Raw genomic sequence first — 72,089 nt, 5'->3', positions numbered from 1 at the left:
CCGGATTGCAGGGGGCCATAAAAGTCCATGGCAACTTCTTGCCATACCCCATCAGGCAATCGGGTCATCTGTAGAGGTGCAGGTGGATTACTGCGGCTGGTCAGTTGACATGGGTGGCAGTCTTTCAACGTGTCTTCAACCATCTGGTCGAGGGCTGGGAACCAGACACGTTCTCTCAGTGCTCTTTTGGTGGACACGACCCCTCGATGGCCTTCGTGGGCCAAGTCGATTACTCCTTGCCTCAGTGCCGCTGGTATAACTAGTCTGTGATCTCTGAGGAGGAGGTCGTCACCGGTTACAGAGAGTTCGTCGGAGACATGTCGGAAGGCTTGGAGTTCTTTCTTGACAGCAGGGTTTTCCTCTTCCTCCTGCGGGTGGTATCTCCATCTGTTGGTTCGGGTACGCTTTATTACTGCTTGTAGGATGTTGTCTTGATTGGTCGCTTCCCGAATGGCGTGCATGGGGATGGCTGGTGGATGAGCATGACTAGCCACAAAGTGAATGTATTCTTCCGCGATGGAGGGCGCAGTCTCTGAGGAGTCTCGGGGGTGGCGGGACATATAGTCAGCTGGATTCTCATCCTTCCCCGGTTTGTGAATGATTGAGAACGTGTACTCTTGCAGACGCAAGCCCCATCTTTCGATCCTGGGGGCATCTTGCACTTGGGATTCCCATAGATTGTGACAAGTGCCTGATGGTCGGTTATGAGTGTGAAGTGTTTCCCGTATATGAAGATGTGGAAGTGTTCACACGCCCACACGACGGCCAGGCTCTCCTTTCTCCGGTTGGGAGTACCGTTTCTCAGGGTCTGTTAGGCTCCGACTGGCATAGGCGATGATCCTCCTCTGATCCAACTCATGGTCGTACTGTGCCAGGATGGCCCCTAAGCCCACGGGGCTTGCGTCCACAGTGATTTCCGTTTTCCTCTTGGGATTGAAATAGGAGAGGCACTTAGCTGATTCCACAGCGCGTTTGATGTCCTTGAAAGCACGCTCACACTCCGGGGTCCACACAAATTGCGCGCCAGCTTTCGTGAGGAGCCTCAGTGGGTGACTTACAGTGGCGTAATCACGAATGTAGTGGGCGCAGTAGCTTGCCATCCCAAGAAAGGAACGCAGGTCGTTGACGTCCGCCGGACTCTTGGTGTTGTTGAGCGTGGCGATCTTGTCCGGGTCTGGTTTCATGCCACTCGCTGAGAAGATGTGTCCGAAGAATTTCAGGGTCGACTGGTGGAATTCACATTTTTCCTTGTTGAGGGTCAACCCAGCTTCCATCAGAGCGAGGCAGACACGATCGAGGGCGGTGTCATGCTCTTGCGTGTCCGATCCGTAGACCAGGATATCATCACTGTAATTAAGGGCGTTAGGTATGTGGTGGATGACGAGACGTATGGCCTCCTGGAAGATTTCGGCGGCTGATGAAACGCCAAAACTGAGCCGTTTGTAACGGAATAGACCAAGATGGGTGGCAAACGTCGTGATGGAGCGAGAACTGTCGTCCAGCTCGAGCTGATGGTAGCCCTTGTTCAGGTCCAGTTTAGAGAACACGGTTGCCCCGTTGAGCGCGGTGATCATGTCGCTCAGGAGTGGGCCTGGGTGTCTCTCCCTCTCGATGGCCGTTTTCGGCAGACGCATGTCCACACAGAGACGGACTTTGTTTTGGGTCCCTTTCTTGGGGACGATAACCACCGGGGACACCCAGGGAGTGGGGCCCGCAGTGCGCTCAATGATGTTGGCGTCCAAAAGTTCCTGCAGTTCACATTCAACCGCGGATTGCAAGTGAAATGGCACTCTTCGCGGGTGTTGAGCCACCGGTTTGATTTGCTTGTTGATATGTAGATGGATTTGACGGCCTTTCAGTTTTCCCAAACCTCGGAAGAGGGAAGGGAATTTCCCAGCGCAGTCCGAAATGTCATGGACGTTGAAGAGGATGTGCACCAACTGAAGACGTTCAGCTGTGGGGAGACTCAGCAGACAGTCGGCCTCAGGACCTTTAATGACGTGGATAACCGCTGGGATGGAGAGCTTGCCATGTGTGAGGGTGGTGTCAAACTTGCCCAAACATTGGAGAGGTTTCTTCGCCATCCAGGTGTAGACGCGGACGGGCGCGAAATGCAAACGTGGTTTGGGGTCCATGCGGTCATGTTCGGTAACTGATATGTAGTTGAGCGATGCTCCGCTGTCCATCATGAACTTGGCGGCGTGGTTGCCCACTTTGATGTTGAGACGTGGATAGCGTTTGAACTGATCATGGTCAGCAAAGTTGGCGTATTCAGTGGTGTATGACGACTGCCTGGATGAGGACGATCTTGAGTCTCTTGACGGAGAACGACGGTCCCACCTGGAGCGTCGAGAGTCGTGGCTGGAGTGTGAGGACGTGGGAGAACTAGGAGGCTCTTCTTGAACCGCTCTGATGTGATGACGCTTGGCCTCCGATCGTGAGGGTCGCTGCGACCCATCGTGTCTGTCACTGTCGTTGCGTTTTTCTTTGTGGTAATCCCCACACATGGCCTCAAAGTGGTTGGACCGTCCACATTTTCTGCATCGTTGGCCCATGGCAGGGCAGGAGTCGATGTGAGGGTAGTCGTATCCACACCTGAAACATCGCCTCGTGCGTTCAGGTCGGCGATCTCTCCTTTCGGATACTTTCCTCCTGTAGTCCGGGCGTCGCCTGGGCGAGAACTTGGAGCGCCGTGATCTGTCTCGCGGGTGACGTCTTCCACTGTCGCGCCGATCCTGTCGCCCCTGCCGTCGTTCAGTGACACGGTTGGCGTGTTCACGGCTGGTACTGGGTCCGGTTTCAATTTCCGCCGCGTTTTCTTCAGCCTGGTCGTATAGTCGGGAGTTCTCTTCGATCTCTGCTAGTTCCTGTGGTTTTCTTAGTAACCGCCGTCTCAGCGATTCCGAGTGACACCCAGTGATTATTTGAGATTTGATGGCGGCATCCGGCGAGAAGTTTGTAAAGTCACAATGTTGGGACTGTCGTCGCAGTCGATGTATGAAGGAGCTCAGTGGTTCTTCCTTTCCCTGGCGCTGCTGGTGGAATTTGTGTCTCTCATAGTCGACGTTTCTCTTATGCAGAAAGCGGTTATTTAGAACGTCTCTTACTTTGGCATAGGTGTCGCCATCTGTGGCTGGGATCTCTTGTACGATCTTGCTTATCTCGCGCCCTCCTAGATTGCGAAGGGCTATTATCTTGTCTTTGTCTGGTTCTATTTTGGACCCTTCAATGTAGTCCTCAAAGTCCTCTAGCCATTCTTGCCATTTCAGGCCCATGCTGCTACCTGTTGTGACTGACAGTGGCTCCGGGGCTCGCAGGTGTGTGCCTCCCTTGACTTCTGTTTGCGCGGGAGGGTTAGACATCCTGGCGGTGAGTCTTGGGGCCGGTGTCTGCTTCTGGCTTCAGTGACTGGCGCGCGTTCTCCAGAGGGTCGTCCCCTCGTAGCTATCAATGCTTGTTTGTTTCTTGCTAATACTTGTCCTTGCCGGCACCAATGCTTATTGCTTTCCTGTTATCAATGTTTGTTTATTTTGTTCTTGCCAAGGCTTGTTCACTTTCTGGCTGTTGCCTGACTCCAAAATGGCCGCCTATGAATCACATAGGGTACGTCCTTGAAATTCGCCTGACTCAAAGATGGCCGCCGTCACTGCAGTCATACACGAGGCTTTCTCCTGATTCATGCACTGCTATCTCACTCTGGACTCACCGGCCGGCGTCCTCGGGGGCAGCGCACATCAGGGCTCACTTTCCTTCGACCACCACGGCTACCAGGTGAGGTTGGGGTGGGCTCCCGCCGTACTTTCCACGTTCCCGCTCTTCTTCTCCGCTGGCATGCCAAACGTCACGCATCGGGCGTGAGGTTTACCGACCTCTGGGGCTCCGTTTTCAGCGCCTTCAGCAGCGCTCGTCACCGGGCTCCTGGGGACAGCGTCCACGACGTCGGGGGTTCCTGGGCTCACTCCGAGGTGCTAGACAGGGTCGGAGTGGGCTCCCGACTCCTGTATGTTTGGGGTGCCAAGTTGTACGCATCCAGCGTGACGCGCGTTTCCAGCGCGAAACAGTTTTCTCTTCCTGAGCGTTTCAGCGCTCGATCTAGTGGCTCCCTCTGAGCTCCCACAGACACTGGGGGAAGCAGGGTCACCTGCTGCTGACCTTTTTTCTCCAGCGGCAGCACCACCAGGCAGCAGATTCTTTGCTCGATGCTGCAGGGGACAGGGCACTCCGATTGGGTTCTGCAGGCTAGGATTATGCCTATCCCGTCCTCGTCGCCAGTTGTAGCGTCCAGCTACAATAATTACAGACACTTGTAGTTACCTTAATTGGAGCTTTATTACACACCTCTTGCTCCTACCCTGTCCCTACTCTAACTGCCCCTTCCTGTCCTGTCCCCACCTCTTCCCCTCTGCCCACCTAGCTCCGCCCACCCCAGCTACTAGACTGCTAACTTCTTTACACTTGCCACTCCCTTCCTTCCTGTAAACCTCCAGCCCTTGCAAGCAGTAGGGAGCTTAGTCGACAAGGCTGGCTGTTCAGCAAAGTTGCAGTGTGAGCATCGGGTGCTGTGGGGAGGTTTGGGGGTTCGGGGGTTCGGGGATGGAGGAAGCCGCTGACTCACTGGTGCCGCTGAGTCCTGGTGAGGCACTTCCTAGACCATCATCTTCGACCGCGCTCAGTCTGGGACTGACATGTTCCAGTCAGTATTGTCATATGCCTTACCATCTCAGCCTCTCTAGGTCGCTCACCTCCACCAGCTCTGCTTTCCCATCGCGCCTCCAGTCACCATCTGCCGCAGACTGTTTCACAGCACACCAATGTCGGCACACATCACTGCTATCTGTAGAAGCCAATAAGTAAATTTGGTTGATGATTTTGTTGAATTGTGGCTCAGACCTTGGGAGATCGTAATTTAGGTGGCCATATTGTTGTGCTCCCTCTAGCACCCCCTGTACGTAGCAGATTTAGGTGTAACTTCAATGAATAGCAATTACGTTACTGTTTTTTGAGTCTGCATTAGTATTTGCATGTCTCAGCTAAATCACTTCTTAACATGTCTTTAACCCTACATATTGAGTAGTAAATATTTCCAATTTTCTAAGCATCCACCCTTGTTTCTCCCACATTTGCTACAAAAACATATATAGCTGTCTGCGGTGATCTCTGCTCATAAGATTCAGAAATAGCTTTCTTTAGAATGGGAAGTATTACTACTAGAGTACTACTGGCGCGCAAACATTATTTTTTGGACAGGTGCCTTCGAATTTGATTATTTTTGTGTGCAGTGTACAGCAAGACTTAAAACAATGTGCCTGAGGTATTTATGTCCGGCTCAAAAAAGTTAATTATGTATTTGGGATCCTAGGAAGATACAAACTAGTTGTCTATTAAGTCGCTGTGGTACAAACATCACATTTTCAGACGTGCACTTGCCAGTAAATTATATCAATCACTTTGAAATATCACAGAAACATATTTGTTTTAATCCCTTATAGTATTCTAAATACCATCAAGAAAAATTGGTATCATGGGTAACATAATGCACAGTATTGTATAATGTATGCTGTAAAGTTCATTCTGATGAAGTGCCAATTAGTGCCAGCAACCTGCACAATTCCTTTCGAGATTTCAGATGAGGAATGTTCATTTTGGCGCATTTGAGACCCTGCTATTGAAATTTCTGCTCTAGGAGCCGCTTAAAACTGCACTGCTTTGCGATAAAATAATGTAAATAAATATTTTTACATAGCATATTATACCATATTGTTGTCATTTTCAAGCAAGTAATGGCACTCGATTTACCAGCCCTAGAAGACTGAAGGACTGAATTTACCATTCTAGATTCAAAATTGTAACTTAGAAGGTGCATAATAGGTCAGAGGTGAAAGTTTAGATTAATGAGAAAACTCGAAATTAATGTGTGCTGCTCTGCTGGGTTACCTCAGTTGGACCACATTTTATATCGACCATCAGAACCATCTTGAAATATCACTCTTCTGGATTCAGATTAAGTTGAGGGCAGTGTACACAAAAGAAAGAGTGTTTTAAGTCAGATTTTGACACAGTAAGCAGTTGCCCTTTACTAGGCAAACCAGTGTACATACGAGCAGCTTGGTCAGTATTGTCCGATTTATCATGGAGAAACCTGCAGAATACATGTGCACTCCTAAGACAAAGAGAAAAGCTGTCATACATCAGATAGTGGCCTCAGTGCCCCTTTGCCTTAAAGTGTTAGACTACTCTCCTTCACGCTTTGAATACCAATATGAGAGCGCGTTGTGTCCAGTGTCCAGTAAAATAGAAAACTTCTCTATTTAAAACTAAATCAACTTGTTAGCCTCTGTTCGGAAACCATATACACCAGAAATTTCACCTGGAAATCCTATCAGAAATACCCAAAGAGTTGCAAAATGCTCGAAAAGATATACCACAAAGAGACGAGAAGGGAGGAATACTAGGACCGAGAAACTTAAAACCGGAATTTACTGGATTGAGATTTGATGTCCTAAGATTATGGGGAGTTTTAAACGAAAGCATTGGCAATTTTACTTGAATCATACATTGCTTGTGACCATTGTAAGAGCACCACCAGGAAACCATAAAATCAATGGACACAAAAGACCAAGGGCCTATTTTAGGGTTTTTCGGAGAGGGAGGGGGCCGTAAACAGGCTATCTGTAGTGTCCACATAATACAAACTGGACAAACGTAGTTTATCTAAAATACATCTTTACAAGAAAGCATCAGCCAGCGCCAAGGAAAACATCTCCTTGCATACTGTCTGTGAGGCTCCATTACCTCATACATATATATATCTGGAACCTCACTAGTTCTAGACTCTTTAGTCGAACATTACGTTCTGCCTTAACCGCATACGCGCTAGCGGTTTTCCCGCTGCGCGCTACGATTTAAAAAAACCCGCGTTACGTGACGAGCTCAGCTCGTCATCCGCGTAGCGCAGGCTACGCCCATGACGAGCTGAGCTCGTCATCCGCCCCGAAGGGGTTAAAGTAAACTTACCATCACTAAAACAACCCCTTACCTTGAAACACAATTATTATCTTTTTAAACACAAAACGTAACATATAAGATGTATAAGACTACCCCATAAACATACAAAACCTTCCAATTTCTTTGGTTTCCTTATAACTCTATCACACCTACTAGTCATGTTACCATGACATGTGGTACCATTAGGTTGAGTCATCTCAGCATCTCCATCCATTCCTTGCCTGCTTCCACCACAGGAATCCCTTCTCAAACCAATCCTTCCATTTGCTACATAACTGTCAACCCTCGGCTCATCATCTGGTGCTATTTCCAACCAACAATACTTCCATACACTCTGTCAGGGACTGCTCCTCCATTAGGGTGGAGGAGCGTCGCCCCACTGCTTTCTCGCAGTGCGAGAAGCAGAAACATAAAATAGTATTTAAAATACCATTTTATGTTTCTGCTTCTCGCGCCCGAAGAAAGCAGAAATGCCAGCTTGGGGGGGGAGCGGGTGGGCGGGTTGGGAGGAGTGTCTTGCCCAATGCTGTGGGCCCTGGCTGTTTGGTCAGCCCTCTTGGGTCGACCAAACCAGTCATTCACACACTATATTTTGTCTATGTAGGCTGCATGCAGCCTACATAGAGAAAATGGCCTCCCTACAGGTGCCCGGCTGGGTGCTGTCCGCATTAATTGTGATTGGTTTAGGGAAGGCGAGGGAGGATGCCTGCTTCATGATGCGGGACCCGGCCAGGAGTGGGGGCAGCGTGGGACCCAGTAAGTTAAATTTTTTTAAATGTATCTTTAAATTCCCTCCCGAGTGAACACTTGTGTGACCCCCCCACCCGTGAGTTATGCAAACCGTGACTGCACCCTGTTCAACCTCTCCTTCACTCTCACGACAACTTCCCACCACATTAGGCATGAAAATAGCCAAATGACTCATATGACAAATACTCCTTTCCTCAAGCTTTACAGTATTCTTCAAAACCTTGAGTATGTTTTTTGGATCACTATAGCTGCATTCCCCCTTGACCACCTTCCAACCCGATTTAACTCTTTCCCATTGTCCTTCCTCCAAAAATACCTCCTTAACTTTATTTTTTAACTCAAAATACGTTGTATTATTTTCCTGAGATGTCACAATACACAGTCCAAGTTACCATTGCTGGCTCTTGTGCCTGGTAAGTAACACAAATAGCTGCCAAACATGCAGTACCCCTCCCTTTTAGAGGACGTAGAAATGCTGGGTTACCAACAGAAGAGCCTCCACTGGCTTTGCTGACAGTAAGTCCTGACACAGTTATCCGTCAGCCAAAGGACCACTAGGTTATAGTGGCTGTCCCCTCATCCTGTTGAGGGCGCGCTGTCCATTACAAACGTTCCCTGCCTGTTTTTGCTTTGAATGCATTGAAAACATGACCATGGAAATGCCCCATTCCCAGTACAGGGACCACCCCCATGCTGATGTGCATCTCTAAATAGGTTTGGGAGGTCTTCTGCCAGTGTGAGAAAGCCCATGCCCCCGCCCCCTCCAGTTCAATAGTGGAGTGTCATCCAGGGTCGGAATAAGTTCAAACTGTGTAAAGTCAATATTTTGAGATTAATATTCTACAAACTGAAAGGAGGATAACATACAAAACAGGTAACAAAGCACAGATGTGTCACCGAGCCACATTCACAAGTAGAGAAACACCAGGGTATTGATTCCGATCCGGTAAAATAATCCGCCGTACGAATCGTATTTGTAGCCGATTCCGTACGAATGGGAAACTACCGTCCGACCTGCGAATTCCGATCCGTTTCCGTTGATTTCCGTACGATTTTCTACGACCCGTACGAATGACATTCGTTTACCCGTACGAATAAGCCTCGTGCAGACCACCGTACGATTCGTAATCAGGCCGTACAAACTCACTATTCCGATTCGGAACGAAAGGCCTGAGCGAGATACGTACGGGCCAAAGTATTCACGCTTCAACATTGATTCGTACGGAACATTCGCCTCACTGCAAGCTCCACCAATACATACTACACGCACACCCCTCGGCCAAGCCTACGCGAACCCCCCCACCCGCCAACGGCCCGTACCACTCACTCGCACGCACAAGTACGACACGCACCCCCCCCAACAAGCCTACGCGAACCCCCCCACCCGCCAATGGCCCGTACTACTCACTCGCATGCACAAGTACGACACGCACACCCCCCAACAAGCCTACGCGAACACCCCCACCCGCCAACGGCCCGTACCACTCACTCGCATGCACAAGTACGACACGCACCCCCCCAACAAGCCTACGCGAACCCCCCCACCCGCCAACGGCCCGTACTACTCACTCGCACGCACAAGTACGACACGCACACCCCCCAACAAGCCTACGCCAACACCCCCACCCGCCAACGGCCCGTACCACTCACTCGCACGCACAAGTACGACACGCACCCCCCCCAACAAGCCTACGCGAACCCCCCCACCCGCCAACGGCCCGTACTACTCACTCGCACGCACAAGTACGACACGCACACCCCCCAACAAGCCTATGCGAACACCCACACCCGCCAACGGCCCGTACCACTCACTCGCACGCACAAGTACGACACGCACCCCCCCCAACAAGCCTACACGAACCCCCCCACCCGCCAACGGCCCGTACTATTCACTCGCACGCACAAGTACGACACCCACACCCCCCAACAAGCCTACGCGAACACCCCCATCCGCCAACGGCCCGTACCACTCACTCGCACGCACAAGTACGACACGCACCCCCCCAACAAGCCTACGCGAACCCCCCCACCCGCCAACGGCCCGTACTACTCACTCGCACGCACAAGTACGACACGCACACCCCCCAACAAGCCTACGCGAACACCCCCACCTGCCAACGGCCCGTACCACTCACTCGCACGCACAAGTACGACACGCACCCCCCCAACAAGCCTACGCGAACCCCCCCACCCGCCAACGGCCCGTACTACTCACTCGCACGCACAAGTACGACACGCATACCCCCCAACAAGCCTACGCGAACACCCCCACCCGCCAACGGCTCGTACCACTCACTCGCACGCACAAGTACGGCACGCAGCCCCCCCAACAAGCCTACGCGAACACCCCCACCCGCCAACGGCCCGTACTACTCACTCGCACGCACAAGTACGACACGCACACCCCCCAACAAGCCTACGCGAACACCCCCACCCGCCAACGGCCCGTACCACTCACTCGCACGCACAAGTACGACACGCACCCCCCCAACAAGCCTACGCGAACCCCCCCACCCGCCAACGGCCCGTACTACTCACTCGCACGCACAAGTACGACACGCACACCCCCCAACAAGCCTACGCGAACACCCCCACCCGCCAACGGCCCGTACCACTCACTCGCACGCACAAGTATGACACGCACCCCCCCCAACAAGCCTACGCGAACCCCCCACCCGCCAACGGCCCATACTACTCAAACGCACGCACAAGTACCACACGCACACATCACGCCAACACAAAAACTACCACAAGGACCTTTCTAACGAGTCGCACTACCACACTGAACATGTCTCCTGTGTACACACCTTTGACAATCAATGTCCTGGTCACAGCCAAACAGCCAAACAGAGGACAACACCAACACCCACCCCATATAACACCCACCCCAACAATTCAAATTAAGCCACACCCATCATTTGACCAATAAAAGGGACCACACATACAACCCATCATCCTTTGCAACATACCCATTTTTGCGAGGAAACTGAGAGCACACAAACTATTGCAGACACATACCTTCACACATACACCCTATCTCATCTACACCCACACCACCCCCTTCACATTCTGACCCAAACACCCTCATTCATACACACCATCAACCCCTCAATCACATACACTACACACCATGACCACACACAAGAATCCAAAATTCACTAACCCGGAGATGGAGATACTTACAGATGAAGTCATCAGAGTCGAGCCGCAGCTGTTTGGCGCATTGGTCAGACAGACCAGCCTGGCAGAAAGAACACGCCTGTGGGAGAGGATCGTAGACCGGGTCAATGCTGTTGCACCCATCAGGTGCACCAGGGATGAATGCCAGACCAGGTGGTACGATCTGCGGAGGATGGTGAAGAAGAAGATGGCACAGGATTATGCGAATGCACACCACACTGGAGGCGGTGGTCCCCGCAGACCTCCTGTATACCAGCCCTGGGAGGACAAGGCCATGGTCCTACTGCCAGCGGTGGGAGTACATGGAATAGAAGGAGCCATTGAGTCTGGTGAGTGTACAAAAAACACAAGTTACATGGGTAGACTAACAACAGTGCCCAGCAGCATGGGGTGGGTGGCCATGAGTCCAAGCAGTACACTACCAAATGGTGGTAGTTGCAAGGGGGAAGCACATAGGGTGCAATGTGTAGGGTAAGAGGCTGCTCTCTTGCCATATGTCCCAGGGACACACACAAGCATAATGACCAATGCACAGGGATAGGTAAAGATCACACAAGATACTAGACCACAGCTTCTAAATATTTACTATTTGCTGACACACCTTACAGAGATGCATCATTTTGTGACAAAGTAAGGCAGTGTAGCAAGAGAGCAAGCACAATCTACCTGTCCCCATCCCTGTCTCGCCCTCTCCCTCTGTCTCCCTCTCCCTCTGTCTCCCTCTCCCTCTGTCTCCCTCGGTTGCCCTCTCCCTCTGTCTCCCTCTGTCTCCCTCTCCCTCTGTCTCCCTCTGTCTCCCTCTCCCTCGGTTGCCCTCTCCCTCTGTCTCCCTCTGTCTCTGTCTCCCTCTCCCTCGGTCGCCCTCTCCCTCTGTCGGCCTCTGTCTCTGTCTCCCTCTCCCTCAGTCGCCCTCTCCCTCTGTCACCCTCTGTCTCTGTCTCCCTCTGTCTCCCTCTCCCTCTCCCTCTGTCTCCATCAGTCAGTGTTCGTCCCTCCGTCACCTCAACGCACCTCCCTGGGGCACACACACAGTTGCACACAAGCACTGCACAGGCCTCACAAACTCCATAGAGCAGAATGTTAAGGGATGTCTCACAAGTACCAGCAAACATCTGCTATGTGCCTGTAAGACACCCACCATTTGCTGTCAACACTGTACTGTGTCAGGACACACATCTCAGAAAGCTCTGTAGTACACAATGGGCACAGGTGTAGGCAGCACAAGTCCCTCCTGTGCTCATTGCAAACACAAACACCAGGACAAGGTCACACATCCTGTGCACCAACACAAATCCACGATTATGGCAGCATGCCACATGAGGGGACAGCCAAATCATGAACAATGGACGCTTGCAATTCACAAACAAAGTAATAGCATGGCCTGTTGTACACACCCCTTACAGAAACTCATCCCCGGGGGACAGGCGTTGGATTGCAACACTGTCCCAATTGCCATGTACCACAACAAAACACGTACTCATATGAATATGCATACAACTCATACATGCACATAACAGAAGCTCCAGTCCATTGTGCCTCTCTAAAAAAGCACGTGCCCCATCTCATTACCTTTGTGGATGCACATAAGTACCAACATGGACATGGGTATTGACAAGGTGATGCGTCTTAGAGAAGTGCCAAGTTCTAAAGCCATGATCTAGAAGTGGGTGTACAGGTCCAGGGGTGTTGGCATTGTTTGGCCAGCATGGAACAGCAAAAGACATCCAAAGTAGTTGCTGACATGCTAAATAATGATGCTCTGTCTCTTACATCAACATGCTGCATCTAAACTCTGTGCATGCTTGACGCACACATAAGAATTTTCACCGTTTCCAGGATGTTGCGTGAAACTTACCAATGCTTTACACGTGTGGTGCCGGCAACACAAGACACAGCAATGGCTGTGTCAGTCATTGTCAAGAGATTGGAAGAATGTAAATACCCCATCGTACAATTGTTTTTTCTACCACTAAATACACAACTGTACAATCTCAACAATGTATAGCTTGTGGAACAGTGATGCTGATAATGGATAACCAAACCACATGTCACTTGATATTGCCTTAACAGTGTCTGTCTCTCCCACACACAGGGCAACGTGCGGATCTCCCCCCCAGCCAGGGGGGCCAAGGATCCCAGTCCCAGGCTCAGCAGGACCCAGACCCTACCGGCAGCGCCGTCCCTCAACGCACTGTGGATGACCCCAACCAACCTGGCTCCTCTGGATCCCAAACCCCTGCAGCAACTGTACTAGCTACATCTCTGCCAACCACCGGACCTATTCCCACCACATCCCAGCAGACAGGTCAGAGCCCTGCCCATGATTCACAAGAGAGCCAGTCTGAAAATGAGGGACACCCTTTGTCGGGCGCCCCTGAGGTTGGTGACAACCTCCACCCTCCCAGCACTCGGGGGGCCCGTCGATCGGATGTGCCCACAAGCGCAGGCCGTGCTCATGTGGGTCAGGGTGGTGGGAGTGGCGCAAGGCGGAGGCGAGAATCTGGCCAGTCAGCTGCAGGGCCCGGTATGCCTGAACTCACTAACATCCTTGAGGCATACCGGCGGGACACCAGGGAGGTAAGCCAGCTTGCGGAGACCCTCAACCAGGTCAGAGAACAGCAGGCAGAGCAAATAGCCAGGCAAGACCTGCATTATGGACGGGTGGAGGCACACCAGGCTCAGCTCTTGATGGTGCATAGGGACATTTTCCATGTGCTACGTCAGATGGCTGCCAACATGCAGCCCCCTCCCTGTGTCACAAGGCCAGCAACATCACGGCAAAGTGCAACACCAGCCACAGGGAGGGAGGAGAGGGAGGAGGAGGAGGAACCCTCTGACGTAGCGTCCCATGCACCGTCCATGCCTGCACATGAGGGTCCCCCAAGGAAGGTGGGTCGTCCACGGCGAAGACGTTGAGGGCCTGTGGCCCATGGACTTCTCCCAGGACACTGGACCTGGCATATTGCCCCTGGGTGCAACAGCATCCCCTATGAGACTCTCCCACATGGACTTGCTGGTCACAGTCTGCCCAATGATGTCAGGCACTGTGGGCTGGACTCTGTTGACTGAAACTGTAAGGCATCTCATCTCCAGCTGTGAATTTTGGATTCCACCCCTTTCTGTACAGCACCTATTCACGTTTCATGCACAAGATCACCCAATAAATAATCTAAACATCATACGCATTTGGTGAGTAATCTTTGAAACAGCATACATGTATATGTGTCTGCAAATGTCAAAAATGCAAGGTATACAACAAACAGCAGTCATCCACACACTTGGATCAGAATCTGAGTGAGGACACACATTGGTCAGAAATTTCCACAAACTACATACATGAATGGTAAGACACACCTGTGTGGGACAGTCAATGCTGGAGGGGGGATTGAATCCCAATACTGCTAGCACAGGCAGGCCCAGGAGAGTCACTTTGAGGAGTACATGTCAGTGTCACAAAAGTAGTAGTCCATGTAGGGAGTACCTACAACTGTGTCCTCAGGTATGTGAGCTACCATCAGCATGATGCATTACTGTGTATGTGATTAATGCCGCACAGGATAACGGTGGCAGGACAGACTGTGGGCAATGGGCTGGAGCACTCTAGACAAGCACACCTGATTAGGTGACCTACCCCTATGGAGCTACAAGTACTATACTACTGTAATGGGAGCAACGCATACAGAACAACGACACACATCAGACAAATACCTACCCCAGAACGGCCAAATCACACCACACCCAAGAGACAGGGTCATGATGTGTGTCCCATGTGCCAACTTGACTGACTGTGACAGCAATGTTGAAGTGGTGTGAGCATGTTGTGTTCTGGCACGTGACTGTAAGCTAACAGTTTTCTGATCTAGTGGTGTTGACAAGCTAACACTGTACAATATTGTGCCTATGTAAGGTGTGTGTGTGTGTTGGACACGGCACATGACCTGGTGGTACGTAGACCCAATGTCATGTGAATCTGCATAGTCGTGCCAGTATGTGTTGCACACACACGCATAGCAGCAGCTATGGCTGAGTACAAAGCATTTTTATAGCACAAGGGTGAATGTCTGTGTTGTCTGTGTGTAGGATGGCAGGAGCATGCTCTATTAATGGATGGAAGGAGGGTCATCCTGTAGGTGTCTGTGTTCCTGGATAGTGTGCGCTGCATGGTGGCTGTGTATGCAGCTGCAGCAATGAGTGAAGACATAACGGCAGGAGGGGTGTGACTAATTGCTAAACAAACACATAACACAAGGGCACCCGCAATGCACAAAGTGACATGTGGATGTGAAGGCAGGAGTGTCTGCCTCACTCAGGATCACTGACAACAAAATGGCACAGTAATCACCACAGATCACAGTCACTGGATCAGGGCCCTTACGGTCAAGTGGGGCACAAGACACACAGCGTCAGCAGGTGTATACAAGAGCTAGTGTGTTCAAATCCAAACTGCACCAACAAAGACATCTACCTCACACACAACATAATATTCTAGCCTTCACCCACCCCATGCGTGTGGTCAATATACAGTTACCCACATAACAAGCATGAGGTAACTACGTTCAAAATAGTATATGTGCACATTAGAAGGACATGTGTGTTGAGCCCCAAGCAGGCACAATATTCTGTAGGAGTCAGACGTCATGCACAACATGATAATTTACATTGTGAGCCCATGGAACTTTCACAAACATACATGTGCATTGTCAATAAGTCCAATTTACACTAATCATGATGTCACCTGTAATGCCGCATTACGAATACCTACAAGGCTGTCAACGACTGGCCGTACCTTTCTTCATCAGAGTGGTGTGATGCTCTAAGGGTTCCACCTCCAAATAGCCCATTGGTCTGAGTACAAACTACAGACACAAAAGGGTGATCAGGCGAGGGAAGGAGAGGATGGGAACTGCTGGGAGGGAGACCTGAAACAGAGGCAAATAAGCATTAGGACAACATTCTCATGTCACAGACACTTCAAAAACCTCATTAGCTACACTGTACCAGTCACACCTGTGAAGTGTACTGACTGGTGAAAAATAATGATGATTAATCATGCCATCACATGAGATACGATGCTGTGACACAGACACATAAAAACTGGAACAGTCTGTCATCCATTAGAGTCATGTGTAACGCTCACAAGTGAGCACCCATGCAAAGAGATCTATGTAGTATAAACACATTCCCAGGCACAGATGAGGTGGACCTCAGTAACAAATGGAAACATATGGAAATCCAACTACCGCTAACTCTAAAGTCTGTATCTGATATTGGTTAGCCATAAGGGCCATGTAGGCTAACTTGAGCAAATCCACAACAGCTGTTAGTATCACATATGATGAGGAAGCCAATGATCGACATGCAATGAAGGCACTCTGTAGCCAGTCTTTTGGTGTGTCAAGTATGCATCACAATGCTAAACATGATATGCAGGTACAATAAATATTAAGTGCAAGTGATGTCCATCCAAGCTACATAATCAGACCCTACCATAGCACAGTAATGGTGCCGGCGACCAGAGATTCATGTGAATGACCGCACTCCACTGGTGCAACACAAAAATTCACATATGCATCTTTCACACTTTTTACTTAGTCATGCTAAACATACATGGCATCATATGCATCAAAACATCACTGCTACTCACTGTGAAGGCTGGCGTAGCAGTATTCTCAACCTGCACTGAGGTAACGACATGACAGTGACATGATATACTGCTGCAAGGGGCAATGCATCCATGTTAACTGATTCACAGGACAGTTGTCTTAAGATGTGGAACATACACTGGGCAACACCGACACCACATGGTTTCATGGTAATCACACTGGACTGGCCCACAAGCTGGAGGTGAGGATCCAGTCACATTCTAATGCACACAGTGAGGCTGCAATCCCCCACAGAGTCCGTGGTTGTGACCTCTGACACAATGTCATGCCATGGTATGTGCAATGTTGCTGTGGCAATGTCTACACACATTGATGCATTCACCAGAGTATCAAAGTACAACAGATGACAGAAGGGGTGACTATCCTGTCATGGGAGTGGCCATACATGTCATAAGGTACATAATGGAGTAGCATGTATGCAAGGTGACACTACATGCACATGAACATGTACCACACATTTCTACACATACCAACGCTAAACAGCCTCATATGAGTCCTTACCCAAATTGACTTCTCCACATGTCCAAGCATGCTCCGTTGATGTGGCTGACGTTGCAATCATAATGAGCAGTAGCAGGATGACCACGATGTACCCCAACGGACAACAGGCAGGGCGAGCTGTGGATGAGAGTGGCACACAAGGGGTCAAGTTCTGTATAATGTCATTTTGTCAATGTCTGTTGAATAGCCAGATGTAGTATGACACCTGTACATTCCAAGTGCACACATAGCACGTATCTGTGTAGCATTACAACTGAACGTGTGATACAGCACAACACACATCCAAGTGATCTTGCTTACAGTCTGTTGCATACACAGCATGCTACCCATGCAACTCTATAGTCCATCTTTTACATAAAAGATGAAATGACTCACCATCATGAAAAGAAGTTGCGGATGAGGTGACCGCGCATATCATCTTCCCCCTCCTCGTCACTGGCATCCTGGCCAAGGCCTTCATCCTCAACGGGCGGATGTTCCAGCTCATCAGGATCCAGGTAGAGTGGCACAGCCTTCTCCACTGCCATGTTGTGTAGCATGCAGCACACGGTGAAGATGTCACACACCTTGCGTGGGCTGTATTGGAGGGCTCCGCCTGTCTTGTCCTGGCACCTGAACCGGCTCTTCAGGAGTCCAAAGGTCCGTTCGATCACCTGCCTGGTCTTCACATGAGCATTATTGTAACGCTGGTCTGCAGCTGTCCTGGGGTTGCGTAGCGGAGTCATTAGCCACGGCATGTTTGGATATCCAGCGTCTCCTGCAAATTGACATCATGTACAAGAGTGAATCATATGATGCAGATCATGAAGTTGTGACATACTGACATACAGAGCTCACAGTGTATACTCACCAACTAGACATACCCGGTGGTTGTGCAGCTGCAGCATCATCTGTGGTACCCTGCTACGCCTCATGATGAAAGCATCGTGGCACGATCCTGGATAACGTGCACAAACATGTGAGATAATCATGTTGGCAAGACACACCACCAGGGCATTTATCGAGTGGTAGTGTTTCCTGTTGCGATACGCTTGTTCCTGAGCCTGTGGTGGGACAAGAGTAACATGTGTACCATCAATTGCACCAATTACATGTGGCATGCGGCCCAGGGCATAGAATTCCCCCTTGACATCTGTCAACTCTTCTGGAGTAGGGAATGTAATGAATTCATCAAGGTGGAGCAACATTGCTCCCAAAACATCACCCAATACCCGGCTAAACATGGTCTGAGACATCCCTCCCATATCAGCTATGGTAAATTGGAATGTACCTGTGGCAAAGAAATGGAGGGCTGCCATCACCTTTACCTTGGGTGTCAGTGCAGTTGGATACCTGTGGCGTGGTTGTAGGTGAGCCTCAAGCTTGTCCGTCAGGTCCTTGATCAACTGTCTGCCGAACCGATATCGACGGATGCAATTGCGCTCCCTCATGGCTTCCAAGTCAGGCAACGGCCTTTCCAGAGGGGGTGCCCTGCAAGACACAATTGTAAGGAAATGTCTTCGACTGTCTGACTAAGACTATAACAATGTACATGGCACAAGCAACACTGCTTCAAATAATGTAGACAATTTGGAGTGTGGCGTGGTATACACACTGATGCCAGCTCCCACACACTCCTCCGTGGAGAAGGAAAATACCTGTAGTGTGTGGAATGGATGTGACATGCATACAAACAATCAGATGGAAAGGTCTTAGTGAGCATGACAATGTATCATGTCAGTGAGACACGTCATGTCAATGTCAGTAGGAGGTTGTCTGCACATCCAGACGGCTGACTGCAATACACACACACACCACATGTGCCATCATTTGCACTGTTCAGCCTTAGTCATGTTGCGGTGTGTACTTTCAGTTACAATTACATGACCATCATCATACAGCATGATAATTACATTTGTCACTGATGGTCTGTGATGCCATCACACATGTGAACGGGTCATTAACACACGTGGCATGGTGTCTGTACATTAGTCACCCTGCCATCACAGCAAGGACACAACATAGATGCTCCTACAGCAGATGCACAGAACTTTCAAGGACTAGTTACTTACCTTTTGTAAACCAATATCTGTAAGGAACAGTAGGCAGTAGCAAAGTGTCACATTTCAATACATACATAGCTTAGGACTAATTAGCCTCCCTGGGTGCCATCGATCTGACCAGTGAGTGGTGGCTATCCAGGCCACACCGGAACAAAACCAGTGTTGTAGATTGGCATCCGATAAGGGCGTGGCCACGTTTTGCCCGTACCTACAACGCATACACTGGCAGCTGTTACACAAACATATCCCACAGAGAGTGTGGGTAGCAGGCAAAGATGGATGTCAAGTAGCTAAACATCACTCCCAGAGTCAGGGAGGATGATGACATCTTTGCGTAGTGCCTGTACCTCTTGGATACCCTCTACAGCGTAGCTAACGGGAATGTGTTCTGTGGTTTTGAGGCCTGGATGCAGATGCTTCCTGGGATGGGGTGGTAGGACAGGGAACATGGTCAGTCCGGGTAGGGCAGTGGGGGTCTGACAACGTGCCTATCTACAGACAAACATGCTGCGTGGCTGTACATGCTTGCCAATATACATACAGTACTTTCATCAAGATAGGCCTGCAGAGGCTCAGCGTAGCCTTAGTGTAGTTGAAGGACCTCAGTGACAAGTTGGTCCTCACCGCAGCAACAGGGAGATGAAGGGCCATGGTTCCAACCGCCCACATAAACACAACACTGTACGTTGCCCAATCATCCAAATACATCTTTTGAGTTGATACATCACCAGTGTCTGGCTAGGTGTCCACAACACTCGCATTCCCCAGTCCACCTGTCCTGTGGTCTTGGGACTGACACTCACGTGCCAGTGGGTCTTCATGACCCTCCCAATACTCATTAGCGCCAATTGTAATGAGGTGTGGCCAGCTCATTGATGTTTACATTCCCATGCAGCATTAAGAGCGGTGTTCTGCCACACAGTTACCACAGCGGAGCCGTACAGTGTGTGGTATCGGGCCAGCACCACCCCAGAATGGCGCCACGGCTGACACCTGGGGGAGATCTGGCAGTCTGTCACAGCGGTTCTGGGACGTATGCACCGCCTGCGTCCGTCACTCAGCGAGTGATGGCGTCAGGGGCATATCAACAGAGGCGCTACTGCCCCCAGACGGGTACGGTGGGCCAGAAGCTGACGCTGAGTCAGTGGGCGGGGTGAGGGACATCATGGACATGAGGAAGTGCACTTACTCCTCCTGTGTCACATGCAGGGCTGGGACCGTAGGTCGTGGTGCTGGCTACGATGGCTGCAATTCTGATGGAGCCGTGTGGTCGCTGTCACCCTAATCCCATGCAGCATTGCACTTGCATCGTGGTTATTTGTTAATGCAATTACACATCTCTGACTTCTTTTGTTTACCTGACGAGTTTGGCCTGGGGAATGATGTACTAATAAGGGGCTCCCATGTCTCCACACCCACACACATGCACTCGTCCTACATCCCAACCATGAGCTATTGTGGTGCTGTGCCAACTGCTGGAGTCTGAGTGGCTTGTGGGACAAATCACACCTGGATTCATGTGTCTGGTCCCCGCAATTGGAGCAGCTCTTGTTGTTGTGCCTGACGTGAAAACCGTGGAGACACAGACGGTGAGGGTCACTCACCAACATGAGGCGTTTTCATTCCTCACAGGCTTTGTAAGTGACATCCCTATTGGCACGGTCTTGAGTATGACAATAAAAGGTAAATGCTCAGAAGTGTTTGTACAATGATTTAGGGTACAAAATGTGTAAGCTTTAACTTAGACCGGACCTGCGCTGGTGTTGAGAAACAAACAGAGGTCCTGACGTGTGCACGCAGAGGTGACATATGACTACTCAGATAACGTCATCAGGGCACACACAACGCCAAGGACACTTGCAGAGCCAGAGGATTTACACACCAACACACAAGTGTACGGTATTACGGAAATTGCCATGTCCAGGATGACATGTGGGGATATTCTGAGGTGAGTAATACGTTACTGACCTGTTCATCGCATATGCTAACAGCATGCACAATGTCGCACATGGGACACACATGACGTGGTCACACAGGGTCATGCTGTGCGGCTATGACACCTCTGTGACAGTGGGCATGTTCCTGTCATCATGTGCCAGTTCCCTGTACTGAATTGTGGGCCATTTGAGTGTTCATGTGCCTCGCAACATGTTGCTGACGTTAATCGGGTGGAAATTGTTGAATGCATGTGATGCACATGTGCATCATGATTGATGACATGTTGTGCAAGCTATTCACACATCAACTGAGGCACAGGGTCACAATCCCTGTGCTTCTTCAATGTCTGCCACACCTGGCACATCCTGATGTATGTGTGCCATGCTGATGTATGCATCCACATCGTTGAAATGAGTGTAGACTACATCCCTGCTGTGTGATTTCCTGGTGTAACTCTCCCAATGGTGACATGAAGGTGGACAGGGACGCAGCCTACACAATCGTTCACTTGACCATGTCTGACGCAATGTACCCCAATGGTACGTGCGTGTGTACGCATCGTTTCCCTATCGCATTTCGGCTCTACGCGACCTAAGCGTACCCCAATGGTACGTGCATGTGTACGCATCGTTTCCCTATCGCATTTCGGCTCTACGCGACCTAAGCGTACCCCAATGGTACGTGCGTGTATACGCATCGTTTCCCTATCGCATTTCGGCTCTACGCAAGCTAAGCGTACCCCAATGGTACGTGCATGTGTACGCATCGTTTCCCTATCGCATTTCGGCTCTACGCGACCTAAGCGTACCCCAATGGTACGTGTGTGTATACGCATCGTTTCCCTATCGCATTTCGGCTCTACGCGTGCTAAGCGTACCCCAATGGTACGTGCATGTGTCGGCCTTGTTTCCCTATCGCATTTCGGCTCTACGCGACCTAAGCGTACCCCAATGGTACGTGCATGTGTCGGCCTCGTTTCCCTATCGCATTTCGGCTCTACGCAACCTAAGCGTACCCCAATGGTACGTGCGTGTGTACGCATCGTTTCCCTATCGCATTTCGGCTCTACGCGACCTAAGCGTACCCCAATGGTACGTGCGTGTGTACGCATCGTTTCCCTATCGCATTTCGGCTCTACGCGAGCTAAGCGTACCCCAATGGTACGTGCATGTGTCGGCCTCGTTTCCCTATCGCATTTCGGCTCTACGCGACCTAAGCGTACCCCAATGGTACGTGCATGTGTCGGCCTCGTTTCCCTATCGCATTTCGGCTCTACGCGACCTAAGTGTACCCCAATGGTACGTGCGTGTGTACGCATCGTTTCCCTATCGCATTTCAGCTCTACGCGAGCTAAGCGTACCCCAATGGTACGTGCGTGTGTACGCATCGTTTCCCTATTGCATTTCGGCTCTACGCGACCTAAGCGTACCCCAATGGTACGTGCGTGTGTACGCATCGTTTCCCTATCGCATTTTGGCTCTACGCAAGCTAAGCGTACCCCAATGGTACGTGCGTGTGTACGCATCGTTTCCCTATCGCATTTCGGCTCTACTCGACCTAAGCGTACCCCAATGGTACGTGCGTGTGTACGCATCGTTACACCATTCAATGTGTAGCATTGGCAATGGCAATGTCACCGTACTTGGGTGTGAATTTTAAAAAATGCATAGGGAACAACTAGGGGAACAGTGTACTGTTCAAAATGCAACCAGGTTGCCATGGATACGGAGTTTTTTTTAACTCCTACAGGTGTCCTGGAAGAATCAGTTAGGAAAAAGTATACAATGTTGCGAAAGTTGTTGTTCAGCTCTGGCTCTATTTTCAAACCATGCATATGTGTGTCATGGGCTTAGGTGTGATGTGATTGGATGGAACATAGGATGCAAATTATGGTGGCCTATCACACACTACTCCTTGGACTCACAGACCCACTGCAGCACAGATATAAGGCAGCATGTGGCTGTGGGAGGGCACTTGCCTGCACAACATTGGTGTGGTAACCACAGCTGCTGTCTCTGAATCCTCTGGACCCTGATTAGCTGAACATGGAGAGGGCACCTGCATTCACTGATGGTGAGAACAAGGCCCTGCTGGATGCCCTCCTGCCAAACTTCAGCAAGCTGTATGGGAGACCAGAGGATCAGGTGTGTGCAATACCTTGGAGTGTGCACCTGTTGTGTGTGTGACATCATAGCCACTGTGTAGTAATAGTGGATAGATGCAATGTTGTTGTGAGTGAGTGCCAGGGTGCACAGTGTTGTTACAAGAGAGTTATTTGTTGTAGTGTGGTGTGTGACAGCATGTCACGTGCTGCATTGCACCCAGATATAGCATATATTGTTCAGTGAGTGCCATGCTCAAAGAGTGTTTTGCAGCCCTCATGTCATCTGTAGAATTTCAATGTCATGCAAAGCAGTTGTGTTTGCACACAGGCCACATACTCCTGGACAATGATGCAAATGTGTGTGGCATACGATGCCCTGTTGTCCTCATGTATTTTGTGCACATATGGGTGTCTTGGGAACATGGACCAGGTATACTGATGTTCTGTAACTTTACATTTGTGACAGGTATCTGCCTATGAGAAGGGTGAAATCTGGGTGGACATCGCCAGGGCTGTCCGGAGAGAGGGGGGGCCTCGCAGGAGGCTTCGAAACATAAAGAAGAGGTGGCAGGACATCCGGTGCTGGAGCCGCCGCATCGCCCGAGTCCAGCTGAAGCTGGAAGCTCCACGTCGGCATGGCGGCATCCGCCACCTCACCCCCAACATGCTAAGGGTCCTGGAAGTGGTGTTCCCAGACCTCCATAGGCAGTTGCAGGAGGGACAGCAGCACGAAGGGGGTAGGTACATGTCTGTTTGTAGTCATGTGTGTGTGAAATGGTACCTGAAGAGCTCCAAGGCATGGTCACACTCCCATAGTTTGAGTGGTGTGGTTAGACAGGCAGTTCATGCATTGGCATTTGATTGTCCCTCTGTCAGCAGCTGCTTCTTTACATGCCTTGCCCTACTACACATTAGACGTTTGCTTTGGCTAATGCTTGTTTTTGACATGTACTCCTATGGTGCAGTGTCTCAGTATGCATCTTCCTTTGCACATCATCATGTTGTAGGGGGGGTATGTGACACCTGTTGGTACCTTAAATGTAGCACCACATGTGCACTATGTCTGCCCTTCTTCATATTGTGGCACTGTTCTTGAGTCTCAACAAGTGTTTTATGCACAAGTCAGCCTCAGTGGCCTTTGTCCATGGTACACTTTCTAATTATCTTGTGTTAGCTACAGGTGCACAATGTACATGTGCTATATTTTGGGCTTCTGCATACTCACACTGGGCAGTGCGTGTGTGCATATTCTCAACATCTGTTGCATGTTCTTTGTACATAGTATTGATGGTCTGCCACACAATGTGACTTTGGATGTACAAAGCTGTGATGGCAGTGTGAGGTGATGGAACACTTGTTTCGGGTCCCAGGATGGCATCACATGGCAGTTCGCCCAGGACTTTTCTAATGTGGCACAGAGTCAAAGGAATCAAACATGACCAGGTCTTGATTTGGGTGGCAGGGTTGGCTAATGAACTGTGATGCATCATCAGCTATCCTGTTGTCAGGCAGTGGATCATGATTGTGTCTCTCATACAAGTATTTTCCTTGGCTATACCTTGTCTCCTACCTTACATTGAGCGTTGTGTCTCTGACATTTGTCCACAAGTAGACTTGTCATTATGCAGAGTTCTGTGTCATGTGACTCATGATGCATGCCATGTTGAGGAATGAGGCCAAATGATTTGCAGCTGATATGTCTGATGTGTACAGGTGACTGATATGTTTTCATTCTTCTCCTTGCTCACAGCATCATCATCTGAATCTGGAGGAGACACAGGCGTGGATCAGGCAGAGGGACACACCGACAGTGCCACCTGCTTTGAGGTGTCAGAGGGAGGCACTGGCACAGAGTGTGAGGAGAGTCTGCAGGCCAGACGACATGTGACTGACACATCTTACCATGCTGACGACTCCGAGTCAGACTCTCAGGAGGGGGTGGAATATGCAGCAATGGTCACTCATTCATCTTTGGCTGCCCTCCCCACCTCCAGTCCCATCTCCAACCTCCCAGTCCTTGGTGTGCCTAGGGTCCGTGCTAGCCCCCGTGTCTCCTTTGTTCCCGGCACCGTAGCCCCTGCCCCTGTGTCCCCTGCTGCCCTCAGTGCTGAGACTGTGGACCTACTCCGGCAGATTGCAGTAGGTCAGACATCCATGCTGTCTGTCCTCCATGGACATACACAACTGATGACACAGGTGGTGTCGTTCATGGAGGGCATGTCATCAGCCATGTCTGATCTGCGTCGGAGTGTGGCTGCCATTGAATCAACACTGACGGCACCTCCCTACACCCAGCAGCATCTGTCCCCCCCTCCTTCAGAGCCATCCACCTCTGCCTCTCACATACCTACACAGCATACACGCACACGCCACAGGTCAGACACACCCAGCGCACACACACAGCATAAGAAGCTCAAAGCTCCATGCACACAGTCTCAAGGGCAAGTAGGCACACCCACAGGGAGAGGGGAGACACCTCACACACGCATCCACACACCCAGTAGGACAGACTCACAGCCCTGTACCTCCACCCCCAATGTGTCCCCGGGTTCAGGTGGTAGTTTTTCCGCCCTGGCTGAGGTGTGCAGCCAGGTTTTTGAATCTACTTTCGGCGATGCCCCAACCAGTGTGGATGAATCCACTACACCTGCACCCACTCCACCTGTCCTTCCCTCTCCTGTCCATGCGGTGCCGGAGGATTCCACAGATGGTGCCCCCATAGTCAGCACAGCTGATTAAACGCCATGTGCAGGCAGGTTTGGGTGAGATGACACCCATGGAGGCACAAACTGTTGCAGAGACTCTATTGGACTGGCCATTGGCCTTTAATGAGCGAGGACTCTCATTTGCTTTTCTTTTGTGATTCCGCTGAATAAAGCAAATTTTTTCCTTTTCAGATTTGTAGTTTGTGTGATGATGTCTGTGACTGCTGGGTGCCTGGGAGCTGGTGTGATGTTCACATTTAGGTCTGCTAAAATGTGTCTATCTCCTGAGGGTAATAAGGTTGACAATGGTATGTTTTTGATGTACGAGCTGGGCAGTGGTGGGCACTCTGATGCTGGGAAGTGGTGGGCACTCTGATGCTGGGCAGTGGTGGGAAGTGGTGGGCACTCTGATGCTGGGATGTGGTGGGCACTCTGATGCTGGGAAGTGGTGGGCACTCTGATGCTGGGCAGTGGTGGGAAGTGGTGGGCACTCTGATGCTGGGATGTGGTGGGCACTCTGATGCTGGGAAGTGGTGGGCACTCTGATGCTGGGCAGTGGTGGGCACTCTGATGCTGGGAAGTGGTGGGCACTCTGATGCTGGGCAGTGGTGGGCACTCTGATGCTGGGCAGTGGTGGGCACTCTGATGCTGGGCAGTGGTGGGCACTCTGATGCTGGGAAGTGGTGGGAAGTGGTGGGCACTCTGATGCTGGGAGGTGGTGGGAAGTGGTGGGTACTCTGATGCTGGGCAGTGGTGGGCACTCTGATGCTGGGCAGTGGTGGGCACTCTGATGCTGGGAAGTGGTGGGAAGTGGTGGGCACTCTGATGCTGGGAAGTGGTGGGAAGTGGTGGGCACTCTGATGCTGGGATGTGGTGGGCACTCTGATGCTGGGCAGTGGTGGGCACTCTGATGCTGGGCAGTGGTGGGCACTCTGATGCTGGGCAGTGGTGGGCACTCTGATGCTGGGCAGTGGTGGGCACTCTGATGCTGGGAAGTGGTGGGAAGTGGTGGGTACTCTGATGCTGGGAAGTGGTGGGCACTCTGATGCTGGGCAGTGGTGGGCACTCTGATGCTGGGCAGTGGTGGGCACTCTGATGCTGGGCAGTGGTGGGCACTCTGATGCTGGGATGTGGTGGGCACTCTGATGCTGGGCAGTGGTGGGCACTCTGATGCTGGGCAGTGGTGGGCACTCTGATGCTGGGCAGTGGTGGGCACTCTGATGCTGGGCAGTGGTGGGCACTCTGATGCTGGGCAGTGGTGGGCACTCTGATGCTGGGAAGTGGTGGGAAGTGGTGGGCACTCTGATGCTGGGAAGTGGTGGGAAGTGGTGAGCACTCTGATGCTGGGATGTGGTGGGCACTCTGATGCTGGGAGGTGGTGGGCACTCTGATGCTGGGCAGTGATGGGCACTCTGATGCTGGGCAGTGGTGGACACTCTGATGCTGGGCAGTGGTGGGCACTCTGATGCTGGGCAGTGGTGGGCACTCTGATGCTGGGAAGTGGTGGGAAGTGGTGGGCACTCTGATGCTGGGAAGTGGTGGGCACTCTGATGCTGGGCAGTGGTGGGCACTCTGATGCTGGGCAGTGGTGGGCACTCTGATGCTGGGCAGTGGTGGGCACTATCATGCTGGGATGTGGTGGGCACTCTGATGCTGGGCAGTGGTGGGCACTCTGATGCTGGGCAGTGGTGGGCACTCTGATGCTGGGCAGTGGAGGGCACTCTGTTGCTGGGCAGTGGTGGGCACTCTGATGCTGGGAAGTGGTGGGAAGTGGTGGGCACTCTGATGCTGGGAAGTGGTGGGCACTCTGATGCTGGGCAGTGGTGGGCACTCTGATGCTGGGCAGTGGTGGGCACTCTGATGCTGGGCAGTGGTGGGCACTCTGATGCTGGGCAGTGGTGGGCACTCTGATGCTGGGCAGTGGTGGGCACTCTGATGCTGGGAAGTGGTGGGAAGTGGTGGGCACTCTGATGCTGGGAAGTGGTGGGAAGTCGTGAGCACTCTGATGCTGGGATGTGGTGGGCACTCTGATGCTGGGCAGTGGTGGGCACTCTGATGCTGGGCAGTGGTGGGCACTCTGATGCTGGGCAGTGGTGGACACTCTGATGCTGGGCAGTGGTGGGCACTCTGATGCTGGGCAGTGGTGGGCACTCTGATGCTGGGAAGTGGTGGGAAGTGGTGGGCACTCTGATGCTGGGAAGTGGTGGGCACTCTGATGCTGGGCAGTGGTGGGCACTCTGATGCTGGGCAGTGGTGGGCACTCTGATGCTGGGCAGTGGTGGGCACTATCATGCTGGGATGTGGTGGGCACTCTGATGCTGGGCAGTGGTGGGCACTCTGATGCTGGGCAGTGGTGGGCACTCTGATGCTGGGCAGTGGAGGGCACTCTGTTGCTGGGCAGTGGTGGGCACTCTGATGCTGGGCAGTGGTGGGCACTCTGATGCTGGGAAGTGGTGGGAAGTGGTGGGCACTCTGATGCTGGGAAGTGGTGGGCACTCTGATGCTGGGCAGTGGTGGGCACTCTGATGCTGGGCAGTGGTGGGCACTCTGATGCTGGGCAGTGGTGGGCACTCTGATGCTGGGCAGTGGTGGGCACTCTGATGCTGGGCAGTGGTGGGCACTCTGATGCTGGGAAGTGGTGGGCACTCTGATGCTGGGCAGTGTTGGGCACTCTGATGCTGGGCAGTGGTGGGCACTCTGATGCTGGGCAGTGGTGGGCACTCTGATGCTGGGCAGTGGTGGGCACTCTGATGCTGGGCAGTGGTGGGCACTCTGATGCTGGGAAGTGGTGGGCACTCTGATGCTGGGCAGTGGTGGGCACTCTGATGCTGGGCAGTGGTGGGAAGTGGTGGATGTGTTTACTATACACCAGTTAGACAAACATTGATATAGCAGTCGTATGTCCCATACGTCTATTGCACTGGTGATGTGCGGTGACTTACCATACCCCGTGGTCGATGACGTAGGTGCGGCCTGTCACCGTAATACACTAGTGATGTGCGGTGACGTTCCGTACCCCGTGGTCGATGACGTAGGTTCGCCATGTCACCGTATTGCTCTACTGATGTGCGGTGACGTTCCGTACCCCGTGGTTGATGGCGTAGGTTCGCCATGTCACCGTATTGCTCTACTGATGTGCGGTGACGTTCCGTACCCCGTGGTCGATGACGTAGGTGCGGCCTGTCACCGTATTACACTAGTGATGTGCGGTGACGTTCCGTACCCCGTGGTCGATGACGTAGGTGCGGCCTGTCACCGTATTACACTAGTGATCTGCGGTGACATTCCGTACCCCGTGGTCGATGACGTAGGTTCGCCATGTCACCGTATTGCTCTACTGATGTGCGATGACGTTCCGTACCCCGTGGTCGATGACGTAGGTGCGGCCTGTCACCGTATTGCTCTACTGATGTGCGGTGACGTTCCGTACCCCGTGGTCGATGATGTAGGTGCGGCCTGTCACCGTATTACACTAGTGATGTGCGGTGACGTTCCGTACCCCGTGGTCGATGGCAAAGGTTCGCCATGTCACCGTATTGCTCTACTGATGTGCGATGATGTTCCGTACCCCGTGGTCGATGACGTAGGTGCGGCCTATCACCGTATTACACTAGTGATGTGCGGTGACGTTCCGTACCCCGTGGTCGATGACGTAGGTTCGCCATGTCACCGTATTGCTCTACTGATGTGCGATGACGTTCCGTACCCCGTGGTCGATGACGTTGGTGCTGCCTGTCACCGTATTGCTCTACTGATGTGCGGTGACGTTCCGTACTCCGTGGTCGATGACGTAGGTGCGGCCTGTCACCGTATTACACTAGTGATGTGCGGTGACGTTCCGTACCCCGTGGTCGATGACGTAGGTTCGCCATGTCACCGTATTGCTCTACTGATGTGCGGTGACGTTCCGTACCCCGTGGTCGATGACGAACATACGGCCTCCCTCCGTATTACACTAGTGATGTGCGGGAGTGTGTGGCGCAACATACCCAGACATTACAATCGTGCAATGGCGATGTGGCCGTCTGGCTACACGTACAGGTATGTTGGACTTCGTTGTGCTCACCTTCTGCGCCGTCGTCGGTTTCTAAGTACGAGGTGGTGGCCGTACAGGATAGGGATGAGACGGACGATGGCGTTCATGTCCTGCTTGTCGTGTACCGGGTGCCGGTTTTGCCGGAGTGTGGGTTTACGGTAGTTTAGAGCTCTCGTAGCAAAAGAGCCGTACGGAGTGTGTTCAACACGGATCGTACTTCCTGGTTCGGAAGGCCCGGTCTATTTACGTACGGACGCTGCGTGGTGCGTCAGCCGACTGCAATTCGTATGGATTTTTGATTTGTACGGTCTTTTTTACGAGTCGTACGGAGTGACGCTTTAATTTGTGATCGTACTTGCTGAATCGTACTGGGACGCCTACAGGTGCGATTCGTACGGGGAAAACGCTCCGAACAGCAATTCGGAGCGCTTTTTACCGGATCGGAATCGACGCCCTGTGTACCATTAGATCATAGTTATGCAACTTACAAGAATCATGGAGAATGAAACTACGATACATGCATCTGCCTGGACCACAAGGTTTCAGGAATTAAATTTTAATTGTATTCATGCATTTGATATTATGCTTTTAAGAAACATCTAAATGATACCTACTTTTAAACTGTCTCAAAACTATACAACTTCCCACACTGAACATACTCCTCGTATAAAAAGAGTGTACGTATAAAAAAATCTGTATTTATCACTGTATTTTTTTTAATGAGAAAGCAAAATACAGCAAAACATCTGCAATAGAGGAAATACGTTTCAGGAATGCAAGTCAACACAGACATTTGGTGCATAATTACAATCAAGCCGGTAGCACAAAGTAACAAGCATTGGCATAGCCAATAGGTCTCACCTTTGGGGCCTTATAAGTGTTTAGACAGAGCTATTGTCTTTGTTAACATTTTTAATATGTGTTGTAGAGCATTGTAAATGTTGTGCAGCATGTTTAAAAGTTATAAGTTATATTAAAAAAGTGTTATAACCATTTTTGTCACCTTATATGTATCCTAGAAAACATTATATACAACTAAATTACCCTAATAAAAAACAGAATAAACTCCAAAAATGTTTTCTAGGTTTTTTGTTTATGCAGTGCTGTCAATTTTTTCCTGCCTGTTCTAATGCTTTTTTGGTTATAGTATTCATTGTTAGGTGGGGGTAGTTCATTATAGTAACATAATATAACGTGTATTTGTAAAGCACACTTTCACCTGCAAAGGGGCATCATGGCGTCTATTGGTTACCCAACTCAATAGTACTGAAAGAAGTCTGACATTCAGAAAGGTTTCTTAGTCCGAATGTAGAGGGATTTCACTGAGGTCAATATTGAGGAGCAGCCAATCACTGACGAGACCTTCCTCAGCTTAGGATTTGTCAGAAATTTTCCTCCGTTGACTCCAAGAGCCTTGAACTTTGCACCAAAGCTGAGGCTCTGACAGAAGTCCTGCACTACAGCAGACTGGGCCAAACCTCGTTCCTGTATCTGAGCTGTGCTCCATCGATGTCAAACTTAATTTTGACTTTGGTAAATGACTATTTATGGAAGGAATTAGCACAACACCCAGCCTCACCAGCCACAAAGTACCTTTGAAGAAGCCTGTCGAATCTTGGCTTACATCAGTTTTGATACACTCCCACAAGCCATATTATGTTTAAAGATTAGTCAGGAAAACAGTTAAACATCTCTCATGGGTTGAAGACACAGCATCACTTGCAAAAAGATCACACTGCTGGATGATCCTAAACACGTATTCCACACAGGCACCACTGAGCTACCTTGATTTGGGCTACTCAAAAACAGTTCAAAATAAAATTTTAGTACAGGCTGGGTCTGTTACCCTGTATTTGGCACCTTCCGCACTGGTTAAAGGATAAGGCGGGCTCCCTCTGTAGCTTATGTGGTACGGTGCCTGAGGACATGCCGCATTTGCTGTGTCCCTGTGACAAATTGCTGGAAGAACGAAAGAATCTGCTAAAATACCATTTTAACCGGCGTGGCATTCGTTAAGGAAGACAGGCAGTTCTCGCCGGCTTCGCACCCCACGATCCTCAGCTGAATTGTAGTCTTGTGAGGTTCATGAAGGCAGTGGAAAAGAAAATGCCAATACTTGACTCTTAACTGTCGTTCAGATATTCTTCACAGCCCACGACTCTCAGCTGAACTGTAGTTTTGAGAAGTTCATGAAGGTAGTGGAAAAGAAAATGCTAAAGACTGATTTCGTAATTGTCTTTTAGATAATTCTCATACTCCATGATCCTCAGTTGAACTGTAGTCTTGTGTAGTTCATGAAGGTAGAGGAAACAAAACTGCCAAGACTTGAATTACATTTGTCTTTTAAATAATTTTATGATAGAACTTATATCTATTCTCGGTCGTTTAAAAATTGGGATCTTATGATTTAATTGGAAAGGAAACATTGTCTGTGGTGATAAATTGTTCGTTTGTATATAGACGGAATTTAAAGGTTGTAGTGATATATTGTTTTTTACATGTAGACTTACATTTTAAAAGCTTGCATTCCAATGGTTTTAACTAACTTTGAAAATAAACTATTACTTGCTTATCTACTTTCGTTGGGGCTGAATACCCGCAGTTGGGGCTTTGTGCTTTCTGGTGCTAGAAACATATAAAACTTTGAAGAATTGTGTTGTTATGGTATCTATTTGATGACTACAATTTACTCTATGTTTATACATTTGAGTTGGATTTTTATTTATTAAGCTGTTGTGCAATCCACTTCAATAAATAATCCACATTCTCATATGCACAAAGACAGAATCATATTTTTTCCTATGGTTTGTGGGTTACTGAAGTAGGGTTATACTGAGAAAAAACAGCATCCTCATGTTAAAAGAAATATCCCACACAAATTGCTTTGCGGTCAAGAACAGAAAACCGTGGCTCTTGTTTCTGAACCAGTTCTACACTGTCCTGATTTTTCCCTCACAGTTATCCTCCAAACCATATGAATTTTATCCTATCTCATAAAAGAAGATGATGACAGATACAGGAGCGTAGAAGTTTATGTTGATATTAGGAACAATCTTTAAAGCATAACTTGATATTTGGATCTATCCCGAAAGGTTCCCCTGCAGGTTCAAGCTGAGATGTAATGTGGCATGGCAAGCAGAATATTTTGTCGAATCAAACTGACAGAGAACCGAGTGCAAATAAGCACACCTGAATTCCCACTGTCTGTAAAGTGCTAGGGAATTACTTGCAAATCTACTGCTCAAACGTACAAACTGTTAAGAGCTGCTACTTTTCCTCTTTCCAGTTTTTGCATCGTAATTCTGTCCTCACATAAAGCACGCCATTGCTCCCTGTGGTCTGATTCATGCTATTGTAATAAGAACAACCAGAAAATACATTTGTTTATAGGATCATGGGTGTTTGGATCTAAAAGAAAACAAAACATAAAAAAAAATAGATCTTGGCAAAAAACACCCTACTACCATTTTCATTCTATCCACAGCAAATAACTTAAAAGTCAGTTAAAGACCTAAAGGTCACTTCACGTTTATGTTGCTCATTGTTTAGTATTCTAATGAACAGGGGAAGCAGAGGTTAAGCATCCATGGTTTTTTGCTTCATAAGTTGTATTGACTTCTCAAATACATTATTTGGATGAACACCAAAAAAAGGATGCTCAATCATCAATACGAAGTTACGGGAAGTTCAATGTTCAATTAAAGACAGCGCACATTAAGCTTTTTGAGTCAAATTAGTCACCCCCTGCAGTGATTTCCAGATCCAAATATAAAAGGAAGCCCTGACACTAATGTCTGCCTTCAGGATAGTGACAGGGTTATTATTTGGGCACAAAATCTCATGAATGTGGTTGTAAAGCACTCAGGGGCATATTATCAAAAACTAGCGATATTTATCGCGAAATAAGCTAAGCGGCATATTTTTTATTGCCGCGCATCGCCAGATTTTATCACTGAGATAATGTGCTATTAGCAACGTTTATCTCCAATGCCTTAAAATATCCAGCGATAGCGGTGAAATGCGTGAATATCGCTGGAAATCCAGCGATATTCAGGCATTATCGCTAATAGGGTCTTAACCTGAATATCCACCTCCCATTTGATATACAGGCTAAGAAGTGGTCTGAGCAGGCGTTAGGGTTTGGCGATGTTCGTGCTTAGCACAAATTTTTTCATCGCTACTCCTGCGTTGATAATGGACGATTGCGATGATAGCAACTGCTTTCAGTCGCTAACAGGTTGGGTATGCCCACTTTGCATGTCACTAGTGATAAATATCGCTGACATGCAAAGCGGGCCCCAAACCACTCGCTATCGCCTACAAGCTGTTGCTAACTGCTGTTAGCGACAGCTTGCTAATAGGGCGATAAAATTATCACCACTTTGCCGCCGAAAGCGGCTACTTAAGCGGCGGCAATCTCTTATCGCCCGCCTTGATAATATGCCCCCTTGAATCTTCAGTGACACCCTGGCACAACGGTTCTTGGTTTCACTTCCTACAATAAAAATAGATTGGCAACATATGTCCCAGGTAAAGATCGTTTGAAAGAATCCGGACATTTACTTATCATTAACCTACCAAACAGTACTCCTGGTAAAAAGTAAACAATCCAAGCTAAAAACTTGTGAATTAGATTTGGGTAATTTACAATTCTATTGCGCAGAAACTGTGATGTGCAAAGTCGGTGACCTTTTTGGTGTTCCAACCCCTGTTTGCTGGACATGGTCTGACTGGGGACAGTCAGTCAGGCTGCGGACGGGGGAGGCTAATGGGGGGGCTGTGTCAGCTGTGTTGGAATAAGAAATAACTTGAGGCAATGTTGGCCTAATCTGGCACATCAGATTAACAATTAACTGATTGCATGACATCATGTACGCTGCAGCTTGTAACCTGAACCTATCCAATGGAAAGTAAGAGGTAAAGCAACGGCAGTACCACTGAAGTGAAACGCCAGAAAATATGAACATACAAACACCAGAGCTTGGGCATGGAAAAGAAAGTACTGCTGAGAGTCAGGTTCGCAGCTGGAAATAAAAAAACAGACTGCCAATTTGACATACTCGCATTCCATATGTTGGCTATCAGACAAGCATATTGAAAGACATTTCTAGGGTTACAGATTGACCCACACGGGAATTGCACTGCCCACGTGTGAATAACGCAGGCTGCATTTAATTGCAAAATGAGTTCCTGAAAATTCTCTAAAACTGCCTTCTTTTCAGCCATGCAATAAATAAAACATATCCCCTGTGGTGGTCTCTTATTTCAGTTTTATTATTCATGGAAATATTTGTAAAAGTCAAAATCATGTTCACCAGCCGGAATCAAATCTATGCATAGATGGATAGATAGGCCTGTCTGATCAGCTGTCATCTGGGAAAAGCTTCCTGGTGGTCTCCATTGGTGATGAATGCACTCCTGATGTAATTCACTACAGAAGGTGCCCTGCCTGCACGTAGGGGAGAGGGGAGGGAAGTGGAGGTGGTAGATGAACTCGAAGGGAACCTACATGGGCTTGGTAGGAAAAAATAGAGTCTGTCCACAAGGGAGCCCTTCAAACAAGTAGTGGACAAAGGTCCCATCATAGCAGTATTCATATTTTCACAATTTGTTAACAAGAATCAACTATTTCAAGCACTGGCTCTCCTTCGCGTTGGTCCATTTTTACAAGTCATTTCCGCTTGAACATCGACCCGCGGAGGGAAGTATGTGTTCAGTGAAAGTGTAAGGAAAACATGCAGGACAGTGTGTAAGCCTATTATTCAATGTCTATCCGCAAAATAATAAACACAAGTATGCACAAGCCTACTTTAAGCCACACAGATACAAACAATATCAGTGGAAAGTGAACAGATAATTCTGCAACCTCCATAACGACAAGCACGGCAAGAAAGTGAAAGTGACCATGAGCAGGCAAATGTAAACACGGGCGCACAGCCACGCTAATTGGAAACAGATGGCCCCTGCGTGCCGCTGCTCGCTCCCGCAAAGTGGATGCCACCACAAGCACGAGTGTTTAAAAAGTGCAGACCGATTCCAAAAGGTCATCTCCTAGGGCAGCGCATGCGCACTGCACAAGGCTGGACCTAAAAACAGGCCAGAGTCAGTTACAGGCTAGGTAAGCTGTCCACGAGTTCCAGATCTTAGCCTGTTTCATTGTGCATCCCCACTATTTTTACACCATTTGCTCCACAGCCACAGTGTAGTTCATGCCTTGATACCAATCCTTCAGCGGCGGCGGGAGGTAGATCTCCAATAATGACCAATGTCTCACTTTGAGATTAAAATAGCCAGCCAATTACCTTTGGCACCTCGAGTCATCCTTCTCTCGAGTATTCCCAGCATTACGACCTTGGAGTCTAGCTTTGCGGGAGTAACCACTAGTACATCCACTAAGGTGTTGTAAATTATTTGCCAGTAGTCATTATTTATGGGGCAAATCTAATATCATGTAATAAAAGATGACTTCCTCCCCGCATCTATTCCATGTTGGGCTGCTGGCCCGCTCCATCTTCCATAGCCTATGGTGACGATAGCAGATCCTGTGGAAGTAAAGTAATTGGATAAGTCTATAATTAGATGAGATAGCCAGTATCCGCCCACCATTTTTGCCTACTGGCTGTCATCATCATCAATTTTGCTGAGATCTTTGCGCCAGGCAGTCCTGTGGACTGTGAAGTGGGTCTGGGGCACTTAGGTTCAAGGAACTCTATAGGCTTGAGATTCTTTCATGTCGAGTGTTTCCATAACTAGTTTAACCTCAAAGGGGTTATAATCCAGCACTGCCACCAAATCCAGGGCATGTGTTGCCAGAACATGGCTCAGTTACAGGTAACAGTGGAACTGAAACTTGTGGAACTGAAAGAAGCCAGTGGATTATGGAAAAAAATAATGGAAGTCATTAGCATATAATGCTATACCATCTTCCTGTATATTAGGCCAGCAAAAGCCCTTTAGATCGACGTCCCGACTGACCCATTCTTCTAAGGGTTCTATAGTTACAGCAAAGAGGAGTAGGAAAATCAGACGCCCTTGCCGGATATCGCGTTCTAGAGAAAATGGGGAGGGGGCACAGTGCACCATTCACCCTGACCTGTGCCTCTGGGTCACTAAGGTGTTAAAGTGCTGGCCTATATTATTCACCTCCTTCAGAATGAGGAGAATGAAGGGCCAGTGCACTGTGCTGAATACTTTTTGGCATTTTTCATAAAACCTCTATTAGATGTCGGATCGAGCCCCTGCCCTCTATGTTGGACTCCTTCCAGGCCATGTATTTTGCACTTAACCATTCACCCTCGGTGTCCTTCACCGGGATTTTGGTCTACAGACCCCCAGGCCCTAGGTCCGCCTTCAGCCAAGATCTCCTTAAAATCTTTGAACCATATATTGATAGACCCAATATGACTATCCTCGGGGACTTTAACTTCCAATTGGAAAACTCAAACTCCTCTGATACCGTCCATTTGTTAGACTCCTTAGCCTCCTGTGGTCTGCTTCAGGGCATAGGGAATGCCACCCACTCAGCTGGACATACCCTGGATGGGGTCTTCACCAATGACTCTAGACTAGAATTAGGCTCTCCCTTCCCCCTGTCCTGGTCGGACCATCTGGCCGTCCCCCTTGAATTCGTGCCTCTCCACCAGGCTATACCCGAGGTGGATAACAATAAGTGGAAATCGAGGAGGAACTTCCGGGGGATAAATAATGACACTCTTGCCCCTCTGTTGTATAATCTTAAGTCCCACCTTTGGAGGGACGCCGAAGCAGCTGCCACTGTCCTTTCAAACACCTTGGCAAGCGCCGTGGATATCCTTGCGCCGGTCAAACAACATTACTCTGCCAGGATACGGCCCTCCCCCCCCCTGGTTTTCATACTCCCTCATATTGCTCAGACAGGGGTGCAGGAAACAAGAAAGACTCTGGAGATCACATTACGACCCTACTGAAAAAGATAAACATAAATCTTTGCTTAAGGGATATAAATCTGCGGTGTTGGCAGAAAAGAAGGCGTACTTCGCTAAGCTGACCGCCTCACTTAGCTCCCCTAGGGAATTGTTTAAAATTGTGGACTCCCTATCCCTCCTCCAGTCTCCCGATCCCATAGTACCTACTCAAGAATTGTGTGACCAGATTTCTACCTTTTTTCACACCAAGATCATGGACATCTACACAGCTCTGGAAGCCCTCAATCTTGACCACGAGGTCCCCCCCCCGCCGGTCACTCACCTCCAGGAAGTACAGGCCCTTACATCCGGCAATATCCTCTCCAAGTTCCCCCTTCTTACTCTGGATCAACTTAATGTGCTCCTTGACAAGCTTAAATCCGGATCCCCTTTGGATCCCTGCCCTTTAAGAAACGTCAAGGAATGTAGGGACGTAATGCTGCCCCCTTTGTTGGAGGTTATGAATCTGGCTATTTCCGAAGGTGTTTACCCCTCATCCTGTAAATGGCCATTGTCAAGCCTCTTCTAAAGAAGGCGACCTTAGATCCGGGGATTTTGAAGAACTTCTGTCCTATTTCCCTTCTTCCTGCCCCCGCTAAGATGCTGGAGGCCCACCTCAACTGCCATCTGAGTATCTTCCTGGATAGTTCCAGTTTTCTAGATCCCTCCCAGCATGGTTTTCGGAGGGCGCATAGTATCGAGTCGGCCCTCACAGTGGTCGTCAATAACATCCGCACTAAGGTCAACAGTGGCCAGACCACCTTGCTGGTACTGCTTGACCTAACTGCCGCATTTGACACCCTGTCCCCCTCCATTCTGGCTACCTGCCTCAGCGAGCTGGGGATCGATGAACCTGCGCTCAGCCTCTTGACATCTTTCCTCGATCAGCGGGTGCAAAGGGTCAAACTTGGCGACTTCCTCTCCCCCGTCAAGCCTGTGCAGTGTGGGGTCCCCCAGGGCTCACCCTTGAGCCCCACACTCTTTAACATCTACATGACCCCACTTGCCAGGCTTGTGAGGTCGCTTGGGCTGGAAGTTCTTTCCTATGCCGGCGATACTCAGATCATGGTCTCCCTTTCACAGTCAGTCGATGCTACGGCCCAAAATTTTAGGAACTGTATGGAGGCTGTCGCTGGCTGGATGGTTAGGAATTTCCTCAAGCTCAATCGGGAGAAATCTGAGGTCCTTATCTTCGGAGGCAGGCAGGATATCTGGTCATTGGACTGGTGGCCCTCTGCTCTCGGTGCCTGCCCCATGCCCACATCATCGGCCCGCAACCTGGGTGTTATCCTGGACACGACCCTTTCTTTTGACAAACAAGTCAACAGGACGGTGTCAACTTGCTGCGGAGTCTTAAGGATCTTGAGAAAGATCACCCACTATCTTTCCTTCGAAGCCCGGAAACAAGTGGCGGTGGCTCTTATATTATCCAGACTGGACTACTGCAATGCGCTGTATCTGGGCTCTAATAGAGGTTTGATCCAGCGCTTGCAGGTAGTGCAGAACGCAGCCGCCCAGTTTGTTGCAGATGCCCCTACGTTTTCCTCGGGCTCCTCCATTAGGAAGGATCTGCATTGGCTGCCCATGCAGGCTAGGATCAACTTCAAGGTCCTTTGTCTCACGCACTGTGTCTTGCATGGGACGGGACCTGAAGACATCCAGTCCATTGTGTCTTATTATGCTCCTGGGAGGACTCTCCGCTCCACCAATAAAAAACTGCTTGCCGTTCCCCGAGTCTCTAAGGCCAGATGAGGAGGAAGGGCTTTCTGCTCCCTTGCACCCAAATTATGGAATTCGCTTCCAGATGACCTCAAGGGACTTGCCTCTCTTGCGCTCTTTCGCAAAGCACTTAAGTCCTGGCTCTTCCTGAAAGCCTATATATAGCCTATCCACTCTTCCCTCAGCACAAACTTCTGTACCATCCTCTAGCACCTTGATGCCTTTGGGCTTAGTTGCGCTATATAAATCCCCAATTCATTCATTCATTCATTCATTCAATGGAGACCAGGGCCACTGGATAAGAGCACTGGTGCAACTAAACTTGAGGGGGCCACCCTACAAGGTACATGGAGGTGGCACCTTCAGAAAATATCAGTAGCTCTCCGCCAGAGTACTGTGCTGAGGGGGCCCCTGGATCTTGACCCCCCCACACCGTGGGGGCTGTGGGGGCCTGTGTTATGTCACTGGATCAGAGAGACTTAAATACCTGGCCAAGGCAACAAAGAGACGTCTCAGAGAGTGTCTGGCATTTCTCCCTGCCATTAAGCCATTTTGGCCTTCATGTATAAGGGTCTTGATGATCCTATTCAATAAAGAGGAGAGAACTTTAGCAAGGATTTTCGCCTCACTATTGAATAAGGAAATGGTTCCATAGGGCGAGCTGTCTTTCTGCAGTTTACGAGGTTTGAGAATGGTGGTGCTTGTAGACTTCTGGAGGTCTGATGGGAGCATATCTGTCAATTCCATCTCTTCAAACATATTCAGCAAATGTGGTGACAAGAGAAAAGACACTTTCCTAATTAAGTTTACAGGCAGGCCATTTGGTCCAGGTGTTTCATGGGATGGGAATCCGACTATGGCTGCTTGAACATCTTCTAGAGTAAGTTGTTGGTTAAACTCAGATTGATCTTCACCAGTAAGCGATGTAAGGGTAAGATTTTTCAATATAGGGTACAATGTTCATAAAATCTACTACTGGAGGGTATTGTGTCTGATACAAAGCCTTCTAGTAGTCAGCACATCTCTCTGTTATCCCAGTTGTGCTCGTAATCATCTGACACATTGCAGAGCAGAGAAGATAAATGGGATAATTGTTCTCCACTCCTACCATGGAACAGTCATTATAGCAGCTTACTCATAGTGATACCATATTCATTTATTTTATGTCCGGATAGCATCCAGGCCAATATGGCTGTATCCAGTAATATTTTTTTCAGCTCCTGGTGCAACTGCAAGGGGTGCATATTCAGTGTCTGATCAACATATTTAACAGGCAGGACATGTACTTTAAAGTTTTACATGTCCTGATAGTGAAAAGCTCCTAAATCATTTTTCACTACTGCAAGGGCTTTCTCTCACATAGGAAAACATTGGGATTACCTTTTTACATTTTAGAAGTGTAATTCCCAATTGTGAAAAGATAGACTGTTAGAAATTGGGTTTCTTTTGCGAAGAGGCAAGCAGGCACCACAATCCTAGTCAAGGTAAGTCAGATACACACCATAAATTAACCTGTGCTTACACTCTGGTGGCTTACCACAGAGCATTCAGGCTTAATTATTAAGCAGTGAGTAAAGTAAGTGTGCAATATTTCAGAAAGAAACACCAGAAAAGACTCCCCATAGGTTTAGGAAAATAAATTTTTTAAATGAAAAAAACTAGACCAAGATGACAAAAATCCAACAAGTATAAATGAGGTTATACATTTTCAAAGAATAACCTGAATTATAGTGATTAAAAGCATAAAGTGCCAACTGGGGCTATCTGGTCCTGCTAGACCGGGTCAAATCCAAAAGGTCAGGCTGACCACTATGGAGCACAGGTCGATAGAGGGACCAGCCTTGGCCTACTGAAAAAGTGCCTTAAATGATTCAACGTCGAGGACAATGTGGGGAGCAGTGGAGGTGACGCGTCATTGTCAATCTTTACGATGGAGTGATGCGTCGGTTCAGAGGCTATGCAAAGTTGAGGATGCATAGGTAATGGAGGTGATAGATCGAGCAGCTGTTGAAGCAATGTACTCAATCCTCACAGCTGCAGTGATGTATCATCATCAATGGAGGTGCATGGGTTCCGAGCCAGGCAAAGTAAGACAATGATGCATCAGGGGCGATGGAAATGCGTCTGTTTTGAGTGGCACAACTGCGCTGATGTGTTGATTCATGGTCGGACAGCACTTTATACCCACTTGCAAACCCCCAGGACTAGGTTGGCAACACTTGGCAGGGCAAGACTTGCAGCAAGCAAAGTCCAGGTGCTGTAGCAGGGTGAGTTGACATATTTGATGTCCATGAGTCCATGAGACTTAGAACAGGAGGACAGCCAGCAAGCCCTTGGAGTCACTCTGGGTTTAGGTGAGGGAGTTCAGTCCTTCTAATTCAGGGCAAAGGGTAGCAGGCAGCAGGGCAGCACAGCAGAAAAGCAGTTCTTCCAGAGCAGCAGTCCAACAGAGGCAAGTCCTTTGAGCAGCACAGCAGTCCTTCCTCCTGGCAGAGTTCTTCACCGCTCCAGCAGTGTACTTAAGTGGTAAGGTCAGAAATCTAGTTCTTAATCTCAGTGTTGCCTTTGAAGTGGAGGTGACTTCAAAGAATGGTCTTTGAAGTGCACAGATGTCCTTTCTTCCTGCTTTGGCTCCAGACTCACTACTGGGGGTAGGCAGCCCTTTGTATGGGGAAAGGACACAGCCTATTCAGGTGTAAGTGTCAACTCCTCCCTCCCATCCTGCCCATGATATGGATGGCCCATCAGTCCCACCTAAGCTCACTTGTGTGTGGCTGTCTAGGGGGAATGCACAAAGCCCAGCAGTCACGAACCCCAGACGTGTATTGGATGCAGGAACACAGAGCTAAGAGCAGAAAAATCATAGCTTTCTAAAAGTAAGCTTTTTTTAAGGGTAATGATAAATTTGATGTACCAGTAAAAAAGATTATTCATTACCATTCCAGTGATATGAAACATGACAGGCTTAATCCTTCTCAATCAGGAATCACAGCTCATTAAGTGATATAAGTATTTCCCAATGTTAACCTATAAAAGGGGTAGGCCTTTCAGTAGTGAAAAACGAATGTGGGTGTTTTTCATTAGCAGGACATGCAAAACTTAAAAGTACATGTACTTCTTGTTGATTACACAGCACCCTGTCCTATGGGATACCTTGGACCTACCTTAGGGGTGATTTATGTGTAATAACAGTGGGGGTTTAATGCTTTGCAAGGGATTTTAAATGCCAAGTCAATATGACAGTTTAAACTGCGCACACAGTCTATGTAGTGGGAAGCCCTAGACATGTTTAAAGGGTGTCACAATTAGTGTTACAGCCCCACCAATAGCATTTAATTTATAGTCCGTGGTCACAGGTAGTGCACTGTACTAGGGAATTATTGGTAAATTAAATGTGCCAATTATGGATAGTCCAATCAAACCATGTTTAGGGGAAATAGCACATGCACTTTAGCGCTGGTTAGCAGTCCTGAGGCTAATAAAACAAATTCAGCAACATTGGAGGCAGTAGGCAAATGTTTGGGGGGAAGACCACTGTCAGATATGGCCCTTTTTTCATGGTTGTCCCCAAATAATTTGCCTTCTTCCTCCAATTATTTCTGACTTGCTTTTGTTGGTTTTAGGACTCTGGGCACTTTACTGTTGTTAACCAGTGCTAAAGTGCATATACTCCCTGTCTAAATTGTTTTGCTGATTGGTTTATCCATTATTGGCATATTTGCTTTATTAGTAAGTCACTGGTAAATTGCACCATGCATGCCCAGGGCTTGTAAATTGAATGCTAATATTGGGCCTGCAGCACTGATTGTGCCACCCACATGAGTAGCCCTGCAAATCCATCTCAGACTGGCACTGCATTGTCTGTATGTGCCGTTGTAAGCTGCCACGTCGACCTGGCAAGTGCAACCACTTGCCAGGTCTATACCTTCCCTTTTATTACAAGTAAGGCACCATGAAGGTAGGCCCAAGGTAGCCCCATTGGCGGGGTTCAATGTATTTAAATGGTAGGACATGTACTGGTGTGTTTTACATGTCCTGACAGTGACATATTGCTAACTTTGTTTTTCACTATTGCAATGCTCATCTCACCTGCAGGTTATTATTGGAGCTGCCATGTAACATCTTACAAGTGTATCTTCTAATTGGAAACAGATAGAGATTTGGAGTTTGGACTTCCTTAACTGACAATTTAAAAATACATTGTTAGAAATGGGATTTCTGGTTGGCTAGGGCATGCGCCTCAGCCAGGCAGAAACCACCACTCCAGTCAGGGCAAGGGAGTCACAAGCTGAAGATAACCCCTTCTCACCCCCTTGGTAGCTTGGCATGAGCAGTCAGACTTCTCCCAGAGGCAATGTGTAAAGCGTTTGCGCAACACACACACAGCAGCAACACACTAGGCACACTACAAAAGAAACTCCACACAAGGTTATATAAAAATTGCCTTTGTATTATCCAAAACACATTAGAATCATAACCCTACATATACACTGTGCCAAATGGCACCAGGTAATGATTTACAGGGGATTATATACATGACAGGGCCAATCGGGCCGCTGTCTGAACCATTAGAAAGCACAAGTAATAACACAACCAGTAATTACTGCTAAAATAATGAACTCAGCATTATCACAAGCAACATTATTGCATTATGTTTGCATCACTTTGGGCATACACATCATAGCATGACATTTGCATTAGGCATTGCCACATTATGGAATAGCATTAGGTATAAACACCTTGGGACCTTGCATCCTGTCAACACCATACAATATGACCCCAGGCCAACTGGCCTTTCTCTGGGGCCCAAATGCCCTCTGTCCCAAATGTCAGGGCTCACAATTATAGGGCCTCCCAAGTAGCCCTCTGGCTGCCAAAGCAGGATAAAAGATGTGCGTCATGCACTGGGGGTGCATCCCACCCCTTCCTAATAACACGTTGCAGCAGCCTGCACTCCTGAGTGCAGCTGTAGAAATGAATCAGCACTAACAGTGCCTCTAGTGGCCTCTGCAGCTATGATAATGTGCGCAATACACTGGGGGCCGAGGGGTGCATCTAACCCCCCTCCTTCTTTATCCAAACAAAGTTCCCCCCTTGTTGCAGCTGCCCACGCTCTCAAGGTACAGCTGAGAATGTAAACAAACACGGGCACTTACAGTGTCTAGGGAGCTCCTTTCAATCGTGCCTTTCTGATACCGCTCTCAGACCACAATGCAGCCAAAGGAAATCAACACTGGCACTCCAGTCCCTGGGGAGCCCCGCTCACTGGGCTCCTCCGGCGACAATCGCACCCCCCCGGGACTCGTTGTGGCTGCAGTCTGAGTCTCACTCTGGGACTCCCAAAACCAGCAAGGATCGCTGTCGCATCAGCCCCACTCACTGGTGCATCTCAGGACTCTTCTTGGATCTGCCGTACTTTGGCCAGGAGCCCATGAGGCTCCGGTTCTTCAGACACCGGCCTCCCTCTTCATCGGCAGCATCCGGGGCTCTCGGCTTCCTGGGCATTAGGCCCCGCCCACCACCAGGCCTTCCGCCGCCTGTCTTATGGCAGGCATTTCCTCTGTGCCGCAGGCTCCGCCCATAACCAGGCAGGGGCACCTGACTTCCGGGTCATGCTGGCGGCGATCTGGTGCACAAATGCGGGGTAGGCTCCCGCATCTCAGGGCATAAATGCAGGTTTGGCTCCCACTCCACCACAATGCATAAATACAGGGGGGCTCCCACTGGTCTCCTGCAAGCACACATTCCGGGGAGCACGCCAATGCGGGGTAGGCTCCCGCTTTACTCCCAGCAGCACGGGGGTGTCCCCAAGCAGCGATTCCCCCAGAAGATTACACAGCACCGCATGGCAAGGCCCACACAGCTCTCTCATCCTCTGGCAAAGGTTGGAGTCCCCCTCTCTGGGACTCCAGCCAATAAGGTATAGCGCTCATGAGGCGATAGAGTTCAGAAGGAAAAGCTGGGCACAGGCAGTCCAGCTCACAGGGCCCTCCAGCAGAGGGGCTGTCCGTCGTGGCAGTTCCTCCTGGGGCCCAGCAGTTCAAGCACCTAAAAACAGCACACCTTTCATGAGGTCACAGCCCCAATATTTGTAGTACATTTCTTCTTTGTCTGCCTGTGCCCTGGCACAGGGCTTGGGGAACTAGCCTCAACTGTTTCTGGGGGTGTTGAAGCATTCTGTTCACCAGGCTTTCACCTTCCTTTGTCAGGTGGAGGCTCGGTCATCAGACACACAACAGGCAGGCACAGACCTATTCAGGGCCAGGGGACTACTCCAACTGCTCCAAATGCAGGTCTTCCATTCAGCCTAGCACTGACTCACCCTCCCCTCCCTGGAGCCCCACACCTCACCAGCCCCTGTCACTCCAGAGCCAGACATATAATACACATCAGACAGGCAGACACATAGCACACAGATATGCCAACTTCTAAAAGTGGCACTTCTAAAATAGTGGTAATAAATCTGTGCACACCATTAAGCACCATTTATTAATACCATTCCAAACATACCAAACTTCACCACGCTGCTCCTCTCATATCAGGAATTACAACTGAAACACTTATCAGGGAATCCCTAATGCATTCCTATGAGAGGGCAGCCTCACAGCAGTGAGAAAACCAAAATGGATGTTTGTCAATACCAGGACATGTCACACACTTAAGGTACATGTCCTACGTTTCACCTACAAGGCACCCTGCCCTTAGGGCTAGCTATGGCCTACCTTAGGGTTGACTGACGTGCAGTAAAAGGGGAGTCACAGACGTGGCAAACACTTTGCATGCCACGTCACAGCAGAAGTAACTCTGCATGCACAGGCCCTCCAATGGCAGAGGCCTGAGACAGGTTTGAAAGGCTACTTTGGTGGGTGGTGCAATCAGCGCTGCAAGCCCATCAGTAGAATTTAATATACTGGCCCCGGGTATATGAGATACCACATCACTGCGGACGGACAAGTAAATTAAATGCACCAAACAGGGGTAAACCAATCTTACTATGTTTACCACAGAGTGCACACACACTTTACACTGGACAGCAGTGCTCAAGTGCCCAGAGTCCTAAAACCACCAACACCATGTCAGAAAACAGACTAGGAGGAAGGCAAAACGTTCAGGAATTACCCTGCAAAAAGGGCTATTTCCAACACACATCTTTTGGTGAACTTGGGGGCATATTATCAAGAACAGGCGATAAAATTATCGTCGCTTCATCGGCAGGAAACTGAGACTAAAGCGGCAATAATGGGCTTGATAATATGCCCTTGTGAATTCCCATAGCAGCCCAGGTTAACATATTATCAAGCCCATTATCGCCGCTTTAGCTGCAGTTTCCTGCCGATAAAGCGGCAATACTTTTATCGCCTGTTCTTGATAATATATCCCTGGGTTTTTAAACTGCATGTTTGAAAATGCCACTTTTAGAAAGTGAGCATTTTCTCGCTTTACCATTCTGTGCCTCTGCCTGTGTGTGGAATACACATCTGAGGGAGGATGGCTGATGGGCTATTTGTACATTCACTCTAAACAAACACACACAAAGGGAGCTGAGGAAACTTCACACAAAGGGAGCTGAGATGTGCCTTGCATATCCTGATGGCCTATCACTAGGCTGATAGGCCCTCCTGAGCATCAGTGGTGGGAGAAGTTCCCACTTACACCTGAATTGGGTTTTTCTCTTCCTCACACAAAGCTCTCTCCACCTCCCTGCAGTGTGTCTGGAAGCAGATCAGGGAAAGGCAGGGTCTTGTACACTACAAAGACCTTCCTTTGAAGTTTGCCTACTTCAAAAGCAGAAACTGGTATGAAAACAGGAGCAGTGAGACCATAACTTCAGAACACTTCTGGACTAAAGGAAGTTCTGCAAAGAAAAAGCTGTGGATGCTTGTTGCCTTGTTGTGCTGACTTGAACTTCTGTCTTGGGAGTGAAAGGACTGGATGTTGCTTTCTGTATCCTGCTTCCAAAGTCAAGGGCTTGTGTGTGCTTGCCTCCTGTTAAGAAGTCACAGGGCCATCAAAGACTTCACCTACCAGTGCCTGGGCTCACCTGCAGAGAGTCCACGGATTGACTCCCGGTGTCTGTTTCTATCGATAAATCGCTGCAAGATTCGCCACTGCCATCCCTGGAGCATGGTTCTCGATTGGCGTACCGACCACAGTTTTCACCACAGGCATCAACTTTCTGTCGCAGCATTTCAGAAGAATCACCTCAGTGTGAGTTTCGAGCACTGCATCACCGACGTCAGTGACACATCACTCCACCTCTGACGAAGTGCCTGCTTCATCGCTGTGAAACCGATGCAGTGTGTAATGCATCATCCCTGGGCGTCGATTTCTTCATTGGCATTGCTCAGGAGCTTGGAACCGAGGATGCGTGTCTAGAGATCAACGCTTCACCTCCCTGTTCATAAGGAACCGACATATCATCTCCCCTGACAGTATGGAACTGACACATCACCTCCCCTGCATAGCAGTAAGGAACCAATGAATCACCTCCCCAGGAAATAAGGAACCAACGTATCCCTCCCCCCCTTGGGAGTAAGGAACCGATACATCACTTTGCTTTTCCGGCACCTCACCTCCCCGGCGCCTGTTTCATTTTTGATTTTTGATGCATCCAAGGTTCTTTGTGCTAAAAAGGTACATAGCCATAGATTTCAATGGACTGAACTGACTTCACTTTTGAAAAATGTTATCGCTACTTGTCTATGTTGGATTTTTGTTGTTTTGATCATGTATTCAGATAAATATTGACTATTTATCTAAACTTCTAAACCGGTGTGGACTCATCTTGTAGTGTTTTCACTGTGTAACTGTGTGTTTATGTGCAAATGCTTTACACATTGCCTCTGACATAAGCCTGCCTGTTTGTGCCAAGCTACCAAGGGGGTGAGCAGGGGTTATCTTAGCTGTGTGACTCCCTTACCCTGACTAGAATAAGGGTCCCTACTTAGACATGGTGCAAACCACTGCCAACTAGAGGCCCCCATTTCTAACGTTGGTGGTCTTCAGGTAAGGATAGGACTTGTGTTTGTACTTTGTATAGAGTGATTGGTGTACACTAACTCCATATTGCAGACCGCTACTCGACCACATACCATTTTTAATTTTACACTTCTCTGCAACTCCTGACTTTTTGATCCACAATCATGTCTGTTGAGCCATCAGCAGGACTTGTAAAGTTAGTGTTTTAGTAGGAGAGGTTGGTTCCTCCGCTCAAAAGGTTCTACATGGATTCCAAGTGTTCTTTTAAAAGCCTCAATGAAAAGGAGGAGCCGAAAGAGGCACAGAGGGTTTGGCAGGCAGCCAGGGAGGCTGATGAAACTCTGAGGAGGAGGTTGTGGAGGAGTAACAACGTCTGCACGTAGGATCGCTGGAGGAACCAGCTTTGCCTGTGGGGCAGGGGCAAGCCTGACTTGTCGAAGAGCTTCCTCCAGAGCTGGTAGTAGTGTTCCCTCTCCAGGTCTGTCTCCAGAGAAGCAGGAGAAAAGGAGGAGAGCCAGGAAGCTCAAGTTGGAGCTTGTAAAACTCAGATTGAAGCAGAATAGAGAAAATGCTTTGGATGAATTAGAGATATAAATATATAATTGGTTAAATGGTAGCGAGAGAGAAGAGCTTATGAGCTGAGAATGAGAGAGTTGGAGCTGGAATAGTTGAAAGCCAAGAGGGCTGAGTCCAGCTCAGGTGGTGGCAGTAAAAATAACAATTCCAGTATTGAAGAAGAGGTTCACACACTCAGAGCCTTTTTTATAATTTCAAGGAGGGGGTGACATACACCAGTGGGAACAAACTCCAGCTGATTACAGGGTCCCTGAGGAAGGTTGGGGAAGGGATGGACACTCTACCGGATCTAGAAGGGAGTAACAGGGAGAGGTGTGCCCCCATGTAGGATGCCCTATTGCGGAGTATGGAGTCACCCCAGAGGAATATAGGTTGAGTTTTTGAGACATTTTGATTGTATCTCAGCAGATAGGGTATTATCTGGAGTACTTTTTCAAGGCACTACATGGTTGGGTGAAAGGATAGTATGGTTAACAAATGTGAGAGCCTGGACAATGTGGTTGCTGGGGAGCATGGTTTTCCAGAGCTATGCCAACACCTGGCGGAGTGTGAGTTCTCTGACCCCATGGAGCTTGCACTGGAGGCAGATTTTTTGATGGATGCCAGAGTGTCTGAAGATGCATTTGGGAGTGGTCTGAAAGGGAGTGGCTCAGGTTTACTTCAAACAAGGCAAACAAGGGAGGTGGAGGAGGTTTGCAATAGCCCAGATAGGTCCCACTGTAGTGAGATGGGAGAGAGAGTCTAATGTCCCTTCTCAGGGTAGGAGGAGAGGTGGGGGTGGGCAGAGGACCAGGTTGCCCAAAACCCAGTCCCAGAGCTTGATAGGTCCCAGAGGGAGTGCCAGGAGGGGAATCTAGTCTGTACTGGGAGGCCATCTGCTGAGGGGACCCCATAGTGTCGGGAGAACTTGGGGTGGCAAATGTCTCCAGCGCCCCACCAGTTCTGTTGTCTGGCAGTCCCACTCCAGAAAGGAGTGTGCAGAAGCACAGATGGAGGGGTGAGAGGGGAAAATAGTCCACAGTGGGTTAAGGGTTGCCAGCTTTGAAGTCAGAGCACCCCAGGACTGACGCTGGTGATGCTACTTGTGGCTTGGGAGGGCTCCATGCTCTGTCAAATGGACAGAGGGCAGGAAATCCTTGCCAGGTAGACTCTGGCACAACACTTACAGTAAGTGTTTCCCTGGGGGGGTAGGAGTACTCCCCTGGAAGTCCTGCCTTGCCAGCCACATGCTCAACCTAAGGGTAAAGAGTAGACCTGTGTTTGGGGGACCAGTTGCAGGTTAGCACCCATACACCGGTGGGAGAATTGTGCTGGACACTTACCACAAGCACCCTGACAGTTCTGGAGTCTGGAAGAACCACTGTCAAAAGGTGGGTACAGAGTCCCGGGAAGGAGGGCAGGGGGAGGAAGGACTCGTCCCTGATTCCTGTCCAGCCTAAGGGTACAGACCCTGGACTGGAGTACCCTTCTAAGGATACCACCCCTGAACTGGTGGGAGGGAGTTTGGACAAAGGGTGCCAGTCACCTGGGGATACCACCCCCCACTCTGAGAAACCACAGAGGTTAGACAGACCTGGACGGCCTGAGTCTTGGCTCTTGTCATTGACAGCTGTCAGTGGCCACTGTGAGGTGGTGTCCTCATAGACAGAGTTGTCTTTGGAGAAAGAAGTCATACCCGGGGTGGAATGGACCACACCACTGTATTGGCCATGTCGGTACTGTCTGCCTACTGGATACCCCTGTGAAGAGAGTAAGGTTAGGTGCTGCATAGATGGGATCCACAGGTGAGGAGAAATATTCCTCATGGGTAAGATTAGTGGGCCCTGAGAGTTTAGACAGAGGGATCCCACTAGCTTCAGAGAGTCGCAGAACTGGAACATGCCCAGTTGTTGCATGCCAGGGTCCAGGTTCTATCACCCTAAGCAGAGAAGTCCATCAAGCTTTTGATTAGTCTACCCTGACTTTAGGCTGCAAGTGGGTTGTGTTGAACCTTGTCCGTTTGCAAGGTTATTCCTAAACCTTTTGCCTTCTTCCTCCTATTTCTTCTGACCTGTTTTTGTTGGTTTTAGGACTCTAGGCAATTTATCACTGCTAACCAGTGCTAATGTGAACATACTTTCTGTCTAAATTGTTTTGGTGATTGATTTATCTATGATTGTCATGTATTTACTTGTAAGTCCTAGTAAAGTGCGTCAGGCATGCCCAGGGCCTGTAAATCAAATGCTATTAGTGGGCCTGCAGCACTGATTGTGCCACCCGCCTGAGTAGTCCTGCAAACCTGTCTCAGACCTGCCACTACATTGTTTGTGCCATGTTGACCTGGTAAGGGCAACCACTTGCCAGCTCCAAACCTTCCCTTTTACTACAAGTAAGGTACCCCTAAGGTAGGCCCAAGGGAGCCCAATTGGCAGGGTGCAATGTACTTAACAGGTAGGACATGTACTGGTGTATTTTACATGTCCTGATAATGAAATATGGATACTTTCGTTTTTCATATATACTACACAAGAATGTCCACGGGTCTAAAACAATCACCAAATCTACTTCAATGATAAATCAACTAAAGACCTAAAAATATATATGTAGATGAGAGATCTCCTTGAGAGTATGGATACCCATCAGTCACCAACTGGTGCCGCCCTTAGTCATCATCTGGGTCTCCTCTTGGCATTTCCATAGTGAAACGTTGATGGTGAGCTTCGGACCTGGTGGTCGTGTCCCACACCAACTTACGAATCACTAGATGACCTGCAGAGGTAAACTAACTAACATTTGTGATGGGAAAAACTATATTGCAGTGCAGAGCTCAATTATAAAAAGTGAATTAAAATTGGGCAAATGAGAGAAAGATTCCATTTATTAATATCACTCAGTGCCCAAGTCTAAAAGCAGTGAAAGAAGGGCAGTTTTCAACAAATAGCTGCCAGAATGATTATGGGGTCAACATGTTTCAGCAAAGATGAGGACAAAATCTCCTCTGCCTTCCTCAGGACCTCAATTAAATTGCTACTGCAATGTGCACAACATATGGTAAATAAATCAAAGGTGAATATAAAATGATACAACCATGTCACCTGAAATCCTAGGTGTACATAAAATCCTCTGCACATGGGCTGATTGGCCACTGTAATATAAACAAAATTACATTATCAGACTCAGTGGTTTTTATCTTTGAGGTAGAGATTATCAGGTGTCCACAACTATCAAACATCCTGAAATGACTTAATAGCCATCTATTTTAGCACAAGTAAGTCTTAACATCATGTATAACATTATTCAGTGATGTATTCTTACTCCCAGCTTACCTAGTCAAGCAGGGGGATTGAACCTCACCTCACCTGGCTGCAGCTCAGGGAGACGAAGCACCACTCTATAAAATCAGACAAAACACAGAACTATTGTAAACAATGCCCTGCTTTTCCTGATGTGCCTATATCTGTTTGAATGTAAAACACATATCTGATAAGATATTCCTGTGTTGTGCTTCGTTTTTCCTAACAGAACTGTTACATATATATGAACTGTATTTGTGATTTCATTCATTTGATTGTTGGTTAGAATCATTCAACCAGCTACACAAAGATTATTGCTAAGATTTTCAAACAATTTCCCTTGCTGGCACCTTATATTTGTTTATACTATTGTTACCCAAGCATCCAAGGGTTTATTGGGTTAGCCCTTTCCTTCGTCACTACTTTTAGAAAGTGGGCATTTTCTTGCTTTACAATTCTGTGCCTCTGCCTGTCTGTGGAATCCATGTCTGTGAGAGCATGACAATTGGGCTGTTTGTGCATTCACTCTAGACAGTCGCACATAGGGAGTTGAGGTGTGTCTTGCATATCCTGATGGCACATTACCAGGCTGATTGGATCTCCTGTGCTAGAGTGCTTACATACATTGCCACTGACACCTGAATAGGGCTGTGCTTGTCCTCACACAAAGCTGTCTCAAACTCCCTGCAGATTTTCTGCAGACAGGCTAGGGAAAGGCAGGGTCTTGTGCACTACAAAGGCTTTCATTTGAAGTTTGCCTACTTCAAAGGCAGAAACGTGAATAAGTACTGGAGTTGTAAGACCATAACTTCAGAACACTAACGGACTAAAGGGCATTCTACCAGGAAGAAGAGCTGGATGTTGTAGGAGATACTGACTCTCTCTTGTTGCTTTGTTGTGCTGGCCTGCTGCTTGCTGATTCTGTGATGGGAGTGAAAGCACTGGGCTTTGCTTTCTGTATCCTGCTTCCAAGGTACTCCAAAGGCTTATATGCGCTTGCCTCCTGGTAAGAAGTCTCAAGGCCATCAAAGACATCACCTACTAGTGCCTGGGCACTTCTGCGGAGAGTTCCGGCTTACCAGGTTGCGCCAAATTCAGTTCCTGGGCTCTTGTATGTAGAATCTGGTGACCGGAAGGAGAAAATCCATGAATCGGCCCCCAGCATCTGTTTTTATTGACACATAGCTGCAAGATTCAATGCATCGCTGCTGCCAGCACCGGGTCCTGGTTCCCGATCAGCACATCGACCACAGCTTTAATTCCAGGCCCAGCTTTCCATCGCAGTGCTTTGGAAGAATTGTTGCTACATGCGTTTCGAGCACTGAAACATCGACGTCTTTGATGCATCACTCCAACTCCGAAACAGCACATGCTTCATCGCTGTGGAATTGACGCAGCAGATATGGATTTTCAACGCATCGCCTGTGGGCTTGGATTTCTTCATTGATGTTGCCAAGCAGTAAAGAACCGAGAGCGCGTGTCCGGAGATCGACGCATCACCTCCCATTCCACAGATGCATCACCTCTTCTGATGGTATGGAACCAATGCATCACCTCCCCTGCGAAGCAGTAAGGAACCAACGCATCAACTTCCCTGGCAGCAAGGAACCAACGTATCACCTCCCCTGGGTTGTAAGAAACCAATGCATCGATTCACTATCCCTGTGCCTCACCTCCCCTGTACCTGTTTCGTCTTTGAATTTTGAGGCATCCAAGGTATTTTGTGCTACAAGTGACCCATCCATGGATTTCTACGAACTGAACTGATTTAACATTTGAAAAGTGATATCTTTACTTGTCTAGGTTTAATTTTTGGCATTTGGTACTGTTTTATTTAGATAAATATTGGCTATTTTTCTAAACTGGTGTGGACTCATCTTATAGTGGTGTGTGTGTTTGTGTGTACACAAATGCTTTATACACTGCCTCCGAAATAAGCCTTACTGCTGTGGCTACCAAGGGGGTGAGCAGGGGTTATCTTAGCTGTATAACTCCCTTACCCTGACTACAGTCAGGGTCCCTACTTGAACTGAGTGCAAACCTCTGCCAGGTAGATGCCCCAGTTCGAACAACTACCCTTTGCTGACAGGTCTAACATAGGCTTTTTAAGTTTAGTGTCTCTGGAATCACAAATTAAAATCACAACTTATGGTGAAGTCAGATTTTAAATTGCCATACTGAAAATGACACTTTTTAAAAGTTGGCATTTTCTTACTTTAGACATTTGGTGCCTGCTGCCTGTCGCTGATCACGTCTGCGGTGGGTGATGGTTGAGCAGTTCAAACCGACCAGCAGTACAAGAAAGTGCCTCACTGTTCTGGCAACTGTTTGTTTTGCCACACTGGCGGTGTTCAGATGGGCTACTTCATAGATCAGGCATGCCATTTTGAAAGTGAAGCAATTCATTATGCATTTTGTACCATTAAAGATGCCATGGATAAAGATTGATCATGTAATACTAGGGCATTGCTCAGTGTGTAAAAGAATGAGTGCTGATGCCCAAAGCTTTGCTCAGAAGCCCACCGCCAGTGCTATTAAAAGGCATCACACCAAAAACCAAGGCTGCGTAATCTTGAATCCACCTCAGACCTCTTCAATCCACTATGAGACACTCCCTGCCCATTTATCTCACTCTTGCAGGTTTCTGCTTTTTTCCTTTGTGACGGTCTTTTCGTCTTTCACTTTTACCATCTTTCCAGTGTCTGTGTTTTTTCCACTCTTGCTCTCGGGAATCGTCTGATGACGAAAAATAAGTGCAGGTCCCCAAAAATGAGTGCGATGACCCCCACTGGTGACCACCGGGTCAGATTAAGCATTGACAGAGGGTGAGAGTGTTACAGTTACCACAACAAGAGCCAGATGTAAAACCCTTTTTTCTGGCCGCAAACCAGAGCACCTCCCGTTTATGGCCGCAAAAAAGGGTAATAACATGAACAAATGCTATTGTGCGAATCCCTGACTCACAAAAAAGCATTTGCGACTCTCGCTATTAGGAAGGGGTGTCCCTTCTTACTAGTGAGTCAGCATGCTATGTACTAGTGTTTTGCAACCGCATTTACGGTCACAAAACACTCACAGTTTACCACCTACTTCAAGTAGGTGGTAAACCATTCGCAGTATGAGTATGTTGGAAAATATTTTTTATGGACAGGCAGTGGTCCCAGAGACCACTGCCTGCCCTTAAAAAAATGAAACTGAAAAGTTTAATTTTTCTTTTTTTAATGCATCCCGTTTTCCTTTAAGGAAAACAGGCTGCATAAAAAAAAGCTACTTTATTAAAAAGCAGTCCCAGACATGGTGGCCTGCTGAGCCCAGCAGGCCACCATCCCTGGGAGGGCTGGCATTCCCAATGGGCTCACAAATTGAGAGAGGCTCATTAATATTAATGAGCCTCGCAATTTGCAACCCCATTGGGAATCGCAAACAGTGTGAAATACACTGTTGTACATCGAAAAATGTGCCTCGCTAATTGTGACTCGCAAAATAGTCGCAATTTGCAATGTGCAATTTTCTTAGTCGTACATCTAGCCCAAAGTGTTCTGAATGCGACTGAGTGGTGATAGTAATTGCAGTTTTTTTCCCCACAATTCTATACGTACAGGCGCAAATATCTGATATCCTAGTCTGCTTACTACAGATTTCAAACTTTGCAATGAAATCCTTTTTTATTTTATACTACATTACAAAGCCCTGGACCAGAGTGTCTCTTTTTCCTGACTCTTCGTTGGTGACCAGACCCTGCCAAACTTCCTCTGTCAGGGACTGCAGGAGATCTCTTGTTTTAATGATCCACTCCGCAGACAGATTGATGCGAGGTTTCCCTTTTCAACTCAGCCTCATCTTTCAGAATGTGGAAGGTATATTGTCACGAGTGACAGTCACATGCAGGGTTATTACCTAATAAGCACACGACTCCATTGAGAGTTTCATGGATAATTCATGGCGTCTTTCCCAAAAGCAAAGAATAAACAGACTCGTTCAAAGTCCTAATTCTGAGGACGAGCAGTGGGAAATGAAAGGCGCTGCATAATGGATTGGAGCACATCCCAGGGGAGAGATATAGGCCCTGCTCAACATCTCAAGACGAACGGGCATATGAATCCGAATTCAGTATTCATGGATAGGACCCGCAGTTCATAACTGAGCAATCAGGTGTTTGCTGCACACCGATTCCACTAAAATAACATTTGTTTAGTCTTTTCAAATAATCCCCCGTTCAGTTTCAAGATTGGTCTAGGAGAAAAAATTGCCATCATGCACTGGAACAAAAAGCTGTTTTATTTTACTACCTGCCTTGGGTCCCATGGTCAACAGTGGCGTATACTTGAAGCAAGAGATGGATATTATTGGATGGGGCCGCATTGCTTCAAGTGTTTTGGGTGACATTTTTTCTGTCTTTGTATGCTATTAACATGTGGAAAACACGTGTTAAAAATATATACACTGAGCGGGAGATTTACTAAGATTTTGCACTGTGTTTGCGTCACAAAAGTGAGGCAAAACAGCGCAAAATCTTTTTTTCCAAATTTACTTTCCAGCACTAAACTTGTTTCGCGCTAGAAATAACAAAAAAATAATGCAAAGCTACGGATATCACTGTTTCGCATTAATTTGCACTACGGGGCGTGTAAGGGTGTGTAGTGTCCTGCTAGGACACAGTCTAGTCGTTATAGATGTAACCCTACACTAAACACCCACCCACCACAGACGTCACTGGGTCAGGTGACGCTGTTAATAAAAGAGCCTGAGCGCACGTGCTCGAGGCCAGATCTGCTATCCCCTAACTGGTGTCCGTGTGTCTCATTCCTTACACCATGTGGGCCTAAGGCCCAACACTACATTGGCGACGAGGCCGGTAGTGAAGCCACGCGTGCCACTGCCATTCATCCCGGAAAAAGGGGGAGAGAGCTGCCCGCCTGCAGGGCACCCCCTGTAGCAGGGCGCAGCAGCGCCGAGAAGCCGGTGGGCACGTCGGAGCCCCGCAGCCTGCAGCGACCGTGAGGCCCACCGCACCAGACTTCAAGGACGAGCCGACCGGAGCCTACCCGCGTCGGCCGCCACCAACACGCACCTCCAGGAAACAGCGAACCGCCCAGTGCCCACCTGAGACGGCCGCGAAGCAGAGACCCCCACCGGAGAGGTGCACCGGTCGGACGGAGCCCACCCGCCGCGACCGCAGCCCAAGACCTGGCCCGTCGGCCGAAGGTGAGCCGGGAGCGGGAGGTGACTCCCCCCGGAAGACTGTGCACCAAAGCAGAGCCCACCCGCATGGCCTGCGTGGAACGCGGCCGAAAATAAACGTCATATGAAGCAGAACCGGCGGAGCCCACCCGCGGCCTGCCTGCAGCGCCCCCTCCCCCGCCGCGTGTGTGAAGTGCGGCGGAGGGGTGAAAAACTGTGACAAATATGCAGAGCCAGCGGAGCCTACCCGCGGCCTGCCTGTGATGCCCCCTGTCCCCCGCCGCGAGGGTGAAAGGACATAAATTATGCAGGACTCGCGGAGCCTACCCGCGGCCTGCCCGGAGCGTCCCCTGTCCCCGCCGCGTGTGTGAATGGAGGCGGCGGGGTGAATAGTCCCCAAAGAAGCACCAGGAGCTCGAGCGGAGCCCCTCCGCCGCAACACAAACCCTCCACATCGCCCCACAGGCGGGGATAAGAACTGCGGCAAAAGAGCGCCAAAGCGCGAGTGCCCCGCCAGCAGTTTTACCCCGTGCACATAGAGCGGAGGAGAGGCTGAGGAGCAATTAAACAGAGCCGGCGGAGCCCACCCGCGGCCTGCCTCAAGCGTCCCCTGTCCCGGGGAGAGTGACCCGAATGAGCGGAGCCCGCCCGCGTAGTGCAGCACACACAACCCCCCCCGCAGCCCGTGAACACTTGGCCTGCTGCGAGAGGGAGAGAGGGAAAAGCGAGGAGTAAGCAGGGCGGACACCAGCAAAAGGAGGTGTACCTCCACCTCCTAGGCTCCCCGGCTGAGGAGTGAAGCGCCTGCATGCGGCCAGCGCCGCGAGTTCAAATGTGCCCCACCACAACACTACATGTAAAGTGCCGGAGCACCCGGCAAGAAACAGAACTTGTGCCCTGTGAGCACACACAGCAATGCCCACACACAGACACAAATCAACTGGGCAGCATTCATCCAGCGCACTGCATGAGGCGCCTGTACTTGTCTGCCCCCAAAAGTATACTTAGACTCACCAGGTCACAGCAGCAGCTCCTGCCCCCCTCATGTGCACTGACACAATAGAGTGCTCAACAAGGGAAGACAGCCGTGCGCAAGAAGGAAACAGGCTACACTGCCACCCAGTGGCCAAAGCACAATCACACCTACACACACCAAAGAAACAAGCATTGCACAAACCCACGATGGGTCAATGGCAGCAAGGGGCAACGGACGGAGTAACGCCCCAAGGAACCAAGCAGCAAGTGACCCCCCTGCGCAGCTCATGATGACTGAGGCCAGCTTCCCTGAACGCGCCCAGCAGGCATACAAAACTGGGTGCAGGTTCTGAATGTGACCGGCGTCTATCTCCGTCCTCTCCACGACACAGACACAAAAGGGCTCCACCTGCAATCGGCACAGCTCCCAAGTCGTGCCTACGACCCCCAAGTTAAGAGAAGAGAAATGGACAATCACAAGAGTAGAGGCTCTACACCTCGGTGTTCAGCAGCGCCGAGCCTGCACCGGCGACAACCAGGAAAGCCTGCAAGCAGAGAAAGACTACCGGAGCCTGCTCCAAAGTCAGCACTGCCATCTAGTGGCCTTTCGGCGCCACGACCGTGAACGAAGGAAAACACAACTTCCAGTTAAGCCATCAACAAGGCGAGTGACCACTGCAGGTTTACACTAGCAGCTCCAAGTGTACCTCAGAACAACAGACTCCCTGTAGAAGGCACCCAGCGGCGAACCGCCCATACAGCCAAGCAAGTCAGCACCAGCACAAGCAAATCCATCCAAGCACAAGGACACAGCCACGCCCAAATGACGCCACGTCAACATGCAACCTCCTGAACACATCAGGAGACCGCACAAGAACAAACAAGCCCCAGTAAGCACAAGGGACAGCCTACAGAGGTAAAGCAAGCAGCTGCACCAAGGGGCCTCAGACTGTGCAACGCCCCAAGGAAAGCATCCAACCTCACGCAGCAAGTAAATGCGCAACCCCGCAGAAGACACCCACACGCAAAGGGTCTGCAGATGCCACTTCCAGCGCGACGTGGGAAAGAGGCACAAACGCCTCACCAAGCATCCAAGCACTGACAGAACGTCTGGAGGGAAACGCCTGCCAAGCACTGGAAGAACGTCCAAGGAAAACAACTGCCGAGGTCAAACGACGGAGAGAGCAGCGACGCCCTGTGGCCACAGGTGTTCACCGCAGCATCAACCACTCCCGCCAACGGTCCAAAGCAGCAAGTCCCTGACAACAGCCAAAGCAGCAAGTACCCAACGACTCGCAACAAGCGTCCAAGAATTCCACACCCGCACGACAGGACTGCGCAGCACTGCGCCGGAACGTGCCAGGAATCAAGAGCGCCAAAGTGACGCTACATAGCGACACGCCAATGCCACGGGACAGCACACAAAGGTCCCCAACAGAGACAGCAATGTCTCGCAGCAACCGGAGTGCCATCGTCAGCACGCATGGCAGCATGCACCAGAGTTGCACCAGGAGCGGTGACACAACCCTCCTCCGCGCAGACAAAGCGCGCCAACGCCAAAACACCGTGACGGTGAATAGCGACCCCAAAGAAAACAGCACAGCATGACAACTCATGCCCAAGATGGGAACCGACCACCCAGTCTGGTCACCATGGAAAGAAAAGCAACAACAGAGAAGATCGCGACAACTTGGTCCAGTCAGAGAAGAGAAGAACACCATGCCGGAGAGCAATGCCCAGACCAGAAAGAAACAGGCGGAGTGCACGCCACCTGGGGAAGACTAGTCGGGAAGGCCAACGACAGCAAGAAGACCAAATAACGTCGCAAGAAGGAACATGGAAAGCAAGGGCGCGACGCCATAAAAGAGATTGAAGATACGACGACAGGTCTAGTCACCAAGCCAAGTGAAGACAGTGTCCTACCACATGGACAAGACCACGGGGACGACATGTAGAGGGCCCGCTACATGGAGAATCCTGGTTAGCGTGAGAAAGCAAGAAAGAAGACCGGACCGCGTCGAGGAAGTGAACGAAGAGGAAGAATGGAGAATCACATCACTCCACAGAGGAGGAGAGAGAATTACAGCACACAGGAACATCGGTGCTGTCCAAGGAGCATCGTAACAATCAGCACACAGGAACATCGGTGCTGTCCAAGGAACATCGCAACATCCGCGTGGATCCCAGTAATCCCTACAACCTGCATTCGAGGAGACCAACCACTGAAAAACTGCATGGGTGCCCCGTGAACCTGAAGCTTACCGAAGCAGAGCATACCCGAGCACTAGACAATCCACCCTTGTGGACTACACAAGACTCGACTGTGGCCATGTCCGAAGTTCGGCAGCGACCCGTACAGCCCACGCGATCAAGTGGCGGTCCAGGGGACAAGGGCCTCGGCCGCATATCCTGTGAGAGAGGAATCCGGATGGGAGAGGTGCCGCCGCGGCAGCTCCACGACAGGCAACAGGAAGCATGAAGGCCCCAGGTAATCACCTGGCACCGAGAAACGGTCGGTTGAAGACACTGAACCCATGTCCCAACGGCAAGACCATCCTGGCGGATGACATCAACACCCCCGAGGACATCATGAGAGACTTGGCGGTGAGTCCGTTGGCAGTTCGGCAGCGACGCCTTTGCGCGGCTCATGCGAAGCCCGCACGGCCCACCCGGTCCCGTCGTGTCCGGCAAGAGGGTCCTCCCAGCGTCTCTAGTGAGAGAAGAGTCCAAGCAGGAGAGGCCAGTCTTCAAGGCTCCCGTGAGAGAGGAGTCCAGCAAGAAAGGCAAGTCGGAAGTTACCTGGCCGGACGGAGATGTGAAGGCATCAAGATCAGCAAATCCAAAGAAAGACCTCTCGTGCCATAATCGTCTCCCACAACCAACAAGCGTGGTCATCCACTGGACTAGGAACACCTGCGAGACCCCTCAAGGGTCACACCCTTTCTGCTCCCAAAGTGAGAACACTGTATATAAGCGTCAACACAGCAAGACAAGGATGATCCGAAGTACACCGCCGAGGTGAAGCTCATCTGACTGACTTTGTAGTCCTGGAACTTTCTACATTCTCCCAGCCGATCGCCTGAAGAAAATCTGGTGAGGCTACCAACTGTTATTGTTCTGTTTTCTTACAGGTTGGACATTCGCTTTTCCTTTCATTAAAGTTGGGGAGGAATGTAGTGTCCTGCTAGGACACAGTCTAGTCGTTATAGATGTAACCCTACACTAAACACCCACCCACCACAGACGTCACTGGGTCAGGTGACGCTGTTAATAAAAGAGCCTGAGCGCACGTGCTCGAGGCCAGATCTGCTATCCCCTAACTGGTGTCCGTGTGTCTCATTCCTTACACCATGTGGGCCTAAGGCCCAACACTACAGGGTGGTCCATGGGTGTTCCCATGCAGCCACCCCAGATTTCTCATGCTAAACCCAATTTAATAAACACAGTAGATTGCGTTTAGCTTGAGAAAACTGCAACCTTTTAAACAAGGCGCAAGGAAGGAGAAATGCTTTAATTTCTCCTTCCTTTTCCGACTGTGCATGCGTGCTGCACTTTGCAGCACTCATAAAAAGTGGGAAAAACTTTCCTTCGTGTCTGGGCACAGTGTTTTGTACAGGAAGGGTACCCTTCCAGTACATAATCTATGCTAGACTCACGCACACATCCTTGCGCTATGGCGTTAAGGTAGTGCGTGGCTCACGGTAGCTGGAATCAGCACCGGTGCAAGGGAAACTGGAGGAGAGAGCCATATCTTTGAAAATATGGTGCTCTTCTGCTCCTTCCCTGTTGCGCAACGCATTGCAGCCTTGCGGGAGGCTGCACTACGTTGGGTGGAGATTTGGTAAATCTACCCCTGAGTGTTGTCAATCCAAGTTAAGATATTACAGTTATAAGGCTTCATAAATGGTAATTTTATAAAAACCCTTAGTAGAAAATATAATGAACTCACAAAAAGCAGAAGTACAGCGAAATTACCGACTGGCTTTGTGCACGGGTGGTTAGCAAGAGAGCAGGGGTTAGAAAAGGACGCCAGGACCAACCAGCACAGGAAGGGAAGCAAAAACAAGAACCAATATCAAAGGTATAGTCCAGTGAATAGGGCAGTAAATGTGATGCAAAACTGAAAGCCAAAATATCTCCAGAATTAGCAGAAAAGATAAGCAGCAGAATGAAGATTTCCGGGAAGGCAGTAGTATGTGAAATCTAGATGGGCTTAGTGGCTCTGTCATGCAAACACATACCTAAATTAATGACAATAGGACCGTTTAAGAGTTTATTGGATGGGTGGGGTACTTCATCACATACACATACCCGATCTCCAAACCCTCAGACTGCCAGCCTTATTTAGAGATGGACGGAGTTTGGGTATTCCAATGGAGCCCCTGCTGCAGGGTCGGCTTTAGCGCTGGTGGCGCCCGGTGCGACAGCCAGCTTTGGTGCCCCCCACATCCCATGACCGCCTCCTCGGATTCTCTCACTACCACCTGCATAAGTGCCCCTCATCTGCCCTATCACAAAATATTGCTAAACACAGCGCCACCATCTTCAAGTCAGTGCCCAGTGCGGCGGCACCAGTCGCACTGCCCTAAAGCCGGCCCTGCCCTGCTGGATTCGGCAACGAAAACTTCCTCAGATGGCCCAGAGCAGTAGGAGCCGTCATGGGAGGACGATGAGCAAGTCCATCCGATTTCAGGTGTACTGTGTAATGCCTTTTATTCTTGTCTGGCACCGCCAGGAAAAACCTGGACCTCATGGATCGGAAAAAAACGAAATTTCCCCAACACCCAGGGAGAGAAATCAGTTGGGTGTTGGGACCACCAACTATTTATTTTTCAAAAACAAACTCCCACTTTGGAAGTTGTTTTTTCTGAAAAACAATTTTTTTTAAGTATGAGCAGTTCCTGTCAAGATAAAGGTGTCTTTGGACCGGGGATCATTTCTAAATTTGTCAGTCGGAGGTCCCTCTGAATTCACTCCCAATACTCAGTGTCTGTTTCGTGTTTTATGTTTGATAAATCTGTTTATGCATGTTCTTTCTTTGGCCCAAAGTAACATTTCCATACAAGAACTCGACCTTTCATGACCCCTGGAAAAGTTAGCATAAATACTGAAAAAAGTAACATAGGAAGGGACATATCACAGTCAATTTCCTGACTGAATCTAAAAAGGTACATACAGCTACAGAATGTAAAGTATTTCAGTGCTGTTGTTTGTGAAAAGAGGATTCTAAGCAATTTAGAGAGTGTATTTGTCGATCTCAATCAAGAAGGCTTTAGTAGGACACTGGTGCCTTGGTCATCAGATTTCCAAAACGTTTGCTAATTTGTTATTCGAGTTAACTAAACTCAGTGGCAGATGCACAGCATGCCAAAGCACGTGACATCTTAACGATCTCTAGTCTCAACACATAAGAGAGAGTTGCACATTTTTTGATTTGTCTTAACTAAGACAGAGACCATGAAGATTAACAGCTGATGATCAGTACATTATCTTTTAATGACCTTTTACCACTCAAAGGTAAATATTGAGGATGCATCCAAAAGAGGTAGCGGAGATTTCATGACATTAAAAGAAAAATAGTGACTGATAATCGATTACACGTTGAAAAATGAATTACTGAGAACAAAAGCCATACATAAAATGTCACAAATAGAATGCTATTATTTAAACCTAGATCTTTTTTAATCATCACCTCCAGATTGCCATTTGTAGTAAAAGCAGAAGAACGAGCCCACCTATTGCCCTGCAATTTGATCTCAATGAGCTACTTGGGGCTTCAACCAACATGGATGAATCTCCATGGTTGACCAATCAAGGATTTCAGCGTACATTTTTGCTTCTTCCTTCCAGTGAATCAAGAAATAATTAATGAAAACCATGACCTACTCGCATATCCAGTAGATCTAATATTTGCCAGAAAGTCATAGACGCAGACATTCTGATACAATAGCACCCTCCTTCGTACACACATGAAGTCTGATAACATATCACAATTTTACTTATAATCTAGACATGGTGGAGACCCTTATGCTGATAAAAGGTATCTCGAAAGAAAGAAGGGAGTCCCGTTTCCTTGTTTCTGTGAAAAGATTTAAATGTATTTAGTTATTGAGTAGTGTACTCTAATTCAAAGCAGAGCAAACCTATTACTTACCCCAACCGCATATCACTAGAACCCCCTATTACACCTTAATCTCCATATCTGAACCAAGACCAAATCAAACATAATGGTCAGTAGTCCAGATAAACAAGGGGATATGCCTGAGATAATGTTGGAACAATCATCTTACAGAAATGAGTGATAAAGGTATCCTCCTTCTTACTCAATTATTTCTCCCTCATAGCCTCCCTGAATTATCAACTGACTTTCTTAAGGAATAACCATTTTAGGATTTTTTGGCATCAAGGGCAAGAAGGGTGTAAGAAAGTGGATTATTATTTGTGGTGAGTAGTAGACGAGACGCTCCCAATTCTTCAGAGCGGCACAAGGGTAGGAATAAGGCATTGCACAAAAATCGGTGAATCGTACCGCGTGTAATACCCTTCGCCTGCCGGCTCATGGGGCAACTACCATTTGCCAAATCAAGACCATACTAGGTCAACATTTTTTGCGCTTCATTGAGGGCCAACTCATGCCCAGAAGCTCAAAGAGGTGGCCGATTTTTGCTACCTTTTTGAAGGACAATAGGCATATCTCCTTAGAACTGAGTGCTATATTGTAGGGACCACTAGAGGTCCTGATGAATAAGCAGTAGGGGACTGCTTATGAAACATGTCGACCAGGTAGTGAGCTAATTGCCCTACCTCACAAACCCCTTTTTAATGTTCCCACCCAGAGAAGCCAATAAAATATATTTTTTCTACTTGCCAGGGAATTTTTAACTTTTTATCTTGCACTCACTGAGTTAGGTCCCTACACTTCACTGATCACACCAACATTGCACTTTCACATAGTCTTTGTCACAAATAACAGTGCTCCCGCGTAATTCGTAGGTCGTAGCACGCCCCGCCTCGTAGAGAGACGGGAAGACCCCAATGATGAAGCATGACACTAAGGGATTCTTAGTGTGTGAGGGATATTTTAAAAGCACATAGTGCCCTCGTCTTGTCACTTCAAGAGAGAGCCTAGTTCGCCATTCACGCATTAGTTTTTCACTAAAATAAAAAGATAAAAATTAAAAATCCATCCTTCACACATTGATAGAATCATTTTGTTTTTGAATACTAGCTAGGAGGGTGATTCTATCATTACCTCTACACTCCCTCTATTGTTGTTTTGATGAGTAGTCACCCACCTCAGATAATAATAATACTAATTTGTCAGGGTGAACCTCACAAGTTATTAAATTAACCTGTGCTCAGCTTCCTGGTAGCTATGGCACAGAGCAGACAGACCTAGGCAATGTGTATAGTATTCATGCAATAAGAAAACGTAAAAAAGTAAAAGCACCCAAAAATAAAATTCCGAAACTGAATTGGAAAAATAGTGTGCATTTCAAAAAGAAAATTACACAAAAATGACTAACATTCAAAAAGGGAAATGGGAGATATGAGTCTTTAAAACTTTAAGTGAAAATAGCTCCAAAAAGCACCTAGCACCAATGAAAGTGCACTGTGAGGCTGACTGCAATGGATCCAGTCGTCTAACGCACCAAGTGTGGAAGCCTGGTCAATGGTTTTACCTACAGACTTGGGGCCTGATTTAGATCTCCACTCCATGGCATTGGTTACAAGTAATCCATCAAACTGATGGGAGTCCTGTCCACCATATTTAGATGTGAGCTGGCTCAACCGCCATACTATAATCAGGAGTAAATATTATTGGGCAAAAGTCTCCGTATTTAAGAGCCTGCCTCAATATGGATCATGTGCTATAACCAGACACAGATGTTACTGTAGACCAATGCATTCGATATCATCATCAATAAAAACATAAGATATATCAGTGTGCACTGAATTATTATAACAAATTACATTAAGGATATGCCCAATATGTAGATAAAATCTTTGTTTATTTTATAAAAAACATCTGTGCAAAACGGAACAGACATTGCAGTTCAATATAATTAAAAACATCTTATGTTAGAGACATATATGATTATACATTAGAATTGAAAACACAGAAAACTTAAGGTGTCAATGCAACATTTTGGTGAAAACAATTCCTTCACTTTCTTCAGGACAAAGTTTTCTTAAAAATTCTATTGGAGTATATGGGAGTCAGAACCTCTCTAAGGCTCAAATAACTTGATTGACGTAATTTCTCTGAATCGGAAGGCAAAACAACTAATTCGTAATTAGCAAAGTTGACCTTTATATTAATATATAGAACCTATTATTAGTTGGATGGAGCCACCATCTTTAAAATAAAAATTCTGGGCTGTTGAGGATGTGAGCCCTTTTTAAAAAGATTAGACTATGAATTACAGCTTTACTGCGAGTATTGATGTTTTCAGCATTGGCGATACTTTTTCAATTGTTTGAAGTTCCAGATTGATGCAGGCGTATATAAATTAAAAACGAGTGAAGAACAGGCGCCCTCAATGCTCTATTGAACACATCCAGGTCAAGGTTACCTTGCATCAATCTGGAACTTCAAACAATTGAAAAAGTATCTAAAGATTTAATTTTGATTGAGGAGATTACAGGGAGTAAGGCCTACCAACAAAAGCTCTACAAGGAAAGTCAGCAGATTGGTCCATTTCTGGCCTGGTCTACAAAATCTCAAAAAGCCACTCAATTAATTAGCCAAATCAAAAATCCTTTAACCCGCATGCTAGAAGATGATAAACTGCCTGTCGCTGAGGTGTTCCTTACATATGTTAATCAAATCTATGCAGAAACCCTGAGGATAGAGGAAGCAGATTTAATACTTTTATACATTGGAGTTGCCATTGTTATCGCAGCACATTTCGGAGGCATTGAATGCCCATATAGGAATTTAGAAGCTCAATCATTATTAAAAAGTATGCCTAATGCCAAGGCCAGTATAGCTGACGGGATCCCTGTAGAAAAATACAAGGAATTTCAAGATGAATTACTTCCTTTTTCAGTAAAATTGCTCTATGAAATAAAAAAAGGTATTGATATTCCCAAAGGTTTTAAGGAATCTGTGCTAATAGTCTTTCTTAAAAAAGATAAAGATCCCTGTGATCCTAGTTCTTATCATTATAAATTGCTCATGAAAATCTGGGCAAAAAGGATAGTTCCTTGTGCACAACAACTGGTACATAGCGATCAAAATGGTTTTATCCCAGGACGTCTGATGGCATCTAATACATATTTTGTAAAACAGACCATTGATTATTTTTCTATTAATAAGACCAATGCACTGATTATGATGATGGATGCCAAAAAGGCTTTTGATTTAGTAGATTGGAGTGCTTTATGTTTTATTTTACGAAATGTTTGGTTTTCCTCTACCATTATTACAGATGCTAAACAAGGTTTATAATTGTGCAGAAACCAAAATCATTATTAATGGGTCAGAAGCCGGGAAGGTTACTATTAAACGTGGCACTCGTCAGGGATGCCCGTTATCCCCTCTCCTGTTTTCATTGTTCATTGAACCCCTAGCTGTGAGGATTCGGGAATTTTTAATGATTTTGCCGCCCATTGAGGGGATGGCAAAAATTAAACTATATGCAAATGACATTATTTTATATCTGAAATCCAAAAGTTTACACAGGTGGGCGGTTACAAAGTTAATCAAGCGAAAAACGAAATGTTAACATTTAATGTGACTCCTTCTATTCAGTTAAAACCATCGCATCCAGTTAGATATTTGGGGATACACGTAACAAATGATTTTGGGCAATTATTTTTTTTAAAATTATACTAGTATGCTCGCAAAAGTGAAAAAACTATTAGATAAATGGTCTTTGCTTCAATTGTCTTTAGTAGTGAGGATTTCCATGGTTAAAATGTCAGTGCTTCCACTGTTTTTGTTTCTTTTTATTAATCTTCCCTTGAAAATCCCGAATCATTATTTTAAGGCATTGGATGAAATAATTAGGAAGTTTATTTGGAATAATAAACATCCTAGGGTTAAGATAACTACATTACAATTATATGTAATATCAGGAGGATTGGCACTCCCACATTTTTTAACTTATTATTAGACTTCTTTAGTTAACTTACTTTCCCAATGGGGTGAGGAAAATTCAGTTTTTGATAATTTATTTTTGATACATATGCTGAAGGAAAGTATTATAGAACTTCCTGTGTTTTTACGACTAGGGAAACTCCCATAGAAAACAAGATACACGGTGATACCCACACTGGCTGAGAGAACTCTGTAATTTTTTAAGTCACGAGATATCCCTGTATTCCATGCATACACCCTATACAAGACTGTGTAGCAGGAGGTCTTATATTGTCTAGAGGGCTTGTTCAGGTATGGCAAGGGCTGGGGTACTTCCAGCTTGAGGATTTTTATAATCATGAAACATTAACTGCCTGGGAAATGGTTTGTTTGCAGCATACCACATTGACTACTGCTCTCTTTCTGAGTTTCTTACAAATAGTCAATTTTCTTAAAAATAATGATTCAATGCTGGGGAAGATGGTGCATCAATTCGCTCAGCAGATGGCAAACAAAATTGTAGGGGTTGGGTTTTGGTATTGGTTACTCCATCAAAAGGCTAATTCCAAGAAGATTTTTATGAAAGAGCTCCTACAAATCTACTCAGAAACGGGCTGTAAGTTTAATACCAACGAATGGAAACAGCTTAGCGAATTAGCGAATAAAGCACTAATAGGCGCAAACTACAAAAGGACAAATTTTTTATCCAGATGGTTATTATTAACCCTTGAAATTGTCCAAAATTTTCCGATCAAGCCCGAATCAATGTGGATAGCTGCATATTTTTTATGAATGTAATAAATTACAGCAATACTGGAAGGGTTTTTTGCCGAAATTTCTCGGATTCTCTCGTTGGTAATTGAGCCATCAGCCATGTTGGTGCTATTTGGCTCTTCCGGAGAAGTTAAATGTTTTACAAAATATCAACAGTACTATATTTTAATAGCTATTGCAGTTGCTAGGTCTCTTATTTTTCAAAATTGGAGAACTAATATCCTCAATGTAACTTGTTATAATAATTCAGTGCACACTGATATATCTTATGTTTTTATTGATGATGATATAGAATGCATTTGTCTACAGTAATGTCTATGTCTGGTTATAGCACATGATCCATATTGAGACAGGCTCTTAAATACGGAGACTTTGGCCCAGTAAGATTGACTCGTGATTAGGGACTACTTGTTTTTTTCTTACTTACTACCCCGTCCCTTTTTTTTAGAACTAGGGGAACTCCCTCCTCTTTTGCTATTATAACCGTCATGCTCATCATCAGACTCCAATGCTGGTTAAGAGTGCTCCATCATGCCTGGGGGTTTGCCGATTTGGATTCCCCATTGTGCTGGCGTTGTCATTGCAGCAGACTTCTGACCGAGTGAGTCCCTGGTGGGGAAGAGCCTGGTAAGTACCACTTTAATAATGTGACCCTACACATATAAATTGTGTTTTGTTTGAAAATATATGTAGGTAAGGTAAAGGTCATGACCCTTTTAGTTTGCATAGCATAGTACACACACAACATGCATGCACTATTGAATGTACACCCATATGCCCAACACCCACAACCACCACAACAAACATAAAAATGATCAGTTTCAATACAGGTGTGTGCATTTCACATTGATGTGTTGTAAAATCAACACTAATGCATTGCATATAAGAACAAGCATTGGCATAGCCAATAGGTCTTGCCTTTAGTAGGTGTAAGTCGTTTTGCTGTGTATGAGGTCTGTATGGAAGTCTATTCGTACTCCAATATGCGTGTGTTGCACTTGTTTTGATAGGTCCGTTAAAAAAAGATACGCGGGGCAGGGAGTGATAAAGGCAGCTGATTAGAGCAGCGGTATGAATAGGTATGTTTGTTTGAGTTTTACTACAGCACGAACATGCTGGTTCACAGCTGCTGCGCGGCGCCATCAGACATCGCCGACAAAGCATAAGCGAGGCAGCTGTTATGTTCTGGGGGTATGGTCCGCCCCTGGCGCCAGGGGCGTGCAGTGTTGAAGTCATGTGACCTTGGATAATAAAGAGAGGCCCCGCACGCACGTACGCAGTTGAGAGACGCGCGCACGGAGAGCCACCAAGTTATTCCCAGAGTCTGTCTCAGTTATTTCTAGGGCCACGTGTCAGGCCTAGTTAGCCTTAGATGCCCCGAAGTGTAGGTCCCGAGTTGTTACCCCTAAGGCGATCCTTCCCTACCTTCAGGACACAACAATTGGCGACGAGAGTGGTTGCCGGATCCTCGCCTGGTGGGTGTGCCTGCTTCCTGCCCCGTGGGGCGGCTGCGAGCCCGTCCCTTGGCTCGTGGTGCTCGTGCCTTGCGGCGTCGCCCACCCCCACGCAGTGCGCCTGGAGGGACGACTTCGATCCCTGGAGACTCGCAGGTGAGCCATGCTGCCCAGCGCCTACCTGCAGTGTGCATCGGTGTGCTTGCCCAGACGGCGCACTCTCTCCCCGGGTGGCTTCATACCCAACGCCGCACTGTGCCCCTTGGCTCGTGCGTGAAGCGTGCTTCGGTCCGCCTGGCCCGACGATCGGGGCGGTGCCCTGCTTCATCTCTCGCATCTGGTGGACGCGGCGTGTGCCTGTCCTGCAGCTGGCCTTGCCCGCCCGTGGAAAGTGCGCCGGTCGCACGCGCCTTCCCGGGGTCCCTGTGGCTCACTCCACGGCCACGGACCGACATACCAGTGGGTGCTGACGGCCCGGTGCTCCGTACCGACCCGCGTCTGGTCCTCCCGCGCACCGGCTCGGGTGCTGCCGCGGCCCGTCAGTGGCCTGATCCAGCGCTCCCTAGACGATGGCCACGATTCCGCCCATCAAACCGTTTGTGGTGGAGGGTGCGCCCTCGACTCTCGCCCCAAAATGGAAGGAGTGGGTGGACAGACTTCTAGTATTCTTCGAGGCCACGAAAGTCCACAAGGAACAAAAACGGGCCATGGTGATACACCTAGGGGGCAAGGACATCCACTCTATTGCTCGGACCCTTACAGAGGCGACCCCCAGAACGCATCACACGTTGATAAATGCCCTCAATGCCCATTTCGAGCCCATGGCCAATCAAGACTATGAACGTTTTGTATTCCGACAAGCGCGTCAGCTGCCGGAGGAATCGTTGGACACCTACCATACCAGACTCAAAAAGCTGGCGCTGACGTGTGGCTTCCAAGATGTTACGGAAGAGATCCGAGGGCAAATCATACAGGGCTGCGCCTCGGCCAAATTGAGAGAACGGATACTGGAGGAGTCTGGCAAGCCGCTGGCCGATATCTTAACTCTCGGCCGCACGAAGGAACTTTCCAAGGCCAGGGCAGCGCACATGGAAGCCGCCTTGCAAGCAACGGTCAAAGTGGAACCAGTCAATAAGATTCAGGTCCAAACGCCCACCAAGTGGCACAAAAGACCACCTACCCCGGGTGGGGCATCGGGACATTCATGC

Source organism: Lissotriton helveticus, chromosome 11 (genome assembly GCF_964261635.1).
Source record: "Lissotriton helveticus chromosome 11, aLisHel1.1, whole genome shotgun sequence".
NCBI lineage: Eukaryota > Metazoa > Chordata > Amphibia > Caudata > Salamandridae > Lissotriton > Lissotriton helveticus.
This window is presented reverse-complemented; position numbering follows the sequence as displayed.